This window comes from Lampris incognitus, chromosome 15 (assembly GCF_029633865.1).
Source record: "Lampris incognitus isolate fLamInc1 chromosome 15, fLamInc1.hap2, whole genome shotgun sequence".
NCBI lineage: Eukaryota > Metazoa > Chordata > Actinopteri > Lampriformes > Lampridae > Lampris > Lampris incognitus.
In genome coordinates, this window is record NC_079225.1 from 23,403,488 (window position 1) to 23,475,576 (window position 72,089).

The 72,089-nt window shown below is 44.2% G+C and overlaps 2 protein-coding genes across 2 annotated transcripts; one reads left to right on the forward strand and one right to left on the reverse strand.

The window, feature by feature from the left end:
* The first annotated feature begins 15,190 nt into the window (after positions 1–15,190).
* On the forward strand, positions 15,191–47,205 carry ptk2bb (protein tyrosine kinase 2 beta, b). Its single transcript, XM_056294936.1, has 31 exons — positions 15,191–15,265; positions 21,847–22,088; positions 22,379–22,557; positions 22,807–22,894; positions 23,051–23,130; positions 23,510–23,572; positions 23,686–23,740; positions 25,691–25,831; positions 26,059–26,133; positions 26,545–26,646; positions 26,772–26,889; positions 27,787–27,826; positions 28,082–28,113; positions 28,729–28,773; positions 28,894–28,991; positions 29,129–29,210; positions 29,523–29,623; positions 29,963–30,078; positions 34,872–34,972; positions 36,251–36,340; positions 40,076–40,280; positions 41,149–41,257; positions 41,389–41,448; positions 42,439–42,561; positions 42,780–42,932; positions 43,167–43,202; positions 44,423–44,447; positions 44,562–44,596; positions 44,894–45,028; positions 45,279–45,359; positions 46,188–47,205. The coding sequence occupies exons 2-31, from the start codon at positions 21,885–21,887 to the stop codon at positions 46,407–46,409; spliced, it is 2,994 nt and encodes a 997-aa protein (XP_056150911.1). The 5' UTR covers positions 15,191–15,265; positions 21,847–21,884; the 3' UTR covers positions 46,410–47,205.
* A 1,763-nt stretch (positions 47,206–48,968) lies between these two features.
* On the reverse strand, positions 48,969–57,571 carry chrna2b (cholinergic receptor, nicotinic, alpha 2b (neuronal)). The gene is made up of 6 exons (XM_056294085.1): positions 57,532–57,571; positions 53,865–54,025; positions 52,364–52,408; positions 52,019–52,128; positions 49,801–50,971; positions 48,969–49,094 (listed from the first exon to the last, which is right to left on the reverse strand). The coding sequence occupies exons 3-6, from the start codon at positions 52,391–52,393 to the stop codon at positions 48,969–48,971; spliced, it is 1,437 nt and encodes a 478-aa protein (XP_056150060.1). The 5' UTR covers positions 52,394–52,408; positions 53,865–54,025; positions 57,532–57,571.
* Between the last annotated feature and the right edge of the window lie 14,518 nt (positions 57,572–72,089).

Genomic DNA, 72,089 nt, shown 5'->3' on the forward strand with positions numbered 1-72,089 from the left:
CTCTCCAGGCTCTCCTCAACCTGCAACCTACTCTCGCTACAGATTAAAATGTTATCCGCAAACATAGTTCACGGAGACTCCTGCCTGATCTCGTCCGTCAACCTGTCCATCACCATTGCAAACAAGAAAGGGCTCAGAGCCGATCCTTGATGTAATCCCACCTCCACATTGAACCCAATCTGTCATTCCAACTGCACACCTCACCATTGTCACACTTCCCTCATACATATCCTGCACCACTCCTACATACTTCTCTGCAACTCCCGACTTCCTCATACAATACCACATCTCCTCTCTCAGCAGCCTGTCATATGCTTTCTCTAAATCCACAAAGACACAATGTAACTCATTTTCACCTTCTCTATACTTCTCAATCAACAATGATTTCAATGATCTCAATCAATTAAGTGACTAATCACAAATAGCCTTAATCATGTGATGGAAGCTGTATTTGTTCACAGCTGTTCATTGATGGGTGCTAAGAATGATGGAAAGCAAAGTTATTTAGTGTCACAGTATCACTTCCTGCACCACTCCTACATACTTCTCTGCAACTCCCGACTTCCTCATACAATACCACACCTCCTCTCTCGGCACCCTGTCATATGCTTTCTCTAAATCTACAAAGACAATGTAATTCCTGGCCTTCTCTATACTTCTCCATCAACATTCTCAAAGCAAACATTGCATCTGTAGTGCTCTTTCTTGGCATGAAACCATACTGCTACTCGATGATCACCTCTCCTCTTAAACTAGCTTCTATTACTCTTTCCCATATCTTCATGCTATGGTTGATCAACTTTATACCTCTGTAGTTGTTACAGTTCTGCACATCACCCTTGTTCTTGAAAATCGGTACCAGAATGCTTCTTCTCCACTCCTCAGGCATCCTCTCACTTTCCAGGATTGTGTTAAACAATCTAGTTAAAAACCCCACTGCCATCTCTCCTAAACATCTCCATGCCTCCACAGGTATGTCATCAGGACCAACTGCCTTTTCACTCTTCATCCTCTTCATAGCTGCCCTCACTTCTTCCTTGCTAATCCACTGCACTTCCTGATTCACTATCCCTACATCATCCAACCTTCTCTCTCTCCCATTTTCTTCATTCATCAGCCCCTCAAAGTACTCCTTCCACCTTCTCAGCACACTCTCCTCGCTTGTCAGCACATTTCCATCTCTATCCTTGATCACCCTAACTTGCTGCACATCCTTCCCAGCTCGGTCCCTCTGTTTAGCCAATCGGTACAAGTCCTTTTCTCCTTCCTTAGTGTCTAACCTCTCACACAACTCACCATACGCCTTTTCCTTTGCCACTGCTCTCTTTGCTTTACGCTGCATCTCCCTGTAGTCCTGTCTACTTTCTTCATCTCTCTGACTATCCCACTTCTTCTTTGCCAACCTCTTCCTCTGTATACTTTGCTGTACTTCCTCATTCCACCACCAAGTCTACTTGTCTTCCTTCCTTTGTCCTGATGACACACCAAGTACCTTCCTAGCGGTCTCCTTCACTATTTCTGCAGTGGTTGCCCAGCCAACTCTTCCCTACCACCCAGTGCCTGTCTTAACTCCTGCCTGAACTCCACACAACAGTCTTCCTTCTTCAACTTCCACCATTTGATCTTCGGCTGTGCCTTCACTCGCTTCCTCTTGGTCTCCAAAGTCATCCTACAGACCACCATCCAATGCTGCCTAGCTACTTTCTCCCCTGTCACCACCTTGCAGTCTCCAATCCCTTTCAGACCACACCTTCTACATAAGATATAGTCCACCCGTGTGCACTTTCCTCCACTCTTGTAGGTCACCCTGTGTTCCTCCCTCTTCTTGAAATATGTATTCACCACAGCCATGTCCATCCTTTTTGCAAAATCTACCACCATCTGTCCTTCCACATTTCTCTCCTTGACACCATACCTACCCATCACCTCCTCATCACCTCTGTTCCCTTCACCAACATGCCCATTGAAGTCCGCTCCAATCACCACTCTCCTCCTTGGGTACACTCTCCACCACTTCATTCAACTCACTCCAGAATTCTTCTTTCTCTTCTAACTCACACCCAACTTGCGGGCAGAGGTGTAAAAACCAGGTCCAGAAAGTAAAAGTCCAAACCATGTATTTGCTCCACTCGTGCACTACACCAGCAGATTCTAGTCAACACCACTCCTTAATTAGGTAGGGACAACTAGCTAATGAAATCAGCTGGTTTAGTAACATGGTTGGAGCAAATACACGGTTTGGACATTTACTTTCTGGACCTGGTTTTTACAACTCTGCTTGCGGGGCATATCCGCTGATAACATTAATCAATACACCTTCGATTTCCAGGTCCATACTCATCACACTGTCTGACACTCTTCACCTCCACCTCCCATTCGCACCATGGCAGAAGAGTTTGAACCCACCCCCGATACTCCTGGCCTTACTCCCCTTCCACCTGGTCTCTTGCACATACAGTATGCCTTTCTTTCTTTCTTCTTTACCAGTCATGGTGCCAACGTTCAAAGTTCCGACTCTCCCCTCCACACTCCTACTCTTCCTTCTCTCTCGCTGCCTCTGGACATGCCTCCCCCATCTCCGTTTCCTTCTCCTTTGCCCAACAGTAGCATAGATTCCACTGGCACCCTGCTGGTTAACAGTACCGGTGGCGGTCGTTGGTAACCCGGGCCTCGACCGATCCGGTATGGAAATCTTGTTTATGATCCGCATATTTGATTTGGCGAAGATTTTACACCGGATCCCCTTCCTGACACAACCCTCCCCATTTATCCGGGCTTGGGACCGGTACTAAGAATGCACTGGCTTGTGCATCCTCAGTGGCGGGGTTAGCGCCTAAACGCTTAACCCGATCGTTTCTCTCTGGTTGGAATGACTATAGTACAGCGACCCCGTACTGTTGGGAGTGCTGATTAGCGGGGTCAGTCTGTCAACCCCCCGCTCTCTGCCAATCACGGGAATGCATGTTATGTCGGTCAGTGTGCGTGCCTGTGGTTGGTGGAGCAGGGGGGGGATGGGGGGGGAATGTTACTTATTGTTTTTTGTTTTTTTTTACGTGAGTGGAGAGATGACCAGTGGGTTGTTGGGTTAATGACGGTCTGTAACGGGGCTGTGGCCGACAACAGTCTAGAACAAAGACGTCGTTCGGTTATAAGTTCTGTAAGTGTGATCTTTATAGCGGTGAACGCTGTTTGCCACACTTAGTGGTGGTGGTGGTGGGGGGGAGGCATTGGGTGACGTGACGAGTTTGTTCCTGTCCTGTAAAACTGACCGACCACGCCGTGCTTCAGTCGTCCTTACTGAATATTCCCCCTTATTCTTTTTAAATACACACCTGTGTTCAAATGACTGTGGAGCGATATGTGTAATAAGCCTTGTTCTACTTTATTTATGACCTGTCATTGTGTAACGCCCTGTGTGAAACTTGTGTAACATTATTCAGCCGACCTTTTACCCCGTTTGCCGCTCACGATTGATGCTTAATTAGAAAGAACAGCAGAAACGCAAATATTGTTCCCAGCACGAGATGTGAGTCGGAACCGCTTCTTCTTCTTCGTCTGTTCTATTTCCGGCAGATTAGATGCTCCACAGTGGGCGGAACCACCTTGCGCATGTAAAAAAAAAAAGTTATATTCTGATTAAATGCGATTTTGAGTATTAGAAAAGCGCTATATAAGTTTAATTTATTATTATTATTATTATTATTATTATTATTATTAAATGCTTTGGGGCATGTAAATACACATCTTATCGGATCACTTATGTAGCGCCCATGTAAACGGTTAAGTTGGAGTCTAATCAGAATGATTTCAATTGGGTTGAAGAAATATTGTCCATGTAACCGCAGAAAGGTCAAAGTCTCCTAAAACTTGTTTAGTATTTAAACATCTGAGCGAGTTTGCTTTTTTAATTGTAGTCTAGTGTTGCGGTTGTGAGCCAGAAAATGTCCTTGTAACCCCATAGAATTACACTCGGTAATACGTCACATCTCAGTTTTCCACTTACTAACAATGGAGACTCACCTCTCTCTCTCTCCCTGTCTCTCTCTCTCCCTCTGTCTATCTATCTATCTATCTATCTATCTATCTATCTATCTATCTATCTATCTATCTATCTATCTATCTATCTATCTATCTATCTATCTATCTATCTATCTATCTATCTATATAATGTGTCATGATACCTGGTTGAGTTATTCCAACGTTTTCACGTGATCTAAACCCATATTTATAATGAAAGATGTAAAAAAAAATATCAGGAGAAATGTGAGAAATATTAACTCCCTTTTTTTCCCGGTTTGTCCTTTCCTTACATTTTGGGAGACGTCCCGGGTAATTTCCCAGGCAGGTGGGTGTGGAGGCTAACCTCATTTGTCCGGACAAGACTTCAGTGGGGATGTCAAACAAACCGAAGTATTTCCTGAAAAGCTGTGCAGGTTGTCAAACCGGCAACCTTTTTTTTTTTTTTGGGAGCAGTGTTTTTGAAGTCCCTGCCCAGAATTAGAAAAAAAGAAGAGGCTGTTTTTTCCAGTGAGGAGTCAGAGGAGAGGCATGCGGTCATCCAGAAATAGCAGCAAAAACTTTCTCCTTCTCTTTCAGGTGGGCGGAAAGGACTGAGGCAAACAATGACATCAGGATCTACTCCCACACAAAGACACACACACGCACACACACGCACGCACACACACACACACACACGCACACACACACACACACACGCAACATGTCACCCTATACTGGTAGAGACCCCTCATTGACCACATTCATTCCCTAGCCCTTAACCCTAACCTTAACCAAAGCCATCATAACTACATGCTTAACCTTAACCTAATCCTAATTCTAACCTTACCCCTAAACCCAAATCCTAACCATAATATAGACCCTTTTCCTAACGGGCACCCTTAAAATGTCCCCATAAAGTAGGCTGGTTTCAGATTTTTTTTTTTGGTCTCCATTGGGATAGAAAAACAAGGGCATACACACACACACACACACACACATTTCAGCACATTTCCCCCAGTGATTTAAGGGCTGCCACGTCAGGATTAGTGATGTCATCCCCTGAGTGGCCCCTCTATTGCCTCCCTAAAGGACCCCTCGGGAGCCACCTGCAGTTCATAAACATCACCCCTTTGGGAATGTCCCAATGGGAGGAGGAGTTACAGGAAAGACTGCAGCCCAGATGACCAACACTGAACCAGAGATCTAGAGATACTAAGTGTGCATGCCAGTGTGTCTCAGCATTCCCGTCTTCGTGTTTCCGGGCGGGATAGGGGAATCCAGAGGAAAAGGAGATCAATGCTGCTTGGTGGGGAAAACCGGTGGGGTCACCGAGTGCGTGGCCTCTTAAAAGCAATTACAGCATGATAATGAGGCGCCTGTTTAAACCCATATGTTTTCCCACTTTATCCTCTTGATACACTATACTAATAAGACTTTAGGCTCATCGTCGTTCCTCTAAAAAAAATCCCCCAAAATCAGAATATTCGGCCAATGTTGTTTCAAAGCAGGCATTCGCATTATTGCCGCTTTCTCGACTCAAGTTCAGATTTATTCCATCGAAGTTTAGAAAACATCCCCGTGCCATTGAGCGAGGGACTCGTGTGCGGTATTTAAGGCATCTCAGCTCCGTCTCAAGTCGCCAGAGAACACTTTTACATCTTAATCAGTGTTTTTCCCCACCCGACCAAACGACCAACCTGAGGGGGAAAACAGCCAAGGGCTGACACTGAGAGAGCAGGACCCATATCTCTGCAGACGTTGATGCGTGTCTAATGAGTCCATCAGCCTGACAGCAGAGAGTCCTGGGGGAGCCCTCCTATGTGATTACCAGTGTATCACAAATGAATGCTTCTGGATTGAGAATGCCATCTGTCATCGCATCCGAGCGTATGTGTACCGAATGTTGATACAAGGTTCAATCCATGTGCAAACGCACCTGCCTGTTGTCGTGGAAAAATTAAAAACAACCTCCCGTCATGTGTCGGATGTGCTCCAATTTCCTCCCCGTTTCCCCTGCTTACATAAACATGTGTTTTCGTCTCCTAAGCAAGGTCCAAGGTCCGTAAGAAACCCGGGGCCTGCGTTGTACGTCTCACAAAGCCACCGAGATATGAATAATTTACTGTCTGCTATACCTCAAGAGCACACATACGTCGCAGTACCACGGGCTTCAATAATTGATGCTGTCTCCCGTTAGTCACCGAAGTTGTGTTTCCCCACCATGACAAGTGAGGCAGTCCAACGGAAACGCCGCCTGTCAATCTCTCCTTGCGTTTCAGGGTCAAGTCAAAGGGTCACGAGAGTTAAGTGCAAAACACTGTTAGGTGCAGTGGGGTTGAAGTTTCTTTCTTTTTTGGACCCCCCCTTTTTCCTTCCCAATTGGATCCGGCCAATTACCCCACTCTTCCGCGCCGTCCCGAGCTCTGCTCCACCCCCTCTGCCGACCCAGGGAGGGCTGCAGACTACCACATGACTCCTCCCATACATGTGGAGTCGCCAGCCGCTTCTCTTCCCCTGACAGTGAGGAGTTTCGCCAGGGGGACGTAGCACGTGGGAGGATCACGCTAGTTCCCCCTCCCCCCACGAACAGGCGCCCCAACCGACCAGAGGAGGCGCTAGTGCAGCGACCAGGACGCATGCCCACATCCGGCTTCCCTGCCCACCCGCAGACACGGCCAACTGTGTCTGTAGGGACGTCCGACCAAGGTAACACGGGGATTCGAACCTGTGTTGGTAGGAAACGGAATAGAACGCCACGCCACCCGGACGCCCTGGGGTTGAAGGTTCTTGTCAATGAAATACTCTTGAATTTATTGAACGCCTCATACTATTGTAGCGAATTCGGGAGGCAGTCTGGGAGACCGTCGCCACAGCCGGGACGCGAACCCGCATCTCCCACACCGCAAGCGACAACGTTAACCAGTCGACTAAGGGTCCGACCCGCTAATCAAGGACCAGCGTGTCTACTTATCCATGCACGTTACACTATAATAGGATAGGTGTGCTGCATGCAGGCAATATCTTCAACACGTTGAGCGTGTCAAGATTAATTATATCATCAGCGGTTTTGCAGCGCATCCGCTCAACGTTTAGCGTCAGACGCTCTTCTACTCGAGGAATTGCAGTTAATCTGCTAAATTACGAAACGTCCACCTAACGCAGCTTGAAGCAGCACTTGTTTTTTTTCCATAATCGTCTCCACCGAAAGCGAGTAAGCGTTCCACAAACAGGTCTTACCACCGGATCACCTTCATCCCACTCGATTTACTACCGCAAACACGGCAATGTGCGGAAACGGAGAAATCAAATGCATGTTTGAGGAAGAGTCGTGCCGTTTGATTACCCGACCTGTTTGGCCGTGTTTGGAACAGGAGCTCTGAAGCTCCTCGACACCTCCCGTCATCTCCCGTGAGGATTCTCCAGCGTGTATCCGGCCGGAGCTCTTTGTTCTAGCGCCGAGCTCGGTGCAGACCTAAAACCGCAGCTTTGTTATTTAAAACGCGTACCGCCACCGGCTAAAAACCCCACTCTCACCACCTCACCGTCACACATGACACAGCCTCTCAGCGTGCACGGTCGCCATGTAATATTAATCCTAAAGTGGCCTTGGATTGCTCATCTGAATGCCAAACATCACAGTTCGAAACAAAAGTGGGGTTTTTTCAGTGACGGTGTCCCAGTCAAACAGTCCTGACTGATCAACACAAAGGGAGTTTTGAGATGCATGCTCATGCCTCAAAGAGACAAAGAAGATAAAGACGATAGATGTGGAAGAGGGAGGAGCGTTCATTATAGATTTTGAATTCAGAGTTTCGGATTTACGGACGGGAAATTGTGGCCGGTATTGCACGTTTGTTATGGTTTCACCGGGGGGGGGTGCGGGGCGGGGGGTGCAGTAAACGTTGCTCTTCTGTTACCGCTTAACGTTGGGCATTTCTGCACACCACATGCAGACACGGTTGCAAATCGCCACGTGTTCTCTGGTTCCTTGCTTGACTTGCGCGAGGGGTGACGGGAGGAAGCTGCCCGTGCCTCATGACTCCAAGTGTGCAGTATACATAATGCAACCATTTGATAAGCAGACGCCTATGGCTTCAGAATGCTCTTTTTTGCCCAGATACAGCTCGAGTGTGTGTGCGTGCGTGCGCGCGTGCGCGTGCGAAGCGGTGTGGGTGGGGGGTGGGAACTTGTTTACAGCGCAACACGCTGCTTTGAGTCCTCTCAACGGGGGGAGGAAGACGGAAGAGCTTGGCAGAGTGAGCGCGGAGCCAGCTCGCCGCGAGTTCTCAGCGATAAAAATACCTCCGGTGAGAAGCCTCGAGCTCAGCGGTGCAACCAGGGGGGTACAATGGCCCGAAAGCATCTGCAAGCGCCGCTATCTGTGGCGATCAGCCCAGCGTTGCCCCAAAGTAGGTTAAGATCAATCTCCATCAAATGCAAACGCTTGGCAGGTCCGTGCACTGAACTTTCAAGAGTGCAGCGATTCTTCTTTGTGGTTTTACATCACCAGCGCACCAATCCAGTGTCCTTAACAAGGACATCGTATTCTGTGGGACGGCTCACCATGTTCCTAATAGTAGTGCTGCCTGGCGTTGACCAAAACTATACAAGAGGCTTCGCAGTTCTCACTGGCGTGGTGAAAATATAACAGTCACATGAAAGCGCTCGGACGAGACAGAAACACAACAGATATGCAGAAAAACACTGGATATCTTTTGTAATGCAATTATTATTATTATTATTAAAGAAATACCGGGGCAGGGTTTTCTGAAGTCTGGATAACTTTAAATGAGCAGATCCTGAGGGTGGAGAGCTTAGTGCGGGACTCGGTGCCAACTGGCCCTGCAGCCTCGGCAGCTCTCTGCTTGATTGGTCTCGGTGGGCAATGGGGACGGTGGGCAAAAAATGCCATCAACATACAAATGCATACACATGCAAGGCACACGATACCACACAAACACGGTGGCACACTTAACTGCACACATGCACAAACGATCGGGGGGTTATCGGCACACACACACACACACACACACACACACACACACACACACACACACACACACACACACACACACACACACACACACACACAAATAATCCTGACAGAGCTGAGCTGGAATCGAACGTGTACGATTTGACACTTTATAACACTGGACAAACTGGAATCATGTATGCTCATTGTCAGACACGCACGCACACACACACTCTCGAGTACAGCACACCCACATAACACCCACCCACATTAAGAGCCTCACACATCCCAGCTAGCGGCGCAGCGGGGAGGCTGGGCTCGCATTGCCTGCGTGCTCTCTGCCTATTCAAAAGCTAATTTTCCTGCGCTAGGATTCAAAGAGCCTGGCCAGCCACCTGCACCAGCGATTGGGGGGGTGGGGAGGCACCGCAGTGTGGAGGGAGGGAGAGCCAGGAGATGAGAGAAGAGAGGGGGAGGGAAGTTGCAGTGGAAGAATGACATCACCTTCCCTGAAATGTCACCATTATCTCAAGCCCGGCTTAGCTGTCTGGGGCTACGAGGGTGACATCATCCACCGTTGTTTTTGCTCCTCCCCCCACTGTTCTCCTCATGTTTGTTTGGTAGCGTGCGCGTGGTGTGCGTGCGCGTGCGCACGCGCTCACACGCGCCATTGTTGTGTGTCGACGAGGAACGTTTTTCTCGAGAGGAACAACCACGTGTGTGCGCGTGTTTATGTCCGTCCTTCGTGCGTATCCCAGTGGTGCTGCTGGCAGCCCAGAGACTACTGAGCCTCATGCCTTTGTTGCCGTCTCACACACACTAAGGGGGGAAACGAGTCCCTTCCATGAAATGTCGACAGTTATTTTGCATTTGTTTTGGATGCCATTTGAAGTGCGGAGCATGAGTTTGTGTTTTGTTTTTAAGATTGACTTCAAAAGTTCACTGCCGCGTTGCTTTGCATGCTGCTTTACCTACAACCCACTCGGAATCGCTGATATGTAATTAAACAAAGAACGAATCATTGTTAAATGACGTCCCCGACACACATTTCGCACAGCTCCAAAACAGCATTTGGTGATGGTTTAGGATACAACACACAACACAATCATACATATGTACTCTCCTTCTTTAAATGTGTCCTAAAATCCCTGTTACTCTTGTTGGCAAAGGAGATGCACAATATTTGAGCATCATTGTGATGTGGGACCGTCATGATACCGTGGATGCCTTCAAGTAACGGCGTGCGCGTGCACACACACACACACACACACAAGCTATGCGACTCTGGTCCAAGGCTTCTTTATGCCTCTCAGTAGTCCACTGTCAGGACTGACCTATGTCATGTTATCTCACCAGCCCTTAGCAGCTGGTGGCCCAAAAATCCACACCAGCATGCCATCCATGCCATCGCTGCCCTTTGTACGTGTCCCAACGCTCCAGGAATACTAACTCCAGATTGCTATCCCATGAATTTAGGTTGTGTCTGGTAAGCATCTCATCTCATCTCATTGCAACTCATCTCATCTAATCGCATCTCATCTCATTTCATATCTCATCTCATCTCATCTCGTTTCATATCTCATCTCATTTCATATCTAATCTCATCTCATTTCATTTCATATTTCATCTCATCTCATCTCATTGCAACTCATCTCATCTAATCGCATCTCATCTCATCTTATTTCATATCTAATCGCATCTCATCTCATCTCATCGCATCTCATCTCATCCTAATCTCAATCTCATCTCAACCCAATCTCAATCTCATGGATGAGTTTAAATGCTATCTGAGTTTGATGAGAGAGGTTATATATCAACACAGATACAGAAAAAAAGTTTTATTACATTGCAGTACAGGCCTGTTTCGTGCGTTGCGCACTCATCAGCTGCTAATGTGGTTCAACAAAGAAACATACAGTTTACGTTGTAAACATACAGTTTTTGTGTATATATATTTAATATTGAGTGAAATGCCATCGGTAAATGATTTAACCATGAAATGATGAACTATTGACCCCGGTTATTTTACCAATGGGACAATGCAACAACCTATCCTGGACCCATTGTTGATAAGTTCCCCTCCTAACAAACTTCCATTCATTCATTCATTATCCAAACCGCTTATCCTTATTCAGGGCTGCGTGGATGCTGGAGCCTATCCCAGCAGTCACTGGGTGGCAGGCAGGGAGACACACTGGACAGGCTGCCAGGCCATCGCAGCCCCAGCCCCCCCCCACACCCTCACACCTCACACCTCACACCTCACACCTCACACACACATACACACACACCTAGGAACAATTTAGTATGGCCGATTCACCTGACCTATGGGAGGATCTGTGGGAGGAAACCGGAACACCCGGAGGAAACCCACGCAGACACGGGGAGAACATGCAAACTCCACACAGAGGACGACCCGGGACGACCCCCAAGGTTGGACTATTCCGGGGCTCAAACCCAGGACCTTCTGGCTGTGAGGCGACCGCACTAACCACTGTGCCACCGTGCTGCCAAACTTTTGTATATTATTAGCAAAGTCATTAAACTCTCGGCAATTAAGGCAGGAGTTTGGTCAAATTAACAGACCACGTCTAAAAGAGGTACCGCCTGGGTAAAGAATGATTGGCCAGTTGGCTTGTAATGTATTTTCTCTTTCAAGCCTCAAACAACCTCCAGATATGTAAAATGGCAGACTTTGAAGAACGGCATATTCTTGTTGACTGCTTTGCATAACATTCCTCAAATAACTGTTATGCATTTTGTTAAGTTTTAATTCACTCTGCGAATGTTAAATTTAAAGGGCTTCACTGGCACATTTTGAGCAAGGGAACATTTCTTGCTGGGGTTTCGGTATATGTTGCAGTAAAAGGAAAGCAGCCATATAAATGGCACCATTTACAAATCATTTGAGTATCAATGTGAAAATGCAAATAGCCTTTTGTCTTGTTATCTACTCTGTCTAACCACTCATGTGCTAGTCTAACCTGTCTTTAATGACCTGCTGTTTTTACTGAGGGACCCATTTAAGCACCATTTTGACCTTTACAGTTTCTCTGTGGGACCTAATAGCATATCATTCCACACAATAGGCTCCTATTCCAAATGCTTCTTCAAGGATGTGTGTGGAATATTCTGGTGCATTTTGTTTTGTTTGCTAAAGGCAATAATGTGGGGCCCTGCTGTTTCTCGCCTCTGTTGTAATGCAGGCCCAGGTCTATAATCCCCCTCCCTGCCCTGGCCACTTCACACCTTGGTGAAGATCACTGGCACCCACTGTGTTTTTGGATGATTAAATGACCACCTTCCACATGCTTGCATGCATGCACACTCACACTCACACACACACACACACACACACACACACACAAACACACACACACACACACACACACACACACACGCTTGTGTGTATACACATTTGCATGCACACACACACGCACTTGCAAACACTTGCAAGCACACATACTTGCATGTACACGCACACTTGCACGCACACACACACACATTTGCAAACACTTGTGAGCACACATACTTGCACGCACATGCACACTTGCATGTGCACACACACACACACACACACACACACACACACACACACACACACACACACTTATACTTGCTTGCTCAGTGGATCACCCCCCCCTTACTCCCATAAAGCTACCCACCTACCCCCACACACAGCTGCTGACCACAAAGAACAAATACCCCGGTTGTGCTCCATTGCTCCAGGCTCCTCTGTCTTTGTCTTGCAGGTGTCCATTCCACAAGTCAAAGGTGAACAAACACAAAAAGATGGACTAGGCACAGCCAACCATTACACAGGAGAGTGATGTCATAACGGTCAACAGTGACTCAACCCAGAAAAAAAAGAAAAGAGAGAAGAGGTCATCGGTGCAAGAATGCGGTCTTAATGGCCATCGAGGGAAAGATAAATATTTTAGACATTATTAAAGAGAGAGCAGACTGGCCGAAGGGGTCCATAATGACTTAGGAGCCGGGTGTTAGGTCAGTGTGCAACATCAAAGCATTCCAGGTCAACCGTTTGCATCGGCGGCTCTCGGTGGGACACCGAGGGTGGGGACTTTGACCATTAGGGTTGGTTTGTTTGAATGGGAGTGGGAGTCATCCAAAGTGCTCTAATAACACTTGTAAAAGAGCTGCTACTAAAAATAGTGACAAGTCCAAATCATTCTACCCATGATGCCCTTGGCAAGTTTGGCTGCATATTTGTGCTACACCACATTAAAGGCAAGGGAAAGAAAGGGAAAAGAAATCCATGAATCCAAAGTTTTTGGATAAAAAAAAAAACAAACCCCATCACATCAACTTTAAAATGGTGTTTTGCATTATATAAAAAGCAGCCTGGAGTGGGCCAGCTGCGGCCAAGTGTCACCTCACAAAACTGGTGTTATAGGCCCTCTAGTGGTCAGAATTAAAACTGCACTCAAAGAAAATGTAAAAACATCCAAACGCCTCGCCGTTGAGCTCTCTCTCTCTCTCTCTCTCTCTCTCTCTCTCTCTCTCTCTCTCTCTCTCTCTCTCTCTCTCTCTCTCTCTCTCTCTCTCTCTCTCTCTCTCTCTCTCTCTCTCTCTCTCTCTCTCTCTCTCTCGCTAGCTCGCTCGCTCGCCCCCCCCCCACTCTCGCTCTGTCTCTCGTACACCTGCATACTCATACACAAGGGAATATATATATATATTTAAATATATATTTCCATTGTTTTTCCGTCGCTATAATCAGCAACCATGACAGCATTATGTAAATATTAACAGCGTATCAGATTATTAGCCCCTTTACACAGACACTGGCAGAATGCGTCTGATCCTCTTCCATCAACAGCTCACACAGCTCATAGAAAAGTCCCTGGAGAGAGGCTCAACAGATATGCAACATGGGAATGCCAGAAGGCCAGCTCAGCTCATTGTCAACTATTTCCTGTGGGTTTGTCAGAGGCTCACCGAGGAACGTTTCATCCTCATCTTCCAGGAAAACCCAAATGGGGTGCATGGGGGAGGGGGGGTTTGTTTGAGCTATTTCAGGGGTCCCTAGCACCCCACAAAAACAAAAAGTAGTCATAGATGCTCTGTTATAGTAGCACATGTACGGTTCTTACACCCAAGCGACAAAGTCCAGAATTATAATTTTGACCTAAAAATGTGATTATAACCTTGACTTTAACGTTACTAGAGTGACTTTTATACCTGATGTCAATGTAGAATGTATACCGCTCCTACTTAGTAATTACTACTATGAGTGCCACTACTACCGTTAGTAAAACTACTATCACAACTTCAAAATAATGGGGGGGGGGGGGAAACAGTCATGAATTAAACAATAATAATAATGACAGTAACTGTTAAACTCAATCATCCTTGTTTTCCCCCATCTCAGTACAGACATGTCTGCGGGCCGTGGGCACCTGTTGTGGATTCTTGCCCTTGAAGGTGGTGGGTGGGTGGGTGTGACTTGGTCTTGCCCGTTCCTGCCCCAGACTTGAACTCGTTCACAGCTGTCACTGTCTACAAAGCCATTCAAAAGCCCCTGGCACGGGCAAATAACACTGCCTACTGGATGCCACCGTGATGAAAAGGGACAACTGGACAGAATATGTCTCACTGATCACTGGGCAATGGCGTTTCAGCACAATTCATTTTCATGGATTACTGCTAAAATACCTCGTATTCATGATTGAAAGGTCTCTGAATTCCTGTTTTCTGTTGGGGTTTTTTTTCTTCCTTTTTCCTTTTTTTTTTGTGGCTTGGATACTAACAAACTAAACACGCATGCCTGGCCTGGCCTGATAGTTGAAAGCTTATGGTGCCCTCTGCTGTTCTATTTGTGTAATTGCATCCCTATAATAGCCACCAGCGATTTATAACAGAACTAAAATTGAACTAAATGTATCCTGGATAAATATCACGAATGAAAGAGAAACTCACATTGGATTCATCAACCCCGACAAATTAGTGTGTAACAACCCCACAATAATGCAACACCAGTATGGATTACATCCCTACACGCACATTTCAAAATCACATTAAAACATGTCCTATCAACAAGGTTGAAGTACAAACGAGCATATCCGCCATATTTATCCTATCAGGCCCATAACACGAGGAAGTGAGGCACACCTCTCTACAGTCTGCAGAGGTGAGGGAGTGGCTTTGTAAATACCTGCCAGCTTCTCTTCGACTTGACTAACAGACTGAAGCAGCTGTCAGGCCTCAACACCCTGCGAAAAGGACTAATACTTCATCTCACACTGGTATTCTGTGGAGAAAATACAACCAAACCAGGTAGGAGACTGATAGGTGTCGTATCTGTTCATGCCAGCCCAGCTCGAGGTTTTCCCAACTCTGGTTTCTGTGTATGTGTGTGTGTGTGTGTGTGTGTGTGTGTGTGTGTGTGTGTGTGTGTGTGTGTGTGTGTGTGTGTGCGTGTGTGTGTGTGTGCGCGTGCGTGTATGTGCCTATCTGGGCTTATAGTGTAGGTGACTGCTAGGCCTACATTACACAGGATACTTGATATGCTCAATGTAAACACAGCTGGACTTTATTTGTACCTGACAACTGAGCTGTACCTTGTTGTCACTGAGTCTGTTTGAGTGAAATGCTCCCCCCCCCATTATAAAAATGCTTTGCTTTGGTTTGCCAGTTGTAAACTACGAAGTTGGATTGCAAACCAGTGCAAAAAAAAACCAAAAAAAAAACTTTGTTACTGTAGTTTTAGGGGAAAACATTTCAGAGCAACATCACAATGTGAAGCGGCCTGTGACTGCCATCTCCCACCGCTGTGGAAGGTTGTCTGTGTTATCAAAGCAAGTCTGTGCAGGCGGTGAAATAGTTGGCGCACATTCCTGAGCCCGGGGCCATGACGGTGCACGGCACAGTCCCTTTGTGAATCATTTCATTTCCTCCATAGTAGAGATGAGGAGACGAGACATGTTTGGCAGCTCGGCTGTGACAAACATTGGGAACAGTCACTGAAACTTTATTCAAACGGCACATTGCATTTAAACAAACATTTTATTCGACTAAACATTTTGCACGTTACAATGCAATGCAGTGGGGGTTACACACGGAGTGAAAGTGCACAGATAAGAAGAGGACAAATAATGAGAAAGTACAACAGAAGATATTGCAAGAGATTACAAGCTATGACAGAATAAGATGCAACAGTGTGATAAAACGGCACGACGTGGATCACAATAAAGTTGATTAAACGAGGACGTAAAATTACATTGGTGAATAACTCTGATGTTCTAATTACAAAATAACACAGGATAACATGGAGCGTAAGGGAAACCAGTTTCATCCTACAAATAGTGATACGTAACAAGTGACGAACAAAGGTTCTTTCTTTTTTTTAGAAATGTAATCCAATTTCCAACAGATTGTTTTTGTTGGCCTGCCAGGAGATTCATATAGTGTCATGCAATCTGGGATGGGATGGCTCATTATACTAATATGACTGCATGCCATGACAGGTTCTGGCATATATCCTGTGTCTCATGGTGTCCAAGAGAGAGCGAGAGAGAGAGAGAGAGAGAGAGAGAGAGAGAGAGAGAGAGAGGGAGGGAGTGAGTGAGAGAGAATGGAAATACATTTATCTCAACATACATTTGATATATACATTTTATCCGATGAAGGAAGGGTTCGGTGGATGAAACAGACTGGAACAGAACAAACACTATTGACTACACTGTCCAGAGAGAGAGACGAGGAGTTCACAGAGGAGAGACTAAACATGTCAACAGTCCAGTTTACTGATTCTTCATCAAACGGTCAACACATTGTATGGTGGCAATAGATCACACACACACACACACACACACACACAACAGAACTTGATATGGTGTTCAATGCTGTGCATACCTCATCTGTCATTATGTGCACCCCAGATATGCACCACGTGACAACCACTTGCTGCCTTTCCCGTTTCTCCTCAGAAGTCACTCCAGGATAGATATCATTTAGCATAATCAGCTAAACGAATCTGGTTTTAGGATGGGACTCTGGCGAGCTTAAGGTGCCATTGACCTATTTAACATGTAATGGACTGAACAGTGAGTATGCCTGATGACCGTGCAACGTGCACTTGTACCACTTTTGCTGTTGGTGTGTTGAAATCGTTGCTTTGCCTCATACTAGGCTTCAGAGTGTAATTAAATCACCGCCAGGAGCAGTTGCTACTATCACAACACAAGTACTAGCATGTGTGTGTGTGTGTGTGTGTGTGTGTGTGTGTGTGTGTGTGTGTGTGTGTGTGTGTGTGTAAGAGAAAAGCGTTTGTGTCAGCATCAGACGTCAAGATCAGACCTAAGAAGCGTAGCTTTTTTCACAGATTGCTTGGCTTCCGATGAAAAACCCAGATAAAAGATTTCTTTGAGAAGCTGATTTGAGGGAACAGAAGCTTGTGGCTCTCTGTTGAAGTTGCATCAGTTTTTTGGAGATGCTGTACTCTGAGTGGACAAACTTAACGTCTGGCTTGACAAGTCTTGGTGCGAACAGAGTCGTTGTTGAATAAATGTTTCTGCAAAATTACCAGCAACGCTTCACGGCATGCATTTTGGGTTCGTTTATTTATTATAGTAGAAAATAAATTTTGGTTCAATTGTGCAACCGATGAAAATAACTGAACATCTGAAACACAACCTCGGCGGCACAAACCCCTCTCAAAGAGTCCAGAATCATCTTCCAGGTGAGCTTCCCATGTTTTTGTGGCCTACACCGGTCCATCTCTATCTATGCCTCATTGTTCTGAGCTTTAACAGAGATCAAGTCTCACATACTTGTTATCTGAACTGGGCCGGAGGTCACAGAGACGTTGCTCATGCCGAGGTGAAGACGGCGAACGTGCCTCCGAGGCTCCTTGCAAGCAGTAAAATTCATGCGACTTGTTTACTCAGCATCTTTGTGCACAATAACATGTAGAGAGGCCAGTTTCTACCAATTGACCTTTCGCAAAGTACCGCCCCAGAACGGTGCTTGTCCAATCCTACCTTAGCAACGGCCTGTTAAGTTTCAAACACCCAACAAAATGCTGAAACGGTGTGCCTATGGGATCTGCAAATCGGATACTAGGTATCTGAAAAGTTTGGAGGGGGTGTAATTTTCTTTCCCTTCCCGAAACCCAGAACGCAAGAAGCACAATGTCGGCAATAGATTTGGCAGTATAGCAGACCCCATGGCCAGCTTAATCCATCCAGAATCAACACGAATACCTGTCTGCTCCAAGCTAAGCTTGCTACTAGCTATTATTGATAGCTAATACAGCTAACATATTATTACTGTTACTTTTACCCACACAATGCGCTGATTTCTTCCTTCATGTTTTGGTGTTTTCCAGCTACTTCCTGGATAGTTCTGAAATGCTTAACTGGCATAGCAACAGTAACTAAGGGGGGGGCGGGACTTTGCGAAATGTCAATTGTGCTGATGTTGCATTGTGTTTCAAACAGGTCACCATCCATAATACCCTCATCCCCAACATTTTTAATTACGTTTATCATTATGTTAAGTTATTATCATTATTGGTTTCTTGGCAATAGTGAGATTTTTGCGCACAAGCAGTGATCTACGTATATTATACTGCGAAAAGAAGCCGTTTCTGCATATTTCACCGGTTTCACTCAGGCGTTATGTTGGCTTTCACGTGGTCAGAGACTAAACATGTCTCTTATAAGCTGAACATAGGTTATGGGTAGTTTTAGTATTGCCCTTTAACTTAACACTTTTCCCTCTTAAGCTGCCCCATCTCCAACCAAACCCACCCCATCATGTCTCCCAGCGCATCGGGGTGGTGGTGCAAGGTGCAAGGCCGGCCATCCTGCAGACACATCCCTCCCTCCCTCCCTCCCTCCCTCCCTCTCTCTCTCTCTCTCTCCTCTCTCTCTCTCTCTCTCTCTCTCTCTCTCTCTCTCTCTCTCTCTCTCTCTCTCTCTCTCTTTCTCTCGCTCTCTCTCTCTCTCTGTGTCTGTTGCAATACCCCCCCACACACACATACACACACATAGGGCCCTGTTGAGAAATTCATGGCCTCAGGCTAACAAAACAGTACCCTCTCCAGCCACAGTGTAAGCCCTAGAGAGGAACCAACACAGCTCAGTTCTCCAACACAGCAGACAGACCGACAGCTTGGAGATTCATTTGTGAGGACACAACATGTTATGACAACCCAATGAGACATTTCTAGAGGACAAGCACTGCAAGGTGGGTTACCGGCAGATGTTTGCTTTCTGCATCTCGGATAAGGGTGGCGAGAGAGGGGCCTTTTTAAGAATTTAGTTGTTGCTTGTTGAGTGAACATACTCTGTTTTTTGATTGGCAGGGCAGGGTATCAACACTGTAAACGCGTGAGGACATGGGAGTCAGACCGACGCTTTCCGTGATACATTATGCTATCCACTTGCTTCATGTCAGTGCAAATTCTGATGCATTTTATTTTAATGTTACCATATTTGATAAATCAGTAGGTTGTGTGGCCTTTTGGTGTCGGAGCTGCTGAAATGCTATCTGGTTGAAGTGCATGTCATTGCTGGAGTCCTTGCAGGTGTGCAGCTGTCTACTATGTGTTTTATGATTTTCCACAAGAGCTATTGTGTTTGTTGAAGCCTTTGCAGTTATTATCTAATCTCCCATCTTATCAGCTTATTCCTAACGAGCTGTTATCTGTTAAAACGGCCAGAACAAACACAGGCCCTGACTCGGTCCATGCACCACGGCCTGGGTATGGGTTCGGCCTTAGAAACACCGCATCTGAATGAATGAACGAACAAAGGCTACATGGCAGCCCGGGGCAAAGAAAACACCGTCCTTTGCCACCGTTCGGTTTCCACTCTGATGGCGTGGAGCGTTTCTGCTTCGTTTTCCCCAAAATTCTCTCTGGCCATTAGCTCAGGTAGTCTGCTCGACGCAATCGCCGCGCTCGACATTTTGTTCAGGACAGCTGGGAAACGAACACCGCATCTGTATTTCCGTCCCGGAGAAGAAAAAAATGATAAAATAAAAGGATGAAAAGAGAAGTGAAGAGCAAGCAAACTCTTTCTGTCGTCGATACGGGTGGGGGAGCGTTATAGACAAGTCTCTATGCCGGGAGCGTTTTCCGGTGTGAAGCACACAGTTCTTCACTGGGGTCCATAAGTGGGAAGGTGTGTTGTCTGCACACCTCCCAGCTGAAGGATGTGAGTCACGGAGGGTCACGCAGTCGATGTGAAGCGGCGTGAGCAGCTCAACTCCCAAATGAGTTACTGTGCCCCTTCCACCCGGCTCTGCGTATTAATCAATTTATATTCATCATGTTAAAATTATTAAAATTAAAATTGTATTATATTATTGAAATTAAAATGATATTATTCATCACTGAATGAAATGAAATAAAAACAAAAATAAGAAAAAAAAACACACCTTTATATTTTCATATTTGTCATATTTGCATAAGGTCACATATGAGGGAAGTAGTATGCTCGTTGGTCTGGTCCTTGACCTATGACCCTACTGGCTTGATTTGTTGTCATTACATCAAGATAAGCATGTAATGTAGTGAACAAGTTAGACGGCTCTTGGCGCTAATATGTTTCAGTGAGAGCAAGCAACTATCAGACTGCACTGTGAACAGAGAAAAACAGATGTAAGAAAATGGCCTCATGGTGCTGCTTCTCCAAGGCCTCCTCCAGCTCCACCAACTGAAGAGGGAGTAAATGCGCTCAGCACCTCCACCTCTGAAGAGCAAGAGCCGCCTTCTATGAGTGGGTATAACCTCATTACTGTTTCACATTTGATCCTAGGTCGCTTTTGCATATCCAGGGGTCAACCCCCCCTTTTTTCTCCTCAATTGTACTTGGCCAATTACCCCACTCTTCCGAGCCATGCCAGTCGTTGCACCACCCCCTCTGCCAATCCAGGGAGGGCTGCAGACTACCACATGCCTCCTCCAATACATGTGGAGTCACCTTCTTTTCACCTGACAGTGAGGAGTTTCACCAGGGGGACGTAGTGCATGGGAGGATCATGCTATTCCCTCCCAGTTCCCCCTCCCCCCCGAACAGGCACCCCGACCAACCAGAGGAGGTGCTAATGCAGCGACCACGACACATACCCACATCTGGCGTCCCACCCGCAGACACGGCCAATTGTGTCTGTAGGGACGCCCAACCAAGCCAAAGATAACACGGGGATTCAAACTGGCGATCCCCGTGTTGGTAGGCAACACAATAGACTGCTACGTTACCCGGATGCCCCATCCAGGGGTCAATTTGAGAGTTCTTACAGCAAGTTGATAAATTAAAGAACCCCCACCCCAGCGTAAAACTGCCACCCCACCATCGCCTTTCTGTCCCCCCCCCCCGGGTTAATGTCACAATGGGATCTATCATCATCGAGAAATGTTGGTACATATAAAGAAGTCAATCATCGATATTTACACTCTACCCACGTTTATCTTACAATATAAACGAAGGGAGTCCAGCCCCCCCCGCCACCCTGCTGACCCTGCTGACTACCATCAGGCTGGTTGTCCCCCATCCACAAAAATCAACCACTGGTAATGATCCCAACAGTTAGCAGATCTTATGTAATTCAAAATAAAATACAAGAGGTTTAAAAAGTTAATGTGCTCAAAGCACAATCAATCACCAGCATCTCTGGCTTGGCAGAAATCCTTTAGGTTGACTGAGGTCAACCCCTCCACTTGATGTCATTGTTCAATGTGAACTTTCCACGTCCCGACAGATTTCATGGTTGAACAGTAACAAGGTTCACTGAGGAACACAGGGAGGGTCAAATCGCAAGTAGGTCAAACAACACAGGGACTTTTGCCCTCCAATTAAAATAACATTCTTACTCCGATTGATTGATTGATCTGTTTTGCCTTATTGAAGCATGATGCGGGAATGATGCTGTCGGACCTACCTTGAGAATGTACGAGGTGATGTCGGGTGACACCAGCACCCTGTCCTGGAAGGTGCCCAGTCCCAGCCTCAGCGGCCCAGAGACCAGCCCCAAAGTGGACTTCACCGGGGATGGAGGACCAGTTAAGATCCTCAAAGTTTGCTTCTCTACAAGCAACAACCTGAGCAAAAACTTCAAGCTAGTCAAATGTGACGGTTCCTGGCAGATCAGGGTAAGCACAGCATGGAAATGTTAGGTGGTTTCTTTCATGCTTTTGTTTTGGGGGGGGGGGTTATCAAAGTGATTGGTCTTTGCTGGGATGTTGATCTTAGTTAATTCTGGCTAACACAAGGAAAACTCTGCTTTCAGAAATGTTTAAAATATTACTCAATACCTCCTCCTCCAGGTCTCCTGGAATGTACATGTCAGCCTTCATACACAAAGTAAATACCATGTAACAACTGCTAAAAATTCATGTGCAAACATTTGAATCAGACTCTGTTTTCATTCCATCTCCGTCAGGCAATCATCCAGTCAATCCTGGTTAGTGGTCGACTAGGACCAAACATCCAACACAAGAATTGCTATGGCCTCCTATTGAAGCACCTGAAGTCGGAGGAGCTCCACTGGCTCCATCCTGATCTGACCGTGGAGGAGGTGGAGCAGCGTTATGAGAGCCACCATGTGGAGGCTGAATGGAGGTCAAAGACAAATTCCTCAATCAACATTTGCATGAATATACCGTCTGTGACTGTTTTGTTTGCGTGCACTTGTGTGTTTGTTTGTGTGCATATCTTTTGCCTGTATATAGTATCCCTAGTTTGTGCCTGTCTGGGATTTGAACGCTGTGCAATCTTCAGTGGGAGCTGCTTGTTTGAATGCTGAGATATTTAGGAGTGACAGCTGAGTTTTTTTTTAATGCTGTTTTTTGTTTTCCCTCTTGACCACAGGTATGACCTGCGCATCAGATACGTCCCTGTCAATTTCTTGGACAAATTCTCAGAGGACAGAACCACGCTGCTGTATTTTTACCAACAGGTAGCAAGCTATAAAATATCAGGTCACGCTTTGGTTTGAGTGTGGACATGTTTCTCTTTCTCGTTTTCCAACTTGAAATCGATCCATTAATGTAAGCGTAGCGTTGCGAAACATTTGCAGTACGCCTGTACAGCCTCTGCTCTTCCCGTCGGATAGGTGCGTAGTGATTACATGCAGTACCATGCCAGTAAGGTCAGTGATGGGATGGCTCTGCAGCTGGGCTGTCTGGAGATCAGGTGAGTCCGTCGCATTCCTCTCTGCATTCTCTCCCCTCGACGCTTTATTGTGTCAACACCAAAAACTTGATTTGATCCGAGTCCGGCGATAAAGGCGGTCGCCCTTTATATTGAACCGGCTGCAGGCCTGTCGCTTGTGCAATGCTGATCTTCTTCAGCCAAACTAAGCACACGTGACATTTGTATTACATCAGAACTCCGTGTAAATAACACATGCTAAGGTTGGATGGCGAACTACTATCTAGACGAATAACGGTGGGAATATTACAGTATATCAGGGTGGTGATGTTATTGCTGGCGTCGTTTGGGAGGTACAATAGCTAACGGTCATATTTCATCAGTTCCACACAGTTCTTCCCTTTGTCTGCTCTCCTTACAGGCGGTTCTACAAAGACATGAATGCAAAAGGTTTAGAGAAAAAGTCAAACTTTGAGCTGCTAGAGTAAGTGTGTTTATACATTTTGATTATTTTCCCACAAAATGCCATTATAAAGGTTGTCCTCTTCTGATGTCTGATTCTGACGTTTTTGCCAATATGTCGTTCCACACGCAAAGGAAGGAAGTGGGCCTGGATCTCTTCTTTCCCCAGGAGCTGATTGACAGCATGAAGGTATGATTTATTCGTCGAAGCAGTTTATCATGACTGTAGTCAAAGCAAAGAGACGCCAGTATTTTTAAATAATTACCACTGTCGTCATTCACTTGTGAGCATTGAGTAAAGGTGCTATATACGGGATTTGAAACATTAATATAGCAGCCAACAACTATTTGCTATGTAGCGACAGTAGCGTAATGGTGTCACGCTCCCCGTGTGTTCTCTCGTCTCTGATTTGGAAGGCGGTCTGGCAGCGCATGCGTGCTAGTGCATGTGCGGTAGCTAGCGTTAGCAGGATAGCTAGCAAGCTAATAATTACGTTACATGGATTTAGGTCATTCGGCAGATTGAGGAAAAGCTCCTACCAAGCTGAATACGTTACTAATGTTAATAAAATAATTATATACTGTAGAAATCAATATTCCAACCGAACAAAAATAATAGCTAAGAACGCGAAGGAACGGGGGAGGTTTGTTTTGGTTTGGTCTGATGCTGGTCGTGAATGTCATATATATAGCACCTTTCAAATAGACCAAAACAGATTTTCCCCACAGACAAGTCGCAATAGCTTTCAAAGATGTACTATAATGACATTTTTATACAGTTGTTAATGATCAAATAATACAAAACAAGTCAAAAAAATGTGAAAATAATAAATGATAAGGGTGCGTGATATATCGGTGGGTTTCACCAATAATTGCTTTAAAACTTGTTATCAGTATCGGGACACTGATAAGTTGATGTATTAATTATGTGCCATCAGTGTTGATGAGAGACAGGTCACACTACAGCCTACAAAGAAATGTCAGCCCTTTAGATATTTATATAAAACATGTTTTCACTTGAGGCAACAGAGTGATAGTATTTTACAAGGACGCTTTCAAGGATCAACATGTACAGCAAATGCAAGAGCAAAAATGTTTGAACATGTTATGCCAAAATAAATGTTACATATCTTCTCCATTTAAGTTGAAGTAATTTGTGCTCATCTCCTTCAATGAATGCGTATGCTTGGAAACAATGTAGTGTTTAGTAATGTAGTGTTTAGTAATAAATCAGGGCAGGTAATAATAAAGCAGTGTGTTTTATATGCCTGCATCTGCACCGAGCATAGTCCTGGGTAAGACACTAAGCTGCAACCGCAGGCTGTAGAGGGGTAGCGCCTTACCTCAGCAAGGGCCCTTTGGCTAAGGACAACATCCGTACTGATAGATCTGGTCCTCCTGCATGCCTGTATGGTACTCCTCATGGTGCCCAGTCCAGCCAACACATTGGGATGGGAGAAGGGAACTCTTGATTTCAAATCCACCTGCTGCCTTGTGGGTTGATGCCTCTTTAGGCAAAGGCTAGGAGAAGAAAATACTCTGACAACAAAACCACCTGCTGCCTTGTAGGTTGATGCCTCTTTAGACAAAGGCAAGGAGAAGGTAACTCTGAATTCAAATCCCCGGGCACAGTCTACCCAGCTGTCATCACCCGGAAAGGGTAAACCATGGCGGCTCTGCTCAGTCAACTCAGCAGTGGTTCCGGCAACCGGCAGCTCTGTTAGTCAACTCGGCAGCAGTTCTGGCAAAAAGCAACAGGATTCTTCTGTGGCCGTCTCAGCTATGCTGTGCCACCGAACAACAGAAAATCTTGCCAAGGGACACTATAGACCACCAAATAGTGTCATCAACTAGGGTGCAGCCCCACATTTGTGTATGGCGATAGTGAATCATAGTACTGTCTTTGTACTAACTTGTGTTTTACTCATTTTGGGTGAAGGCGTGTGTGTGCACCGAGCATCACATTTACAGTATAATAACAGGTATTAACTCCACTGGTGGAAACTAAGACACATGGTGGAATTGCAGTGGTGAAAAGAAAAATATCAGTGTCGGCCGAAATCGGTCATCAGATGTCAGCAAAATGTTCAACATTGTGCATTCTTATCGAATAGCATTTCATGTTGCTGTTGTGTTTCAGCCGAAACAGTTGCGGAAGTCGATTCAGCAAATGTTTCAACAGTACGCCACCCTCAAGGGGGAGGAGTGTATGGTGAAGTTTTTTGAGACCCTCCGAGAATTCATCAACTATGATGAGGAGGTCTACCCCTGTGAACTAGTGGTGAGTGCTGAAAACCACACACAGCCTGCCACAAACCCCCAGTGTTGAGTCCTCTGGTATGCTTCCAGTAATCACACAAGAACTAAGTAAAGGAAATGATGAAAAAATAAATAAATGTAGACACTTTTTGGGTTGATTGTCATTAATGTAGATTTTGGAGGACAGATACATTTCACATTCAATAGTTGTTAATATTCTTCCATCACACCACTGTGATACTTCAACAGCAAGGTTGGAGTCTGTCAGTGGAGCTGGTGGTTGGTGCCAGGGGCATTCGCCAACGCACACAGAAGGATTCAGCGGTGAGCACGCTGGATATCTTAGATTTTAAACAGAGTATTATTGTAGCAATTTGTACATTTTTCTGGCAGAACAAGTGACAGGTGAACTTATTCAACTTATCTATTCTCAATTGGTATCAGAACATAAGCCACAAGTAATGTTTATTCTCTATGGGAAGGACTTTCATAGCCAAATGCATCACAACACAGTAAGATATAATACAAATACTACACTCCATGGACAGATGAGTATAACACGGAGACATATTTTGAAAAGAATCTGGATCACAGTATTGTGCTGGCTGCAGCCGTCAGAGGATGTTTCATCATTAAACAATATGCAGCATGGAGGCTCTTATTATTGCTAATAAAACTTCTGTGCTGTTAACGCTCCTCATTTTTACATTTCCTCTCTTATCCCCCCACCCCCAGCCCGTGTTTCTTGCCGACTTCAAACAGATCAAGAGCATAAAATGCACGTCTCAGAGCAACGGCAAAGCTCTTATAAACTTGGACATAGAAGGAGCGAGACAAGTAAGTGTCCTGGCACCCCTGCTGCACAGCTGTTTACCCAGAATCAAAATGGCCTGAACGAGCGAGATCATGTATCGTCTCACAAATCACAAATCAATAGATAGTTATGTTATTCTCTCTGACAGCCCTTGTCCGTCAATGCAGCCACATTTGCCATGGCAGAGAATATGGTAGACCTTATGGACGGCTACTGCCGCTTGCAGAATGACACAGATGAGTCATTTATCTCCCGTCCAACTAAAGGTGTGTTGTGTGACGCCACAAGGAAGCCCTTTTTAGATATCGCTTAACAAGGCATATCATATAAAGGGTTTATGAGTGGTTACTAATTACTTTATGAAAGGTGGATAACTCATTCAGTAATGTGTTATAAATCAGTAATGATATGCTATACCATACTAACAGAAAGACTTTTTAAGTTGCAAGGTCGGGAGCCCACATTTTGTCGATGCAAGATTCTCCATAGACATTCTCTCAGAAACCACATGACTGGTGAGACCCTCCAAGTCACATGGCTAGCAGGGTACAAACACGACTTGAAAATGTTGAACAGTGCGTACACAAAAAGTCGATTTCACGCAGTACTCAGCAACTACGTACTTAATTATCCTTTTATTTATACAGGTGAATCCCATGGACATTTATAATTTCCTTTAAAGAGAGACCTGTCCTCATGCATACAGTGGTTAAGTTCAGGGCTAAGGCTAGGAAGTGGCTAGTGATGCTGACATACAAGGTTTTGGCTGTCTTCATCTAGTCACATGATTTGCGAGAGAATGTCTGTGGAAGACTTTACCCTCTTTATTTTTCTGTACATTAGAAAAATACACAAGTATATAAACACATTTACATGTTTCAATAATACAATAAGCCACACAAGTCCAATCGATTAATGTTAATCCTGGAAAATAAATAAGTAAAAAAAAAAGTCTATGGAGACTCTCCCCATGTGGGCACCAACCTGGCAACCCATAAGCCATGCATTATTACATGTTATTACCAATTTATAACACATTAATAGACGAACTCTTATTGTACAGCGCGGCCATTTTATAATCTAATTTCAATTTTGTAGCCAAACTTGAACAGTCACTGTATAATTTTCTTCTCAACATGTTGTGTTGTTGTTCCAACTCTAAGGTGCCACTTTACGAAGCTCCCTACCTGAGATCCCAACAGGGTGAGTGGGTGCTGGATGTTGTGTTAAGTTTTATAACCGCTGTCTGCTTTCAGTTATGGCATTGCTGTAGGAATCCAGGCCGTGCTTGCTGACTTTAGTCGTAATGTGAAGTGAAATGAAAAGTTGGACTGAGAGGAAGATTTATTGATGAGAGAGGCTGTTTTACTGTGCTATGCTGTCAGTGCTCTGAAAAGCCGTAACTACAAGATTTATAACCCATCCTCTCTCCCATATTCTGTCTTCTCTCTGGTGCAGAATGGAGACAGGCTCCTTCAGATACAGCATGGGTGAGTTTATTTGTTTGTTTGGTTTCCTTTAACTTCCCTTTGATAAAACGTGAACTCCCTTTTCAATTCGGACACCCAGACTTCACTGTCGTTATCGCACAGAAATGATGTGAAGGCATGCGTAGCAGTCTCTTCCATTGTCTACCAACATGGGCATCATTGGTTCGAATCCCTGTTACCTCTGGTTTGGTCGGGTGTCCCTACAGACACAATTGGCCGCGTCTGTGGGTGGAAAGCTGGATGTGGGTATGTGTCCTGGTCACTACACTAGCTCCTCCTCTGGTTGGTCGAGGCACCTGTTCAGGGGGTAGGGGGAACTGGGGGGAATAGCGTGATCCTTCCACGCACTAACATGTCCCCCTGGTGAAACTTCTCACTGTCAGGTGAAAGAAGTGGCTGGCGACTCCACATGTATCGGAGGAGGCATGTGCTAGTCTGCAGCCCTCCCTGGATCGGCAGAGGGGGCAGAACAGCGACCAAGACAGCTCGGGAAGAGTGGGGTAGTTGACTGGATACAATTGGGGGGAAAAAGAAATGATGTGAAAAACATGTCATTCTGAACAACTAAGGTGTTTCATGTTTCAATGCTTTTTTTTTTTCTTTTCTTTCCTTCAGGCTCAGATATTTATTGTGAGATATCGGACGAAAGGCCAAAATCGGGTATGTGGAGAGTCAATCCTTGTTCTTTTGAAAATTGAAAATGCAAAACAAAAAGTAATGGTTTCTCAAGAAATACTGAGAAATTAACCTTTGTTTATCACCCTTCTTTCCACATATTAGTGGTGAAGTATGGGCTCGACCGAAATGACATTGCCCTCGGCCGAATTCTTGGCGAGGGGTTCTTCGGAGAGGTCTACGACGGAGTCTACAAACAACCGGTGGGTACGTCTCCATCAACTGCATGATGGAGTTGTGCGTTCGGCGCCTGTGTCTCCATGCTTGTTCAAAGTATAATAAGAACCGCTCTGTAATTCACAACAAGGTAGTGACTGTTGTTTATGTGATCATGGAGCAGAACGGAGACAGGACCAAAGTGGCTGTGAAAACCTGCAAAGACTGTTCACCCGATGTCATGGAGAAGTTCATGAGTGAAGCAAGTATGTGGAATATATATGCAAGACATTGGTACATGATGATACTACTACTACTGCTACTACTACTACTACTACTACTCCTACTACTACTACAACCACCACCACTACTAGTACTACTCCTACGACCACTACTACTGCTACACTACCATTACTACTACTACTACTACTACTTCCACTACCACTACTGCTACTACTACTACTACTACCATTACTGCTACCACTACTATCAACTTACTACTTCAAGTAATAATGAAAATGTTAATGATAATGATGGCGATAATAACAGTGAGAATTACTTTATTGTGTAATTGCCAGTGATTATGAAGAACCTGGACCATCCACACATTGTCAAACTGATTGGAATCATAGAGGAGGACCCGGTGTGGATTGTCATGGAGCTCTATCAATACGGAGAGGTTGGTAGTGATAATGTATTGCTGTTGTTATTTTTTTTTTGTTTTTAATCGTTTAATTTGCAAGCAAAAAGAGCAGAGGCAAGACAAATAAAAAGCTTGAAAAGGGTATTATCCTCTCAGCCTAAATTTTGCACAAGTCTGACAACCCCCCCCGAAAACAACATGAGGCAGTTACTGTAGTTAGGCTTGACTGCAAGGCAAAAGTCAAAACCAAGGGATGAATGTAGCTGAAGCCCTTCGACATAGCCACAGTTCTTCTCCGGTTTGAGTAAGAGCCCATAAGAGCAAGCTAAAGTTTCTACATCAAACTCTCAAATTCAAGTCTTGTTATTCTTGCAGCTTGGGAACTACCTGACAGAGAACCAACATAAGCTGACCAACACAATCCTAGTCCTGTTCAGTATGCAGATCTGCAAAGCTCTGGTCTTCCTGGAGGGGGTCAACATGGTGCACAGGTGAAAAACCATTTTCCTTTGGCAGAGCTGGGATTGGGGTTACTATCAAGCCTTCCATTTTATGATGTATCCATGATACACTGCAAAAATTACAATATAACATCAACAAAAATCTCTTCTGTATGAGACACTCCGTCTACTTTGGCTCGACCAAGGCTGTCACCAGCCAAGAAGATAAATAAGCAAAGCATCAGCAGACTGAAGACAGTTTCCTGTTGAATCTCGACGCCCATATGTCAAATCTGTGAGGGTATTTTCCTCCATAATGCCATTCTGCAAACTAAGGCGTGTGTATAGAACACTCTTTTTTCAAAGATGGTTGTTTTCATAATCTGCTTGCTATTACAGGGAATGATAACTGATTATGGAAAAAAAACAACAACATGCTTATCGGTTGAAAAAAATGTTGGATAACCAACACCCCAAGGCCCTCATCGACAAACCTTTCTCTCAACCTGGCCAGAAAATGCAGAATTATGAGGGGCATCCAGGTAGAGTAGTGGTCTGTTCCGTTGCCTACCAACATGGGGATCGGTGGTTCAAATCCCCGTGTTACCTTCGGTTTGGTCGGGCATCCCTACAGACACAATTGGCCGTGTCTGTGGGTGGGAAGCCGGATGTGGGTATGTGTCCTGGTCGCTGCACTAGTGCCTCCTCTGGTCAGCCGGGGTGCCTGTTCAGGGAGGGAGGGGGAACTGGGGGGAATAGCGTGATCCTCCCATGCGCTACGTCCCCCTGGCAAAACTCCTCACTGTCAGGTGAAAAGAAGTGGCTGGCGACTCCATATGTATCGGAGGAGATGTGGTAGTCTGCAGCTCTCCCCAGATTGGTGGGGGTGGGAAGCAGAGATCGGGATGACTTGGAAGAGTGGGGTAAACGGTCAAAGTAAATTGGGGAGAAAAAAGGAGGGGGAATCTCCCCCCCAAAAAATGCAGAATTATGTTGTAAAAATTATAAAAAAGGGTCTTTCAGAAACTCTTTCAGCTGCTATGATTTACTTTATAGTGATAACTCAGAGAGGGAAATAGGACATGTAATAGAATATACCATAATACTGTACCATAACCCATCCCTTCATGTCAAGGGCGATCCATTAAGGTTTAAACCTGTACCAGATGTTTTATACAAAGAAATACTTTTTTTTTAAATTTATTTCTGATTTTTCCCTTTTTTCTCCCAATTTAGTGGCCAATCGATCCCTATTTTAATTCATACACCCACCCTCGTACTGCATGCGTTCGCCAACTGCATCTCTCTGGCTGGCAGTCTCTTAGGGGACGCTTCGCCACTTTCGTGACAAGGCGAATCCAGGCCGAACCACTGCTTTTTCCGACACACACAGAGACGCCGCCCAACTCTGCCCTCCTCCCGAAGACAGCGTTGCCAATTATTGCTGCTCCGTTGAGTCCGGCCATAGTCAGATCTGACGAGACCGGGACGCGAACCCCGGTCCCCAGTGGGCAACTGCATCGACACAAAGCCGATGCTTAGACCGCTACACCACCGCGGACTATTACAAAGAAATACTTTTTATGATGCTCATGTTCAGTGTTCAAAGTTCAGTGTTTCAGTGTCTCCAGGGCCATACATTTGCAGAGAGGTCCCAAGAGGATGAAAGCAATGAAGCAACCATTCATTGATTCAATCTGCTGTGAAGAGAAAACAAAGCTCATGATTGAAAAGAGAGGAGCTGGTGCATAAAAGTAAAATATTCACGATGTTTGTGTATAAAGCTCCTCTCCATCATGTCCTCCAGCTTGATGCTCTTCCTTCTGAAAGAGCTTCTTAGTCTCTTCCAAACCGACAGATTGGTCTTCTCCACCAACCGCCTCACACATTTGTCATGTTTTCTTGAGTGGGTTTTCAGAGGGGTGTCTCGTATAGTCTGAAGTGCTCGGCAGTCTGTTTCTGCCCCCCACCAAGCGACTCCTCAGATGATCCCTTCATGCTGCCAGTAAAAAGCAAATGGCCAGGATCTGTCTGTTTCCCTGGACCAGTCCTGCTCTTGCTTTCCTCTATAAGAACCATTGCTTGTCTCAGTCGCTCATAGAGCCTCATGCTATTTTGTGTTGTGGTGGCTGTGGTACAGAGTCCACAACTGACTGTGAGAGAGAGTCTTCTTTACTTTTGACCGCCAGGTCCTCAAATAAAAGTCTTGTTTGCTGTCATGCACGTAAACCTCATCAGGCAATTTTGTGTTGATCCCTTGCATGGCTTATGAATCTCAGCATAAGTGAATGCATCAAGGAGAATCTTTTTTTTTTTTTTTAAACCTGTGCTGTCGACAGGCTTGGCATACAACACAGGGAACTTGCTAATGTGTCCTAGACAGAGTTAATCTGTAAGTGGAGTTAAGGTTATCCACCTGCAAAATCAATGTTTATTAATAATGAAGAACCACTTACAATAACGCCGTCCTTTAGATGATCTGTGGGATGATAAGAGCACAGGGTTTTTGTTATACATTTATAGCCCCATGGTCCCCGTCTTCAGCATGTTTGACCAGCTAAACAACTAGTCAGCATAATTTCTCCGAGGGGGGGACAATCACCACAAGTGAAACGAGACTCAGATGGAAACAGACACTGACACGTGTTCAGCAAAACATAATTAAATCAAGCTTATTGATATCAGTTTAGTATCACAGTTATAGTGCTAAAGGAGAAAACAGGAAAAAAAAGGAAAAATGGGGGAGAGAGGACTAAGAAGAAGGGCGTAATCCAGAGAGTGTTCCAAGGAGTGTGTGAGGCAGATGCTAGCAGTGTGTATGTGTATTTGAAGTGTCCACCTGTGAGTGCACAGGATTAGTCCCCATAAATTCTGGTGTCTGAGATCTGTGACTTATCGTAGTGCCTCCAGGCAGCAGACAGGCTCTGCAGACACCCACAGACCCCCAAAGTCATGCAGACACTCCATGACAAAGACAACAGCCAGAGCCTAAAACACCGCAACCGCAGAACCAACAGGGGGCCAGGAGCCCGCAGAGCAACAGCCCTACACACCCCCGAGGATCACAAACCAGTAACCAAAGGCACAAGCTGGGCCCACACCCCTGAGACACACCCCCACAGCCACAGGTGCAGGCAGCAGGTACACCCACAGGCATGGGACCTGAGCCGCAGATGGCAAACATAGACTGCCGGCCTGGAGACTGGCCCCACGACTGATGCACTGCCAGTCCCACCCAGTGGAAAGACGGGAGGATGCCCATGCATCAAGGAGCTCTATAGTTAAAAGCTTTACACAGAAACCTCAGTTTGGTCATTCAAATGTTTAGAGAAGCAATACTGTACGATGTGTTAATTGACATTTTTTCCATGTTTCCAAACTGTAGGTGCAGGTTTACAGATAAATTAAAAACTGACACCATATCAGCTTCCACTTTTTTTATTTGGCTAAAAAATCTGAAGGAATTGCACAAAATTTCAGCCATTGAGGCAAAAACACAAAGCATCCTGATATGTATAATACCAAGCAATAGTAAAAGCTTTAGACATCATGTTTACTTACACTACCGTTCAAAAGTTTGGGATCACCCAAACAATTTTGTGTTTTCCATGAAAAGTCACACTTATTCACCACCATATGTTGTGAAATGAATAGAAAATAGAGTCAAGAAATTGACAAGGTTAGAAATAATGATTTGTATTTGAAATAAGATTTTTTTTACATCAAACTTTGCTTTCGTCAAAGAATCCTCCATTTGCAGCAATTACAGCATTGCAGACCTTTGGCATTCTAGCTGTTAATTTGTTGAGGTAATCTGGAGAAATTGCACCCCACGCTTCCAGAAGCAGCTCCCACAAGTTGGATTGGTTGGATGGGCACTTCTTTGAGCAGATTGAGTTTCTGGAGCATCACATTTGTGGGGTCAATTAAACGCTCAAAATGGCCAGAAAAAGAGAACTTTCATCTGAAACTCGACAGTCTATTCTTGTTCTTAGAAATGAAGGCTATTCCATGCGAGAAATTGCTAAGAAATTGAAGATTTCCTACACCGGTGTGTACTACTCCCTTCAGAGGACAGCACAAACAGGCTCTAACCAGAGTAGAAAAAGAAGTGGGAGGCCGCGTTGCACAACTGAGCAAGAAGATAAGTACATTAGAGTCTCTAGTTTGAGAAACAGACGCCTCACAGGTCCCCAACTGGCATCTTCATTAAATAGTACCTGTTAGAGCCTGTTTGTGCTGTCCTCTGAAGGGAGTAGTACACACCGGTGTAGGAAATCTTCAATTTCTTAGCAATTTCTCGCATGGAATAGCCTTCATTTCTAAGAACAAGAATAGACTGTCGAGTTTCAGATGAAAGTTCTCTTTTTCTGGCCATTTTGAGCGTTTAATTGACCCCACAAATGTGATGCTCCAGAAACTCAATCTGCTCAAAGAAGTGCCCATCCAACCAATCCAACTTGTGGGAGCTGCTTCTGGAAGCGTGGGGTGCAATTTCTCCAGATTACCTCAACAAATTAACAGCTAGAATGCCAAAGGTCTGCAATGCTGTAATTGCTGCAAATGGAGGATTCTTTGACGAAAGCAAAGTTTGATGTAAAAAAAATCTTATTTCAAATACAAATCATTATTTCTAACCTTGTCAATGTCTTGACTCTATTTTCTATTCATTTCACAACATATGGTGGTGAATAAGTGTGACTTTTCATGGAAAACACAAAATTGTTTGGGTGATCCCAAACTTTTGAACGGTAGTGTATAAAGGGTACTTTTTATAAAGGGAAGAAAATCAGACTTTTCTCTCAAGCCTCATTTTCCATTGCTGTCCTATTCTCGCCTGACAGAGACATCGCGGTGCGGAACGTGCTTGTTGCCAGTCCAGACTGGGTGAAGCTGGGTGACTTTGGTCTCTCTAGATACATAGAGGATGAAGAATACTACAAAGGTACTGTCATGACGGAGTAGTATTACTGCTCTTTGCTCTGGCTTTGACCCTCATCCGTTTTGCACTTCTTACTCTCGTCTGTGCGTTTGCATTGCTGGTTGGAAGACTGCAAGTTGAATCTTTTAGTTATGAAACAATGCAAAATATGGATCACTTTATGAAATGTATCCCCCATCATAACCACATCGCATGGTAGATTCTCAAACCTGTGTTAAAAGAAATGCTGTCAAGAGAACATTTGCACACTGCATCAGTATGGTGGCATGGTGGCCCAGTGGTTAGCGTTGTCACCTCACAGCAAGAAGGTCCTGGGTTTGAACCCCGGGATTGTCCAACCTTGGGGGTCATCCCAGGTCGTCCTCTGTGTGGCGTTTGCATGTTCTCCCCGTGTCTGTGGTGGGGTTTCTCCAGGTGCTCCGGTTTCCCCCACCATCAAAAAGACATGCATGTTAGGGTTAATACTCCTGTCTGTGCCCCTGAACGAGGCATGGCAAGAAGAACTGGAGTTGTTCCCCGGGTGCTGCATGGCGGCTGCCCACTGCTCCTAGCTACACAGCTAGGATGGGTTAAATGCAGAGAAAGAATTTCCCCACGGGGATTAATAAAGTAGACGGCACAGTGGTGCAGGTGTTAGCGCGGCTGCCTCACAGTAAGAAGCTCCTGGGTTCGAGCCCACCAAGGTAGTCCAACCTTGGTGGGTCATCCCGGGTTGTCCTCTATGTGGACTTTGCATGTTTTCCCCGTGTCTGCGTGGGTTTCCTCCGGGGGCTCCGGTTTCCTCCCACAGTCCAGAGACATGTAAGTCAGGTGAATTGGCCGTACTAAATTGTCCCTAGGTATGAATGGGTGTGTGTGTGTCGGTCCTGTGATGGCCTGGCAGCCTGTCCAGGGTGTCTTCCCGCCTGCTGCTCAATGACTGCTGGAATAAGCTCCAGCGTCCCCGCAACCCTGGGAGCAGGATAAGCGGTTCAGATAATGGATGGATTAATAAAGTAGTAAAAAAATTGTTTGTTTTTTTAAGCTCTTGACCCAAGTAGTCAATTAAGAGAATTGTGTCTTGTAGGTATGTGCAATACACACAGTATGAAATGCACCTTGTTTTTTAATTTAAAATACACATAGTGAACAGGACAATGTAACATTAGTTTATGTGGAACTGATAGAAAGTTTGCAGTTCAAATATGATTATATGCCAGTCTCCATTGAAAATTCTGCTTAGGTTCAAGTTAGGAAAGCTGATGATTTTTGAGTGAAATTTGTTTTGCATCCTCCCCTCAGCATCTGTAACACGACTGCCAATCAAATGGATGGCTCCTGAATCCATCAACTTCAGGCGTTTCACCTCCGCTAGCGATGTCTGGATGTTTGGTGAGTTTCTGATTCATCAACCTATTGTGGGACCAGACACATTAATGAGGGTGGTGCTAAAAGGGGGGGGGTCTCAGATCTATTAGTGAGGGGTATTAAAGTTTATTTCTATAGATATCCTGCATTGCTTGTTTGGTGAAGGCAGTTGTTTTATCATACAATTAAGTATTTATATGGATAAACAATGTTTGGAGCATTTTGATAGTGGCAGGACAAGGGCGACTTTTCAACACCGTCATTACACACACCTTGTAGATATGGGAAGTAAAATAACCGAAGAAATAACATAGAATGATCTTTTTGAAATGATCTTTAGACAAAATGTATTGTCGCTGGATAATAAAGTGTGTCTAAATATAATGAAGATAAATCTACAACTACTACTACTTTCAGCTGCTCCCATTAGGGGTCACCACAGCGGATCATCTGTTTCCATATCATTAAGATAAATAAAGATGCCAAAAAAGGGGTTCATTAATATATTTGGTATTTATAATATATTATAAATATAATATATGTCCTATATGGGGACTCTATAGTTCTGCTGGGGGACTTCAATGCTCACGTGTGTAACGATGGAGAAACCTGGAGGGGCGTGATTGGGAGGAATGGCCTCCCCGCTCAGAACCCGAGCGGTGCCTTCTTATTGGACTTCTGTGCGAGTCATGGATTGGCCATAACAAACACCATGTTCGAACATAAGTGTACTTGGTACCAGAACACCTTAGGCTGAAGACTGATGATAGACTTTGTGGTCGTATCATCAGATCTGCGGCCGTATGTTTTGGACACTCGGGTGAAGAGAGGAGCAGACCTGTCAACTGATCACTACCTGGTGGTGAGTTGGATCAGATGGCGGGGAAGGCTGCCGGACAGACCTGGCAAACCCAAACGTGTAGTGAGGGTGAACTGGGAATGTCTGGCGGAGGCCCCTGCCCGTGAGGTCTTCAACTCCCACCTCCGGAAGAAGTTCTCGTGTATCGCGAGGGAGGCTGGGGACATGGAGGTCTGAGTGGGCCATGTTCAAAGCCTCTATTGCAGTTGCAGCAGGTAGGCGCTGTAGTCATAAGGTCATCGGTGTCGCAACCTAAGAACCTGCCGGTGGACACTGGTGGTGAGAGACGCTGTCAGGCTGAAGAAGGAGGCCTTTCAGGCTTGGTTGGCCCAGGGGTCTCCTGAAGCAGCAGACAGGTACTGGGAGGCCAGAAGGGCAAAGCTATAAATTTACCAGTCAATCTTCATTCCAACCCTCACCTATGGTCATGAGCTTTGGATAGTGACCAAAAGGGTGAGCGGCTGAAATGAATTTCCTCTGTAGGGTGTCTGGGCTCAGCCTTAGAGATAGGGTGAGGAGCTCGGACATCCGGAGGGAGCTCGGAGTAGAGGTGCTGCTCCTGTGTGTCGAAAGGAGCCAGTTGAGGTGGTTCAGGCATCTGATTAGGATGCCTCCAGGGCACCTTCCTTTGGAGGTTTTCCGGGCACGTCCAACTGGGAGGAGACCCCGGGGTAGACCCAGAATTTGCTGGAGGGACTACATGTCCAATCTGGCCTGGGAACGCCTTGGGATTCCCCAGGATTAGCTGGAGGGTGTTGCTGGGGAGAGGGACATCTGGAGTGCCCTACTTAGCTTGCTGTCACCGTGACCCAAACCTGGAGAAGCGGCTAATGATGAGAATATATTATAATGTATTTATTAATGTATTTTAGCCATTTCGCTGGATTATTCTTAGCTAATGATAAGCATGCTGCATACCTTTGTTTCAACAGGTGCCTTGCAAATTAAGTCATCATTATCATCATCTTTGTTATCACAGTTATTATTATTCGGAAAAAAACATGAGGGTATCAATACTAACTGGTTGAAGTTCAGTGTCTTTAAGTTAGTCCTCATCATTCAGTTTACTTCATGTGTACTTATATTTCTCCTTCTCCCCTGTGTCTTTTCAGTTTTTCCCTCTTTCTGGTTCTCCTTTATGTGCAGTTTATTCAGAAACTTAACCACTTTCTACACTCTTCTCCACTCAGCTTGCTGTATCTGTTATTTTCCTTTCTGCTGAATGGTCAGGGTTACCAATGACGGGCCTCTCGTCACCTTCTTTTGGCCCCCATCTGAGTGCAGCAATAGATGAACAGCCCATATGGTGGTACTGAACATGAAGAGGGCAGAAACACAGCGTTGAACTGTTTTGTTTTGTTTTTTTACCTCAAGTTATTTCTCACTCTTGTGTTGTGTGGTATTCTTCTTGCTGTATTAGTTCAGTCTTGGCTTCATTTGCTACATGGGCACAGTGACTCTCTTGTGATGTGTCTAGTCACTCCCAAAGGCCAAGCCTTCATTGCCCTTTCTGACATAATGCCACTGAGATACTTAATGTCATGCTGGTAGCAGTATGTATACACTCACCAGCCACTTTATTAGGCACACCTGTCCAACTGCTTGTTAACGCAAATTTCTAATCAGCCAATCACATGGCAGCAACTCAATGCATTTAGGCATGTAGACATGGTCAAGACGATCTGCTGCAGTTCAAACCGAGCATAAGAATGGGGAAGAAAGATGATTTAAGTGACTTTGAACGTGGCATGGTTGTTGGTGCCAGACGGGCTGGTCTGAGTATTTCAGAAACTGCTGATCTACTGGGATTTTCACGCACAACCATCTCTAGGGTTTACAGAGAATGGCCGAAAAAGAGAAAATATCCAGTGAGCGGCAGTTCTGTGGGCGAAATGCCTTGTTGATGCCAGAGGTCAGAGGAGAATGGCCAGACTGGTTCGAGCTGATAGAAAGGCAACAGTAACTCAAATAACCACTCATTACAACCGAGGTATGCAGAAGAGCATCTCTGAACGCACAACACGTCGAACCTTGAGGCAGATGGGCTACAGCAGCAGAAGACCACACCGGGTGCCACTCCTGTCAGCTAAGAACAGGTAACTGAGGCTACAAGGCTCACCAAAATTGGACAATAGAAGATTGGAAAAACTTTGCCTGGTCTGATGAGTCTCGATTTCTGCTGCGACATTCGGATGGTAGGGTCAGAATTTGGCGTCAACAACATGAAAGCATGGATCCATCCTGCCTTGTATCAACGGTTCAGGCTGCTGGTGGTGGTGTAATGGTGTGGGGGATATTTTCTTGGCACACTTTGGGCCCCTTAGTACCAATTGAGCATCGTGTCAACGCCACAGCCTACCTGAGTATTGTTGCTGACCATGTCCATCCCTTTATGACCACAGTGTTCCCATCTTCTGATGGCTACTTCCAGCAGGATAACGCGCCATGTCATAAAGCTCGAATCATCTCAGACTGGTTTCTTGAACATGACAATGAGTTCACTGTACTCAAATGGCCTCCACAGTCACCAGATCTCAATCCAATAGAGCACCTTTGGGATGTGGTGGACCGGGAGATTCGCATCGTGGATGTGCAGCCGACAAATCTGCAGCAACTGCGTGACGCTATCATGTCAATATGGACCAAACTCTCTGAGGAATGTTTCCAGTACCTTGTTGAATCTATGCCACGAAGGATTAAGGCAGTTCTGAAGGCAAAAGGGGGTCCAACCCGGTACTAGCAAGGTGCACCTAATAAAGTGGCCAGTGAGTGTATATTTTGAGGTTTTTTTTGCACATCTGCATCCACACTCACAACAATTATCGCTTGATAATTTATTTTAAGGTGTACCTTTTGTTTTTTTTCTTTTTCCTTTGTGTGTGTCTGTGTGTTTCTCTTAGCTGTGTGTGTGTGGGAGATCATGAGCCGTGGGCAGCAGCCCTTCTTCTGGCTGGAGAACAGGGACGTGATAAACCAACTGGAGCAGGGCATCAGGCTGCCTAAGCCGGAGAACTGCCCCCCAACCATCTACTCTCTCATGACCCGCTGCTGGTCCTACGACCCCCGGGAGAGACCCAACTTCACCGAGCTCGTGGTCAAGATCAGGTACCTCACTTTTAATGACTGAACACAGTCATCAACAGGCATGATGGAATGCCAAGAAAGAATATGCAGGTTTTCTTCCCAACTGATCACCGCACTGGGGGATTTTACTGTTTAGTGTGCTGATAACCAAAGCAGGACAGACTAAGGTGTGAACTCACCTGGTGTTGGGACTGGTTGGATGGAAAACATGGATGGCACATAGAGAGTCTGCTCTGCGATATAGAGATGAAGTTTTTCATGAGATATCACTGATTTGGATAAGTGGCTCTGTTCCTACAAAGTGATCGATAGCACAGTGTTAGAATTACTATCATGCCCCTAACAACTAAAATACCATTATTATCGGTGTCTACTCTACTACTTGTACTGTACTACTTCTTTTTTGCACTGATACTATATAATTTTGCAAAGATCCATTTACTCTAGCACTTTGAGTGGTCAGTAGACTAGAAAATGCAGTCCATTTACCATTTTACCATTTACTGAGCCCTTTTGTACTTAAACCCGCCATTTTTGTGCTCTCGTGACAAAATTTACCTGATTTATTGTTTTGTAGCAATTTTAATCTGTTTTGTACTTTGATTTTTGCATTCTCTGCCTGTGTATTCACCTACACAAAACGTGCTTGACATAACACATACTTTTGTATATGATATGATTACCATGTAGTTGTCTATGATGACTCTCTTGTAAGTCACTTTGGATAAAAGTGTGCCAAATGAGTAAATATACAATATTTTATTGTACTTTCAGGAAATCATACAGCTGTAACATACTGGATCTGATAGAATGTTGTCATTTTACACCAGAAATGATAATATTATGATGAATGTCAATGATATATGAACTTTTGCCTGATCCCTCCCAGTGATGTCCACAAGATGGAGAAAGAGCAGGAGGTGGAGAGACAGCGGGACAGAATGCGCTCCACCAAGTGCTTTGAGCCAAAGTTCAACTTCAACGAACCTCCTCCTAAGGTTTGACATCCTATCTAATACATTCAACTACAGTAGGTCACAAAATATTTTTATGGTGATCAAACACTCTATTCATGTGTTGTTATGCATTTTTAATTTGCCGAACGCTGTCCGGCCCCTCTCTACTTCAGCCGTCCAGAATGAAACCAGGACGCTTTGGGAACACACTCAGTATTGGACTGCACATTCAGGTATGATAACATGTCCATGATGTCTATTATATTTATATTGTTATCCTGTATTCATATTCCTAGATGACCCCCACCCACCCCTCTACACACACACACACACACACACACACACACACACACACACACACACACACACACACACACACAAATTAATTTCACTGTGAGAATACAGTGTGCATAGTCACACTTCACTGTGAGAACATGGTCCATGACTTAGCAGGAATGTCTGGGAATGAGTTTAAACTTCTAACTGTCGGTCATGAAAAAAAAAAAAATTGTACCCATTCAGCTTTCAGAAGTCAGGTATTTTTTTGGGGGGGGTGGGGGGGTAGAGGTTCCCCGGGGGGAAGGGGTTCCCCTTTTTCCTCCCAAATTGTACTTGGCCAATAACCCCACCCTTCCAAGCTGTCCCGGTCACTGCTCCACCCTCTCTGCCGATCCGGGGAGGGCTGAAGACTACCACATGCCTCCAAAGATACATGTGGAGTCGCCAGCCACTTCTTTTCACTTGACAGTGAGGAGTTTCACCAGGAGGACGTAGCACATGGGAGGATCACGCTATACCCCCCAGTTCCCCCTCCCCCCTGAACAGGCACCCCGACCAACCAGAGGAGGTGCTATTGCAGTGACCAGCACACATACCCACACCCGGCTTCCCACCCGCAGACAGGGCTAATTGTGTCTATAGGGATGCCTGACCAAGCTGGAGGTAGCACGGAGATTCAAACTGGCGATCCCCATGTTAGTAGGCAACAAAATAGAACGCCATGCCACTCGGATGCCTCAGAAATCAGTTTGTCTTGAAATCACTTAAACATGAACTGCTTTCCTAAACTGAAAGCAGTTTATGTTTCCAGCCCAGTAACAGTAAAGGAATATGAGGAACATGAGTAAGGACAGACATCTAGCACACAGTCCGACAGCATTTCAAAGATAGCAAGCTTTTCTTTAGCCTTTAAATTGTGTGTGTGTGTGTGCACATCTCTGCAGCTGAATGAGGCTTTGTGTGCTAGCTCACCTGACCTGGCCAGCCCATGTGAATATCAGTCCCCTGTTGACTCAACCAACAACCTGATGGTGCCAAGGATGTCACCTCGACGTCGCAGCATGGGGGTAAAAAAAACATCGCTACCTTGTATTTAGTATCCAACGCTTCTTCTGTGACTGTTTTTGTAATGGTGTTATTGGTGTGGCTATGATATTTTGCATGATATCTATGTGACAGAGACTGATATTTTTCAAAACTGTGTACATATGCACGTTTATCGATATGTGCCAGCATGCACGAATCATCAACCTATCATTTGCCTGTTTCCTTGCTACCCTGCCAGGAGAGCGAGTTCCCCCGACTGGAGCCAAACAGCAAAGAAGATGCCCGGCTCTTGTGGCAGATGGATAAACTAAACATACAGGACACGCTCCGCCGACAGAAACAGCAGATGAAGGAGGACGAAAAGTGGCTGGAGAAGGAAGAGAGACTCCTGGTGGGAAACAGAACATCTTTTGCATTTGTCAACCCGCTCTCTCTGTCTCTGTGCCCTTCTACTTTTGAATCCAATGTGCCTTCGGCAGCCACATGGAGAAGGGCATCGTTAAACCGTGTGGGCCCTCATCCTCCCCGGCCCGCTAGTCTTGTGTTGATAGTGCCCCCGGTAGCACTTCCAAAGCAAGGGTCTACGTCCATACACTATAAATTGAACCTCCCTGTTCTTTTGCAGGATCCCATGGGACGGGATGACCCCACCAGCCCAGTGGTAAGTTTCTGCTCCACTCATTCTGTCCTGTTTGGGGTTGGTGTCTGAGGGGATAATTTAACCTAATCTTTGTCCTGGTACCTCTGTCAAATGGTTTTTAAATTCTGGATAGCCAGGGTGTGAACTTAGGAGAGCTCACTTTTCACATTGGCGGGGTGCTTCTGAAAGGACTTACAATGAGACATTGGTAATAATCTGTTATGCAAGCATATGTAAATAGCCCATAAAACAGATACATGCACATGGTCAGTTTGCTATTACATCACCACGTTTGGATGGGGACAGTAGGAATAGCACAGTTGGATCCTCAGTGAATGAGTGATGATGCACCCCCATTAAACTCACATGTATTTATTTCAAGGATGCATGTGCAATGTAATTTATTCCTATAGAAATCACACGTCCGGGTGGCATGGCGGTCTATTCCATTGCCTACCAACACGGGGATTGCCGGTTCGAATCCCCATGTTACCGCCGGCTTGGTCGGCGTCCCTACAGACACAATTGGCCATGTCTGTGGGTGGGAAGCCAGATGTGGGTCTGTGTCCTGGTCGCTGCACTAGCGTCTCCTCTGGTCGGTTGGGGCACCTGTTTGGGGGGAGGGGTAACTGGGAGTAATAGCGTGATCCTTCAACACGCTACGTCCCCCTGGCGAAACTCCTCTCACTGTCAGGTGAAAAGAAGCGGCTGGCGACTCCACATGTATCAGAGGAGGCACGTGGTAGTCTGCAGCCCTCCCCGGATTGGCAGAGGGGATGGAGCAGCGACAGGGACAGCTTGGATGAGTGGGGTAATTGGCTGGATAGAATTTGGGAGGAAAGGGGCGGGGGAAATCCTCTAGAATAACAGTGTAAAAGTAAAACAAGTTAGAAGTGCACTTAACAAAATGGTTTTGCCACAATTTTACTAACTAATACTTTATAGAGACCCTCCAAAATTTCCCAAATCATGTTTTCAGGGGGGCTCCTGTCTTTCCACAAGGAGCAAAGCTCCCTGTGACTCCCCCATAGTTTGCAACCTGTATTTAGATAAAGGAAAACTTTTTTCACCATCTGGACAGTTATTGATATTTTACCGCACATGACTGTGTTGACTATTGTTTGATGACCAACTATAGTCTGCATGGGAAATCACATACTATCACACTGGCAATACAGGCAGTGTGGTTTTAGTAGTGTTTATTCTTTATGATATTAATAATTGTTTTCCCTTTTTTTCAGGTTCCCGAACCTGAGAACGAACATGGTAAGTGATGTAAGGAAATCATATGATGTAAAAAACATCAGCCAGTTATTCTGAATACCTCACTATCATGTCTCTCTGTGTCGATCTCATATTTTCCACCTTCTGGCACTGAAGTACCACCAGAGAAGCCCCCACGTCTCACCGCACAGGTAATTGTGCAACATTTTTTTTTTGCAGATTGTAATATATCTTTGACCTCACTGGAGATAAGGTCCTTTTCATCTAGTTGTCAGAATAATACAATTTAGATCGGACTCAGAATCATCCCGATAAGAATAAACGGACCTTTTATTTTGAGCGGCCATTGACATCACTGGCCCATTTCCATTGTCCAGCAGTGCGTTGTGCAGAATAATTAAGTCGACGCTGTCACTATTATCAGTGACTATTATGCTTTACTATCACTTTTAACACATTTGAATGAACGTCCATTTCTTCTTTCTCAGCCTGCCCCGACGGCTGAGCTTGACCGCTCCGATGACAAAGTTTACCATTCTGTCATGAACCTGGTCAAAGTAGTCGTCCAACTCAAAAATGACATCATCACAATGAAGCCTGAGGAGTACATCTCTCTTGTCAAGGTACAGTAGGGAAAATGAAAACTGACGGAAAGAAAAAAAAAGTATATCACAAAACGATTACTAAATTGTAAAAGGCAAGCTGTCATGATATTATTTTCTAACTAACATTGTGAAAATTCACTAATACTGTGGCTTGCTGTGTAGTAAACTGTTGCGCACACTACTTCCTAAAGTGGCGCTGATAGCGATAGCATCCATCCAGGCATTATGTACTATAAAGACAATGACTTCTCCCTTCTGTTGGTCACAGTCTGTTGGACTGGCTTTACGAGATCTGATTCACAACGTGGATGACATTCTGCCCACCTTACACGAGTCTGTCAGGACGGAGGTAAGATACGATTCCTGCACCTTTTTTTCCTTTATGGGTTACTTATCTTCCTCTTTCCTTTTATTAATTTTTTTTGCCTCTTTAGCAGGTTTTTCTATTAGGTTTTTTTTTTTTAACAAGACAGGTATCGAGGGAGGGGTGGATCGTTATTCATGTTTCCTTTCCTCTGAGACTGAGGGTGCACATAAGTTATATAGCTTGCCTATCAGATCCACGTTTCTGCAGAGCCAATAAGCCGGCAGACTTCATTTAGCATCATTTATCATTATAGCTGACTTCAGTATTTTTTACATATATGACACATTGTGAGACAGCACGGTGGCACAGTGGTTAACGCAGTCGCCTCACAGCAGGAGGGTCCTGGGTTCGAGCCCCGGGGTAGTCCAATCTTGGAAGTCGTCCCGGGTCATCCTCTATGTAGAGTTTGCATGTTCTCCCTGTGTCTGTGTGGGTTTCCTCCCACAGTCCAAAGACATGTAGGTCAGGTGAATCGGTCATACTAAATTGCCCCTAGGTGTGAATGTGTGTGGGCCCTGTGATGGACTAGCAGTCTGTCCAGGGTGTCTCCCCACCTGCTGCTCAGTGACTGCTGGGATAGGCTCCAGCATCCCCATGACCATGAGCATGATAAGCGGTTTGAATAATGGATGGATGGATGGACGTGTTGTGAGCTCATGCAGTGAAAACAATTATTTTACACAATAGTAGAGCTCAGTGTCCTTACTGTAAGGCTTGTTGGATTTTGTCTTTAAAACTTCCTAATAGTCTAATTCTGGTACAGAAATAAAATGAAAATTGAGTCCGATTGTTATTTTTCCATTGGCTCAGATTGAGGGCACCCAGAAGCTGCTGAACAACGACATGGCCGAGTTGATAAATAAGATGCGTCTTGCCCAGCAGAATGCAATTACCTCTTTGAAGGAAGAGTGTAAGAAACAGATGCTGGCCGCGGCACACACGCTGGCCATGGACGGGAAGAACATGTTGGACGCTGTGGACCAAGCCAGAGTCAGAGCCAACTTGGCCAAGCCAAAACCACCGGACCCATAGGGGGGCTGCAAACTCTCATGAGCTCAATTTACACTGCCAGCCGGAATTAATTTTTTTTTTCCAAATTTGGGATAAAAACACAGTTTTACAGTCAAACATCAGTGTAAAAAAACTCAGCCTCAAAACTCAGTTGAAAATATTCAGATGGGTAAAAACCTTCAACTGAGCTTGGCACTCTGAACTCACTAGAGTTATCCTGTATAAGGAAGTCAAAGGTTTGGTGAGAACATATTAAATATGATGCCACTATTGAATGGACATGACTTAACTTCAAAAGAAGTCACTTGCATGTCCATGATTTTACCAAAGTATGGCAAAAACAAAATCAGACCGATGTGGATAAGCTAGGTAGACACGTAGCACCATATTCAAAATGCTGTCTCTGTCGTAAGTCACCATCTGACAACTTCCAGTTAATGCAAAATCTTCCCTTTTGTGGTAGAATTGTTTTCAGGTCAGTGTCTGATGACTGCTCATTCAGCAAATGTGTCTGTATTGTAAATATGAGTTCTATCACAACAGGTTGTACTTGCACCACATTAACAGCCAAATAGTTTCTATTTTTGAAAAAAGGAAGAGTACTGCAAACCAAAGGCAGCAAATGGTTTTATCATTTAACCGTGTTGCCAGCCTTAGTAAAATGTAAAGACATTAGACACAGAGAAAGCAATATATCAAGTAGCTCTAAGAGAAAAATAACTGCCAGTGTTTCCCCTGAAAGTACTGTCAATAGGATTAATGTTTGCTCTTTGGTATTCTTGGTCCGTGTCATTATTACACTTAATAAAATGTTACAGGAAACACTTATGTTGTGATGACTTCATTATGTTTTCATCTAACACTGATAGTTCTAGTAAGCTTTTCAGGTTTGTGCTATACTTTGGTGCACATCCATTCAGGGGACATTACTTGACTTCCGTGACTGAAAATGCAAAGCAAGAGATTTTGTTTTTTTTTATATCACAATGATGATCATATTTGTGATGGCACACAGAGATGGCTGCAGAAATTTCGATGCCGAACATTATGTTAAATGATCTGCTCACCACATATGATCATAACAAATACTCTGGGAGGATAGCAAGTTGTACACTTCAAACAAAGCTGGCAGGGAAAATTATGGATAATGCAGATCATAGGGGCGACGGAAAAAAATACATGTAATTGCAATTAACTTGCTAATATCATCTGCGAAAATCCCATGGCTACAGGATGCCTTGATTATGCAAGGGAGCTGAATTGTCTGTACATGCTGAAAGAAATCTCCCCAGGAAAAAGTTTAGTACAATGTCACCTAACTACCATCATCATCAGCGGTCACTCGGGGTCAAGTATGAGAGGGAGGACGCCTGCGTGTGACAGCTTTTTACGTGGAGTGGCTGATGCACCTGCAGCCACCACACAGTCCTTGGCAGGGGGTGGCTAGAGTCCAATGGCATGAAGAACCAAGACGATTGGGGACCACCCTCTGTTACAGCCTTCATCCACCTTCACTGCCATTGTGACCTGGAGACATCTTCCACCAGTTCTGTTGTTGAGGTCTTTGTTGTATCGCGCTTCGTCTGGAACCTCCCCGTTGACCTATCTGCCATGGGTGACCCTACCAGGAGCCAAGCTCCAGACAGCATAGCTCTTGGGATCATTAGTACATGCAAGCTTCTCCACCACGGCAAGGTGGCGATCCAGGAGAACCTAACTACCATGCATACAGTCACGCGTTGAATAAGACTTTCATTATTGTTTAATATTAATTGTAAAAAAAAAAATTTCAAACGTGTACATGATGAAAATGTAGTCTATTCTGCCAGTGCACCATGCCGGAAAGATCAGCTCATCTCCAAAGACCTAGCCCCTCTCTACTCGGTTATTCTTTGCCACTCATCAAAAGGACACTTTTGCATATCAAGATGGCATTAATTGCTGGCATCAAGACAAGCAGGTAAGCATAGGAAGTCGGAACAAGAACAAAGCCCTTTCTTTTCTACCTTGCGACAGAAAACTTGAAGGGTATTTAGGGCGAGACCATAATCTGAGCGTTCCCTGGAGAATGAGAACAAAATGGCACTTTAACACCACACAACCTACATCTTGTGAGCGAGCTTTCAGTGTTTCTCTTCATGGTATTTATTACATCGAGTATGGTCATTCAAAAATACACCTAATCACAGCAGCATGGCCAGGGAAAGAGACTTATCAAAAATGCAAACGCTTCATAGTTCTGCCCCAACACAAGTAACCCCAGCTAGTGTCTATTCCAGCAGAACACGTCAGTTTGTCCAAGTCCAGTACCGCTGGAGGAATCACTTTGAGGAAAGGCATCACATTTGAGGTGAACAACACTTCTCTCATCACAGTTGGTCCAATTTAAAGCCAAACTGTCAGCTTCTCATTGTGCCCATGTTTTCCAGTTATCTGCTATATTTGTATTGAGTCTTACGCAGGCTGTAGTCCCAATCCCAGTCTCGCAGAGAAGTTCAAGTATATTTTGAAGTCGCTTGGTGGTAGTTCAATTACCATGTTTTTTTTTTTCTTTCTTCTTCTCCTCAACACTTGAAAGTTTTAAATCATGCCAGCAAGCCAAGGTGGTAGGAAGAGTCCTATGGTGCCAAGCAGGCACACAATAATGAACATCCACAGGAAGATGCGGTCAATCACCATGGCAACATATTTCCAGTCCTCTTTTACCTATGTGGAGCGAGAGAGAGAGAGAAAGCAGGAGATAAATAACTAAAAATGGGCAACCAACCAGTTTGCATGATTCAAGAGGTACGGAGCTCAGGAGGCATTTGTTTTCCAGGGGAAAGTACCTCACTGCAGAGAGGTAAATATGGTCATATATTTAGTATTTAGAAATAACTCAGCCCTTCCCCATGTCTAATCCCCCCCTACTCTGGCTAATATGTGTAAATGAAAGACAAGAACAGGGCTATGTCAGCCAGGCGTAGAACAGTTTTACCAATAACAGATAACACCATTTGAAGGCAAGTTAGAATCTGAATCACCAAAATCAACAAATAAGTCTACATGAGTTTGTCTTGGTGGCAGTGCTGCACGTTTATGAACAACTTACAGAATGTGACAATCCATACTGCCAATAATGCATAACAAACTTAGGAGACCAGCTTATACCCATCAATATCCAGACATGGTCTTTATAAACCTGTCTTATGAAATGCACTGAGGCAGTGTAGCAAACACTATGGTTGTACACGTATGGGAAAGGTGTATTGAGCAATACTTATTTTGGCCAGTATGTGAACTTATGCTTAATAAAAAATTTAAATGAAATAGTTCATACACACTGGTAGGTCAGCAGTAACGTGTGTGAAGTGTCTTTTGCTACAAGCATCTCTCTGCCATTAGCAGAATAAGCATTTCAGAAAACACTCACGCTAAAATCTGCGTCCTCTGCTCTCAGGTGGTCCGCAATATAGTGCACCCCTTCAAGAGCACGTATAACACTTGCTGAGAGAAGAAACGATGACTCTGAAGACATATTGTCCACTTTATTCGGCTGTTGGGTAAGATTCGATCTTCCTCCTGTCGACACTCTGTTCTTCCCTCCACTGACCCCCTCCTGGCGACTCTGGGGGTTGTGCGAGTTCTTCTGTTGCCCTGGAGGAGTCGAGCCAGGGGGTCTGGGTGAAGGTGGGCGGAAGGAGAAATATGATGCCAGCGTTCCCAGCTCCAAGTCCTCGTAGCAGCGTCTCTCGGTGTCCTCCATTGCAGTCTCGTCTCTTAGCCAGTTGGCAGACGTACTGAGGCAGTTGCCCGGTTGCTTCCCAGCTGCCTGGCCTTGCCGCCTTTCTGCCGCCGCCTCCTGCTGGAGAAACAGCAGCCTGCGGCGCCGTCCATCTGGCGCGGGTCGCCGCATCAACAGCCAGCGCGGGATCAGGTCCAGGAACACTGTGTGCACCCAACGGGGCATCTTGTGAGTGCCGGGGGATCGGTGGTGCACGTTGAGCACAAAAACCGTGATGACTATGGAGAGGGTGACAAAAATCATAGTGAAGAGGAGGTACTCGCCGATGAGCGGGATGACGAGTGACGTGGATGGTATGATCTCGGTGATGAGGAGGAGGAACACGGTGAGGGACAGCAGCACCGAGATGCACAGGGTGATCTTCTCGCCACAATCTGAGGGCAGGTAAAAGACCAGGACGGTCAGGCAGGAGATCAGGAGGCAGGGGATGATGAGGTTGATGGTGTAGAAAAGTGGGAGCCTCCGGATGATGAAGAAGTAGGTGATGTCCGGGTAGATCTCATGGCAGCAGTCGTATTTCTTGGTGTTGTATGTGCCCACGGCATTGATAATGGCCCACTCACCACTCTCCCAGTAGTTGTTGAGGTCCACAGTGTTCTCAATTCGCTCCAGGTCAATCTTGGCCTTGTCATAGGTCCAGGAACCAAACTTCATCTTGCAGTTCTGCTGATCGAAGGGGAAGAAAGTGACGTCAATGCTGCAGGAGCTCTTGTAGATCGCTGGGGGGACCCAGCGAATTTTGCCGGTGTAGAATAGGTGAGCTTTGGTCATGTGTGTAACAGCGAATTCACCATCAGCACTGGAAGAGGGAAGAGGAAAGAGGTGTTGTGAATTCTGGTGTCAAATTTAGATGTCTATATTCAACCCCAAAGATAGTAGCGATGACAAAATTAGAGCTTTTAACTGATCATCAATGTCAAAAATCAGATGCTGCTGCCATGTGAATCCTCAGCTACAAGTCATGGTTTTCTTTGGTCTATTTTCTCAACATCATGCTTCTGGGCTGAGCAAAAACCTCCCAGATCATGTCATTTTATAAATCATGACGTCAAGAAGAGTTAGAATATCCTTTACAGCTGACTTTAATTTGTCTCTAAAAATTGAAGGAGAACAAATCCCAGTTCACCTATTTGAGGTGATAATAGCTGCTGTTGAAGACATAATGATGTCTTCTTATCATTATATCTGTTCAACACCTTTTTAATTTCACTAGCAAATTCTAATTACACAGACTTGACAGAGTGGAAAATACCATCAAACTTTGCATGTTCAATCGCTGGGAAATTAATTTATGAGAAGGAAGAGGTTTATTGGAAGCTGTGTGCATCGAGCAATAACCTGAAGATGTTTTATTTTGTACACTGCAGTAGCTAGTACACAATGACAAAAGCATTTCCTTTTTAAAAGGTGCTATACAAATGACTACAAATAAAATTCAACATAGTTCACAAGGAACAGCAGTTGTAAACATAATAGCAGAATTTTCTATTTTAATGTCACAATGTCATAGTTTTGCTGCAGTGATTTAAAAAAAATCCACTGGATGGCGCCATCCTCACACTAGAACATGATGGCCTTCATCAATCGCTTTCCAGATTTGAACTTGCATCTGAAATTGCCATTGTACATAATTTGTCACTATTCTTCACTATAAACCCTTCACTGCATGTTGTGAATACAGTATGGGTGTTTGTTTCCCTGACCTTTATACTCAGTTTCAATAACAGTGCTATGACCGCTGACCTCAACACAAAACTCTTTGAGACAAGCACAAAGGATTTCCTCCATACATGCCAATGTTCATAAAACAATAAGAAAAAAGGAAATTAATTTTATTGTCACTAACTTGTTGTAGAGGACAATATCCGGTACCCATATGAGATCGGAGGGCACTCTGATGGATGTCACGTTATCATAGTCGGATGGTCTCCAGCGAAGCTTATAGTCGTTCCACTCCTGAGGAGGTAAAAACAACATGATTGTCTTTATGGTACAACTCCTCATTTTATTATGTCACAGGAGTCATTATAGTCTCATTACTACTGAATTTGCATGTATTGTGTTTATCCATACACTCGCCTGAGAAACCCCATTTTTCCTTTTAAAATTCTAACAAATTGAACTGAGGATGGATATTGTCTGCACTTGTAACCCGATTAGCGATTTCACAATTACATTAATTTCTGCTCACCTGTTTAAGCCATACATTGGTTGTCATCATTTGGTTCTTCTCATCCTAAATGAGAGAGACAGACAGATGTGTGGGTGGGAGTGGAGGGCGGGAGGTAAAACAGCGTGAACTCTGGGACTGGTCCAAATGAATATGCAGTAGGTTCTTGGAGGTTTGTCAAGACGGATCCAAAACATAGCCAGCAGCAAATCCACTTCAATATCTTGATGGATATGAAGCATTGAGTAACAGGTGGTCTTCCACAGGGTAGTTGGAACATAATCTAATTTTAAGAGGGTTTTCTTTGCCGCTGTACGCAAAAATATCAAAATATATCTTGTTGCAGCCCTTACAGGGTCAAAACCTCACCAAGTAAGGAGAACAAGTATCTCTTGAGCAGTGGAGGAAAAACAACACCTTAAGTTCTGCAGTTTGAATGTGGAAGGCAGGGTATCAGCCCTTGGATTGTTATACTTTACAGAAGCTCTAGGTCCAGTAATTTTACCTTCACAACAAAGCAATGCATACTACTTGCCCATATCGACTGTTTTTTTTCTTTCAGTAAATCAAGAATGTAACCTTGAAAATTGCATTACTATTACTGAATTGCCAGATCCAAAGTATATAAAAAGTGTGTGCACCGCGAAGTTCCTCAGAGGGGATTCGTTAACTGAAACAGACACAAATTGCTTACCTTGGCAAGAAAAATAAGATAGAGATTGATGGTAATATTTTATAACCTAAGGCCCTTTTGTTCTTCGATCCATCCATTTGGCTGGACCGGTCATCAGTCCAAAATGAGGAAATACGAAGACACAACTCCCACCTCATGTCAAAACGGGAAGTTTAGAGTCTTAAAGTTCACCTGAGCTGAATGCTACTGGAGTGTGGGAGCAAAGTGTTTCGTTATGGAAACTGTTCAGGGCTTATGAATGCTACCTGTAAACCCCCAGTCTAGATCTTTTCTTTTTTTTTTTGGATTTTTCTTCCCAGTTGTGTCCGGCCAACTACCCCACTCTTCTGAGCCGTCCCAGTCGCTGCTCCACCCCCTCTGCCAATCTGAGGAGGGCTGCAGACTACCACATGCTTCTTCCGATACAGGTGGCATCGCCAGCCGCTTCTTTTCACCTGACAGTGAGGAGTTTTGTCAGGGGGACGTAGCACATGGGAGGATCACGCTATTCCCCCCAGTTCCCCCTACCCCTGAACAGCTGCCCCGACCGACCAGAGGAGGCACTAGTGCAGCAACCAGGACACATACCCATATCCGGCTTCCCACCCGCAGACACGGCCAATTGTGTCAGTAGGTACGCCCGACCAAGCCGGAGGTAACACGGGGATCCCTGTGTTGGTAGGCAATGGAATAGACCGCCATGCCACCCGGGCTGTGTGTCTTGATGGATATTTAACAGAAAGGGTTGTGGCATGCAGTCCATTATGTGTTCTACATCTCGGGTGTGGATAACCACTTGTTGTCCACATAAACATACATATAATCAGTCATAACGATGGGAGTACTCACCACATCGATGAGCTGTGCTATGGAGAGGCCAAACTTGACAATGACCACGTCCGAGATGTTCGGCACAGGTCTGGACCACTTGTTGTAACCAACAAACAGTTTTTTGAAGAGCTCGTCCTCGGCATGAGAGTGGGTCCTTTCATGACAAACAACTGTTGGGGCCCAGGAACACCGATGTAAGCTTGTTTTCTCATACTTTTCTGTGTTAAACATTTATAGAATGGATTAACAAAAAAATAAATAAAAATAATGGTGGCACGGTTGTGGAGAAATGTTTCATGCTTCTAAGGTTCTGCACAAATTTTGAAATTTTCTAATCCCTTAGACAAAATTATAGTTTGCCATCTACGAAACGTTTTTTGGAGGCACATTTGCAATGAACACATCCACAAACCATATTCCTCCACTTGACAGGAAAAAGGAACCTGTTCTCTCAAAATCTAAACCAGTCACAACACAGTTACGAAAAAAAAAACGAATTAATGTTGAATCAAATGTCCTCTGGTATTTGGGCATTGAGTTCATCTGAGCTATATTTTAATCATTGTGCCTTTCTTTCATGGGCCATCAGCAATTAGCAGCAGGAAGATGGGTGACGGAAAATGAGGAAAGTCTGGAAGAGGGTGGCAAATGGGTTACCAGAAAATTCAGTAAAGACAGTGAACTGTGGAGAAGGACGGGAAAGAAATAGGTAATTTTGTAAAACGTAGCTCCGGATCATATCTGTGGTCTTTCATCCCTGTCTAAGATTCACTTCATTTAACCCACAACAGCAAACCAGGTTGGCCTAATGCTGAAAGGGTAACAAGGCTGATAGAGATTGTTCAGTACATCCCGTGTGGGTGCAGTTTCCTCCTACACCGCTTCGACCTCTCTAAGAAAAATCTCAGTCGACTTTTTAGCATCTTAAGCAAATCCTGTGATCTTTCGATCTTACCTCCCTTTTGCAAATATTAAAACTTCACAAGGGGAGACTGTGAAAGGATCTTTTAGCCCATGTCAACCTCTTTTGCCCAGTTATCTCTTTATCTCAGATGAGTTATTAGCATATATTCACAGTGTTTGAACACTTCCTAATTTCAGGGGATGGCTCACAACAAAGATTTCGATCTAAAAAAGGACACAGAGTTTGAAGTCTACAGTACAGCGGGGACAAGCTGACTGACTGCTCGCATTGTTGTTGCATGAAATGAATTAAATGGAAGAAGAAAGAAATCCCCCTCCCTCGGGGAAGACCGTTCAGTCTAATCAGATTCAATTATACACATCATTAGTTGGCGGCGCTAAGTGGAGGTGAGCTAACCCCTCCATGCGTAAGGATGATTGTTGTGGAGCTGCCACGACTGTGTCACTCTGAGTACCACTGATGCCAAAAAACAAACGAAATCCTCCACCTGGAACAGATGCAGATTAATAGTGACATCAGAGGTGTGTGTGTGTGTGTGTGTGTGTGGTGCATCGGGGAGTTTGATAGTCAAACTCAAACTTTAATTCTTTAACACCATCAGTCTTTCATTATTCTATCATGATGCTGAGTGGTTGCATCAATTCAAGTATGGTAACGTTATGAATTTTTATGCCGTTTCCAATATCCAGGCTTATATTCAATGAATAGCAATGCTGGACAACATGCTATCCCTATTTTACATGAAACAAGGATAACATCTTGCACTTTTCTCTCTTTAAAGAGAGGAAGGTAGATACATCTAAAGCATTGTACCAAAGCCAAAATTGTCAGGGTATCAAGGATTTGTAGCTTTAACAAACCCACATCTCTGCGTGGTGTAAAGCTAAAGTGACATCTAATTGACAGTACCATAGGGCTGGGTAATAACTTCATATTATCATTTATCATCTTTCATTGGTATATCAGGATGAAATTCGGATATTCATATCAGTAATACTGTGATGCACTATTCAGCTGTCCAAGTTAATAATAATGATAACCTAGTACCTACAATTTCTCATAAAAAGAAGATTGAAATATCTGAGAGTATCATCTGAAAATACTACTAATACCAAACTGTACAATGGGATGAATTTCAGTTAGATTCTGAAATATGATATTTTTATGTATATAAAATTCCCTATGATTGCTGTGATAATAATATCTTCCATACCACCTAGCCACTATGGTACAATTATCTTGAAACCACGCCTGTATCTAGTGCCAGATGTGCAAACTACCATAACCTGACTTAGGGTAAGTCAGTTCTGAAGATAAATTTGACATGTCATTATAACCAATCAATGTCAAAACAAAGCTATCAGAAGACAGCGGGATTCATACAAAACTGTTAAACTGATTTATTGTGCACATGAATTCTATTACCAAGGGGCATTTTCAGGGTTACAATTTATCTTTTGGTGATATGCTCCAATTTGACTGAAAACGACACTACTGTTCTAAAACCTTACAAATCAATATCTGTATGAGGTAATTTATAGGGCAGACGAAATAATTCAGTGGTAGTTGGCTGCTGGGAATCATATACATTTCATAGGGTTTGCACTTCATTTGTCGACTGTAAATTGGCATGTCTTCTGCGGACATGCACACGTGTTATGCTGGCATTATAACATGCACCAGATACTTCTAATATACTATGTACTCTCCACAGTCAGAAGGCTGTGTGTTCATCTGGGCAGATGTGCAGCTTTGACAACAAGGTCTCAAGTGTTGCAGATCAAAGCTTCCTTGCCTTCAGGCTTGAAATTAGATGACACCTCCGACATCAGGCTCCCAGTCTTGAATCTTGGATCTGAACCAAACGGATTGGCTAGATACACCCAAACACCATCCAGTTTTTGGACAATGACGGAGTCAACTTCTCAAGCCAGAACTGCTCTTGTTAAAATTGGCCTGTCCAATACTTAAAAAATTGCAACATGCAACAATTTGCCATGACTTGCCTCTTTGCATGTTTGACGCAAGTGGGATGGTGTGAATGAAATCTATTTGCACCCTTATGCCGTGTGAAGCCGGTGGGGAGCTGGGCAGCTGGCTGGTGTTCTGATAATTTGTCCTCTGGAAATGTCCTACAGTACCTCAAAATTCACAGCAACTCTAATAACCTTAACCCGCGCATGCGCAGCAACACCTGGTAGAACCGCTAGATAGGGACTTGTCAAAAAGGTAACCTTAGATTTGTGACACTCCCGCGGGATTTTTAACCTAACCTTAAACTAACATTTACATTGCGCATGTGCGAGAGATTCGAAAATCCGCTGTTAACGATATAGACACGAGCGCTTGATAGGTGGTGCCATGAAATCTTAACACACCGGAAATTGAGGAAAGGGCGGAATATTTGCGTTACCTGTGTGTGTGTGTGTGTGTGTGTGTGTGTGTGTGTGTGTGTGTGTGTGTGTGTATGTGTGTGTGTGTGTGTGTGTGTGTGTCACTAGAAGACACGGCATCTATAAATCGAGACACAAACACGTTCGAAAAGAAAAAGTTGCTTGGAGTCAATATTGCTCAGATTTGGTTGATTTTTAGGACATATCCAGTCGTGCTAAAACCTTCAGTTTTACAGGACGAGTATTGTTCCACGGTTTACGGCAACATACGGCCTTGCCTAGATGTCGCTAAAATCTCTGAGTGATGAACGATAACGGGTTGACATAAAACATAGAAATACACTTAAAAAAAACTTAATCGACTCACATAAGAAAAGCCAGAGAAGAGTCGTCCTCACAGATGACAGGTGGTTGGATGCGTCCTCCATGGTTGTCCTCCCCGGGCGCAAGGAGCCTCGCCGGCGAACACGGAGGTCCTTTTAAGCGCTCTCAAAACTTCATGTTGAAGCCCCGTCGTGACGGGGACCTCTGTCATCTTCGCAGCTGGCAGGCATATGAAGACAACTCAGCCAGTAAGCCACTGTTCAGACGGCTCTTGGAGTTACTGTGGGCGGGCGGAGTATGACGTTGAAGCTGGGAAACTTTGCAGCCTGTTCAGTTGAGCATCCTTAGAAGGCTCAATCAACGCTCAACCGGTGTAATTGTCTTTTTTTAACAACCTTTCGGAAACCTGCACCGCACGTCGAATAACGGCGCTGTCTGTTTTCAGCTAACGAATCGGCCGGAGCTGAAAAGCGCAGCACTTTCTTTTATTTCATCTTATTTATGTTTTTTCCACTTGCATTCGTGAACTTGAACGGAGGTTGACAGAGTTGTCGGTATCTCTGAGGTGATTTCACTCGCGGGAAGTCGTCCGTCGTGCCGGCGGTGTCACCCGGAAAACTGCGTCTCTCTGCGTGTCGCCCGTGGAACTTTACGCATTCTTGACGACTTGTGAAAATACGTGTTAGATGTCCGTCGGCACGACGAAATTAATTTGTTGAATATGACTGCAACTATTTATTTATTTAGTCATTTATTTATTGTCACTCGGGTCGTTTAATCGCACAAATCTCCATCCGGTCCCCCCTGAGAGGACGGAGGACGTGTGAGCAGAGCATCCGCAGCCGCGTGCGCCGCGTGACGTGCACGCGGATTTAGAAATGAATATTTGTTATTTCTATGACACACAGCTAGAGGGCAGACTGGGTGAATGGATAGTAGAAGATCCGAGAAAATAAGATTTGACAATAATAATAATAAAAAAAAAACCTTGGAAGCAAAGACAAGACAATATATAAAACATATTCCAGCCTTGAAACAAATAAATAGAACACCCCAATTTTCTGTATGCTGATACAATTCACTGAATTGCACCTAAAAATTGAGGTCATACATTGCAGATGCATATTTATTTTCTAAATTCAAATATAAAAGCAATGTTAAGAAAATAGCACAGTCGAATTGGACATATTACGGTTGAATTCGCTCTCAGTTGTAGCATGTTAATCCAGGTGACACTGTGTTTTATCCATCCCGTAAGAAGTGAAAAGAAACAGGGCCCTTTATACAGAATGTTATTAAATCAAGAGAGAAAACCGGTTACTTAGATTTTCCATACCTCTAACAAGGAAAAAAAACATTTAGGGTTTAATTTTCAATGACCCAAAAAAAAAATCATCAGGCTGTATCATGTTTTGCTTTTACCATGATTTGTAAAGCTTCTGCCGTCCAAACAGTTAAAAAAAGAACACACTCTTTTGAATGAAGTGTTTCCTGTGAGCATTTCTGAGAACAGTATGTGAACATCATATGCTTCCTCTTTACTCTTGGGATTTTCCATAGAGTGCTGTCTGTGTATACAATATGTTCAACCTCCATGGTCTTTCTCAAACGTCAACATTATTTTACGCTAGATATCTCCAACCTAACAGCATTTGGTGTATTAGTGCCTGCAGTGGTATTCACATGGAAGATCTCCCCCCTAAGTTTTCTTTTCACAGGAAGAAAAGAAACTCTCTTTTCAAACTCATGGGCGACCCTCTGCTTGTCCTGGCCTCCATCCTTACCCTGGAACCCAGATATTCAAACAATTGCTGACGGTGGAGAAAGCTAACAGTCTGTCTGTTTGTTCCCTCATGACCAATAGCACATAGCACATAAACACTCAGCTTGGCTCAACGCCACATACTGTTGCCATCTGTGACATCACCAAATTCAAGGAATAATGCCATGGATGGAAAATATGTTTAAAGGCACATAATGCAGGGAAATCAAATTGGATGCATGGTATGGAAAAGTATTTGAAGAAAAAAAGAAACCTGCCCGAGTTTGTGCATGACTGTATGACTTTCACTCACGTTTGGGTGGGGTTTTTTTCTCTTTTTTTTTTAACCACTGTATCAGTAATTAAGGAAGTAAAAAAAAATCATTCTCAGCTCCAAACCATTCTCGTATTCTTATGCCAAGTTCTCTCATGGCTCATATAATTCTAAACCATCAAGTTTCCTGTCAAAATTGTTCTTTTTTTTCTTCAGCCCAGTTGGTTTCCAACAAATAAGTGTAATGAGAGTTGATGTAAGTAAGGGCTGAATTCAAGAGTTGTAGCCTTCTCAGTGCTGCTGAGCACATGAGTAGCAAAACCCAATTACAGAGGGATTTGTTATCATTGATTTAGTATTTTGGGCCTCACAGCAGATGTCAAACATCATCAAATACAAGTCAAACTCAATAAGTACGACATATTGGGAGCACCATGTAACAGTTTTCTACATTTCCTCAGCCAAGGATTTTGAGAGTGTCTTTCAGCTGCTTAGCGAACGAAGCATGCAGGGCCTCCGAGGTTCTCTCCAGCCTGTTGGCAATGTCTGCTGCTGCACGATGCATGCCTTCAAAAGCCAGAAACTCTTCTCTGATTCTGCTTGGGGAGACAAATGGTCGGAGTTAGTGGTAAGAGTGAGGAGCACAAGAAAAGAACAGCAGGACAGGAGAAAGGGGGATGAGTGGAGACGGTGTAGCGAGAGAGGAAAAAGTGGAAGAAATGGGGGTAGAACAGAGGTGAAGTAGGTGTAAAAAAATTGTTTGTGATAAGGTCAGGTGTAAGAGCTAGACCAATCTCACATGTTGAATACATTGATCTTTCTTAGGAGATTGAATCTAGCCTCTTGCAAAAATGGCAATTAAAAAAAAGAAAAAAGCTCATACAAAAAGTTGCAAGGCCAGGTAGGTCAACTTGCAAAATCATTTTGGAGATTGACTCAAAGGGGCTACATGGTTGACATGCAAAACAGCAGCATTATAAACAACGAGAGTGGAGAATACCATGTCAACATCCTACACATGCATGTACATTGTGTGCTCTGCCTTTGTCATATGTCACGTGCTGTTCTGTCATAACTCCACCATTTACAATCGCTGCCTTTGTTGTTTGTAATTCTGCTGCATCATGTCTCAGGTAACCATAGGATTAGTCTCCAAAGATGTGATTGGACCATCCACTTCTCTTTGGAGGGGTCCACCTTTTTAATATTGCTCTCAATGACAGGATGGCTAGACATCATCTACCGAGAAAGGTCAGTTTGATCAACTTAAAATATTTGTCTGGCTTGTGAGGCTGCAAAAACACAACATTTGGAAGAATAATAATAAATTAGGAGTGCCACCGCATGGTATCCTGCCAAACCATGGTTCTTTGAAAGAATAATGCCACATTAGCTACGTGATTTTTGTGCATGGCCTTGGAGCTCAGTATGACTAAAAATGACCTTAAGAGGCAATTTGTATCTACAGTAATTTTTGTAATTTAAACCTGTCGTAAACTAGGAAAAGAGCTGTTACAAATGTGGTTTCCAGTTGGAAGGCAATTGTCTTGAATGGGTTTAAAGGGGATTCTTGCTCACTCTGCTGGCATTAGCAACATTGAGGCCATTTTGGGTTACTTTTATTGGAAACCCCAATCCACCTGTGTTATTAAGTGTATATTAATATTTGCACAAGCTTAGTGCAAAATAGATTCTCAGCTTTTGTTAACCTTGTGTCAAAATTATGCATTTACTCACTTCTGAATCCCAGTATGGGCCTCTGAGACATCCCCCTCCAGTTGCTTCTCCAGGTCCTCTACAACTTTCTGCACCACCCCTTGGCAGCTCATGTGGTCCTCCGTGATTCCATTGATGTTCTCTTGGATTACGTCTGTGTAGCTCTTATCTCCTACCTCTGTCCCCACATATTGTACCAAGTTCTCTATAACTGCCTGGTTGCCATGTTGGATGGCCTTCAGGTATGCAATCTCTTCCTTTTGGGCCTTGAGTCTCCGAGCTGAAGCAGTGTTTGTATTGAAGTGGACAGAGCATGCATCTGGCTGAGGCTGAGAGAACAGCATAGGCGAGGGCGATGGAGACGGTAAGATTGACACCGGTGTAACCCAGGCTGGGTTGTTTGTCGCTCTTGCAGGTTCATCACCGATTGCCTGTGAAGTATCATTGGTGTCCAGCACCGTCATGGAAATGTCTAAGCCTGAACCCCATTCACTATCCCCACTCTGGCAGAGTGTTGGGCTTGCCATGGATATCCAGAGCAAGATGCAAAGCATCCAACAATGCCACATGGTAACCTGGAGAGAGGGAGGTAAGAGACCGTAAATGACCTTTATAGACTTGACATCGATAGATTAAAAGGCAATGTTAAATCGGACAATACACAGGCCTTCAGTTGATGTAGAGCAACATAAGAAGGTACTTGCTATATTGTAAATGCTAGCATGTATTTGCATACCCCTGCTAAGAAAAAAAACTTGCAAAAACTATCCCTAAAACTATGGATTTTGATTTATGACCTTTTATCCTTCATCACTCTGAACTCTGCTACACAGTCTTCTCAGTGAAAATTAAAGACAACTTTACGCTAATAAGATGAAAAAAGTAGGAATTTGTGATTCATAGTAAAACATCCATGCTTCATGAAAAAATTATTTGTGGCTCGCTCTATATCAAAACCTGACCGAGAGAAGAATATGCATAGTGGAGCCTCATCTGTCCAGTAGCGTCATATTAAATAATCAGAGCTCTGAGTCTACAAGGACAAACACAGCGCTCACCACATGTGCACTGGTTCGTTCTTAAAACATAACTGTAGTTAATTCCCACAAACATTGTGAACAATTCATATCCCCATATCAACATGGTTTCTCAAGGGGCTTAAGATGTATACCCAAGGTTCAAATCTGTCTCATATTCCCTGTTGCAAGCCAACCTTTTCTCCCCGTCCCTTAGATAACAGTATCATGTCCTTTTTTAGCATACACGTCTTGAAAATTTCTTAATATTCCACACATAGAAGGATCTTTTCCAATATGCACCTTGTTGTAACTGTATCCATATCTGGAACTTCTGTGTTGACCGAAACACATTTCTTTTCCTGTTTCCATTGCACTTTCGAGAACCAGGACTATGAGGGAAAAAATGAAAGGTGACCATTCAAAACTTGTTTGTCATTATTTGCAATGTACCGTGTTGCATGCTATTTAACCTCGGCGGTCAATCTGAGACATTTCTCATGAGTGTTGCGTTCAACCAGTTGGCGATGTTCACCCCTGCTAGCTCCTCCTCGTGCACCCTGTAACTCACATGGTGAATACTTCCTGAGGTTGTACTAAGTGCGGGTTCCTGGAGCTATTTTAGAAACATTCTTATGGCATGGAAATGCTTTCTGGGCCTGGGGTGGCAGTCAAAAAGGGGATAATGAGACAATCTGCATGTCATGTTGCATATTCCACCAATTATTTTATATCAAGTTCTGGGTTGCCCTTTACCATCTCTCGTGCCTGCAAGATGTAGGGTACACCATTTACTAAATTACTTTTATTAGATTAATTAGGTTAATTTTGTCCTGTACTCTATGTCGAAGGAAGGAATAGTTCCTACTTAAATCATCTAGGATGACCATGATTTTGTTCCCCTTTGTCCATTAGTGATTGTCCACCACGAAGGGCAATTAATATGCTTACTCTTAAGAAATCAATGGAGCACTACCAAGTGCCTAATTGTTCCGGGATTTTCTTTTACCAGTACGGGTCACTCAGGTTAGTTATCTGTCCTCTGGGTCCAATCAAATGCAGAATCTATAGCATGTAAAGTCAAGCCAGGTTTATTTGATAGAGCCCTAAATCACAGGCACATGGCTTCACGTTCCCACAGTGAGAAACAGGTAGACCTCGACCTCGATTGCTATGAGGACAAACTCCACTGGGGGAAAATGCATCAAAGCAGAAATCTGACCTGCAATGGAGAAATTACCAAGTGCAAAGAATGCTCATAGGCCTTTAGAGAAATAAAATAGAAAGCTGCACATATTCAGAAAAAAAGTGTCGTTTATTATTGCAAAAAGCGATTATTAGAGTTTTCCTCTGACCAAGCAATGATCTCAGCTGCACTTTGCTGTGTAAAGTATTTCATATTCCTTAGAGGTGGTTGTACCTTCTCATTTTAAGAACATCTTAACATATTCATCTTCTTTCAGCTTGTTCCCTGTTTCTCAGGGGTCACCCAGTGGAGTTTACAGTTTCCATTGGTACCCTGTGAGGGCACAGCACCAATGGTGACGCGGGCCTCAGCCGATCCCGTATGGAGCCTCGACCGATCCGGTATGGTCTTGTCAATCTGCATAACGATTTGGCTAAATTTTATGTCCGGTGCCCTTCCTGATACAACCACTAATCCTATGGATGGGGGCATAGGTAAAGCGCTGGGTGCCATTCCAGCATTCATGGACTTGCACACATGCCTGTCGCCCAAGTACATCTTAACATATGCGGCCTTTTTTTCCTGTAAGGATGGAAATTTTAGATGACCTTGCGGAAACGTTTTACTATTTTTACTCTATCTCCACTGCTGGGATATGATCAGGTATGTGAAACTGTTGCAGAAAGTTATAATACTACGTTATCGTGTAGGCTTATGCACACAGGACAAGGCAGTGTGCGGTTTGCCCCGGGGATCAGCGGATGTATGTTTTGTAGCACACATGCGCTGTAAAGGTTGATGTACTCCAATGTGGCACTGTTTGCCTGTTTGTGTTGTTCTAGGGATTAGAGGCTTATCAAAAGATCTCCAATAACACCCTTTCGCCTCATGTGTCTCGTCAATGCATGGGAGTATATAGCAAAGGGAGAGGCTCGGTTCAAGTTCTGTTTACCCAACATAAAAGTGGTATTTTGTCACACGGGGATTTGGCTTTCTTAATATAAGTGGCTCCGCTTGTGCTTCAACAGGCGTTCAAACAGCAGCTTTTCCCGCTTTTGACGTTGTCACCGCGTGCTCGTCTGACCGCCTGTGCCGGTCAACGCTTTGAAACACGAACCGAGCCTGAGAACGTGAGGACAGAGATGGACTGCGGTGCTTTTTTTTTCTGCACATTTGGTTTCAGTTGTAAGCCGGTTAGTCTACTTGAGCAGAGCCTTAATGCTGCTCTGTTTCTCATTACCGATGAATCAAAAAATCACAAAATTGGCAGACCCAACACCGATTGTGGTACGTCTTTGAAAGAGGCAAACTAAACCGGACAGGCAGTCATAGATGTACCTTTGCAGCTGTCAGCGTAAAAATGTAAAATTTGTTTAAAGATAGGCTGTGGCATGGCCCAGAATCGTAAAACAACCAACGGTTGGCTGCTCTCCCGCGCTCCCCCTTTTCTAATTACTCTAAATGGCAACCTCACATTGTGGAGGCTGGAGACACGGTAGTAAACAGGAAGGTTTAAACCAGCCAAGATGGTAACTAGAAACACACACCATGAGCATGCAGAATGTCAGGCTATTTAATTGCTTTTATTCTTTTTAACTGTGTTTATATATATATATTTACATTTCTATTGTTTTGTTGTGGGGTTTTGTTTTTTGTTTTTTTGCTGCATTTTTCTGTCTTTATCTTTCAACAATCTCCTGTTTTCCCTCTGCTGTGTTTTTGTGTCTTTTGTCTTGTTTTAACTCTATCTTGACTTTAACTTTGTCTTGCTTTTGTTTGGCTTTCTGTTGTTATATTGCTTTCGGACTATTCTGCTTTGGCTTTGTCTGTCAAAGCACTTTGTAAACTCTGTTTTTAAAGGTGCTATATAGATGAAGTTTATTATTATTATTGTTGTTGTTGTTATCATGTTTCTTCATTCCTTCATTTAATGGCATGGATATATTGTGGGAGTTTAGTCAAAATTCAGATTTAATGTGTTCTTACTGAGATGGCACATGACAGGAGGGGCATTGTGCGTTTCCCTGTCTACATGGCTTTATTGGGGTGAGCATCTGATGGGAGTAGAGCTCATTATGGGGACAGTTTAAAACTGCCCCAGGAGTTCTACCCCTGCAGCATGGCATTCAAAACTAGCACGCTACAAAGGACCAGTGTTTTCTAGCAAACGGCGTTCTGCTGAGATATCTGTCATACTGGCTTTACAAACAAAACAAGACTGCTAAGTGTGAATGGAGGAACTGCTCTCATGATGCCAGATTCTTAGAAAAGTCTAAAAATAAGGAAGGTCAGCGTCATTGTTGAATCTTAGAAAACTCAATTTCTTTACACTTAGAAGACGAATAAATTTTAATTTGCATGAAATATACAATTCCTGTCTATGGAAACGTTAATTTTTGATATCCCCCAATGGGGATATCATATGCAAATGCTATCAGTATGCCTTGAAATCGCCCAAAGCGTCCAACCGTTGATTCAATGTGTGAACTGGACTCTAACTGATTTTTATCCGAGGGTTTGATAAGCATCAACACACCTGCTGATAGAGCCACTTTGAAGATAACTTTAGATTCTTATATTTGATTGAAAGTCAATGCTCAAGTATGTTAGAAAAATAGGGTCGGCCAGTGAATGCACAAGTAACCAAACATTTGACTATTTGTTGAAATTTTATTAAGCGAAACAGCATGGCACAGGGTAAACAAATTCGTGCCATGTGACAAGCGCATTTCAAGTGGATTATGTCTCTGCTCATTCACCATCTGAGCAGTAGACGTTTCTAAAAGTCATGCTGACTAGCAGCACACATGTTCTTCTCTGTCTCGCTGACTGACAGGAAGTCGCCTTTGTCTTCAAGACATGTCTGCAGACATTTTCCACACTGTCCGCATACGGCTCACTTGAAATGCTTTGTTACACACTCACGATAGCATGTGGTGATCTCTTTTTTGGATTTGTGGGGAGGGTTTCGGTCATTGTGTAGTGGCTTTTCTTGGCTGACTTCCCCTGCGGGCTTAAAATAGCACAAGCTTGTCTGCAGAAGGAAAGCAGCCCACTGCCACTTGCTCAGTGGTATCATTAGGCGAGGATTGGCATTCTTGTCTAAGGTCGCACACAGTCCCTATAAGGCTCCACGTTTAGCAGTGCTTCTGACAGCAAAGGCTTGATGAAGTCACCACTAATGGAGGGCTTATTTGGTGTTGAAAATGTGTTTTTGTTGTCCTTGAACAGAGCTTATTAGCATGCCCTAAGGGTTTATTGATTGACTGGTGTATTGCTTGATTGACTGACTCATAATTTACCATATTTTGTTCTACCATAGAGGTCAACTTCTAAGAAAAAAACAAAATCCCAATAGCATCTTGCTTGTCTGCAGTGGAGCAATTACATAAGATTATCTTATTCGTAAAAGAGCTCAAGTTAACTTTTTTTGGGGGGCGGATTTTTCCCCAATTGTACTTGGCCAATTACCCCACTATTCCGAGCCGTTCCAGCCACTGCTCTACCCCTTCTGCCGATCCGGGGAGAGCTACAAACTACCACATGCCTCCTCCCATACATGTGGAGTTGCCAGCCGCTTCTTTTCATCTGACAGTGAGGAGTTTCGCCAGGAGGACGTAGCGCGTGGGAGGATCATGCTATTCCCCCCAGTTCCCCCTCCCCCAAACAGCACCTCGACCGACCAGAGGAGGCGCTAGTGCAGCGACCAGGACACATACCCACATCTAGCTTCCCACCCGCAGATATGACCAACTGTGTCTGTAGGGACGCCCGCCCAAGCCAGAGGTAACACGAGGATTCGAACCGGCAAGCCCCGTGTTGGTAGGCCACGGAATAGACCGCTATACTACTCGCATGATCGCAAGCTAACTTTTTTATAAAGAATTTGAAGATCTCTTCTCTAGGGTCACCAGATTTACAAAATCCCTAACCGGGACCATAAAAAGTGTACCACACGTTCGTACACGCGCACACGCACGTGCACGCGCTCACAAGCTTGTCTGTCTCGCCGGACATGATACATTGGAGGATTTTTATCCCCTCCCACCAAAAAAAATACAGGCTAGAGCAGGCACGGCGTTATGGGTGGGCCTGACGGTCCTAGGCCCGCCCACTTTTCACCAGGCCCACCCTACAATTTCCCTACCCAAAAAAAAATATTTTTTACAAATTTTCATTAAGTCATAAATGATTCGAAATCAGCCAATAATCGCATGATTTTGTGCTAAAAATAGTTTTTATAAACATAATTTTATATGTTGATGTTGATGCGTAAGCAAGTTCATGAGACACGTGATGTGTTCGACGCCGGCGGGATAGGCTAGGCTAGGCTAGGCTAGTTCCAACCGCCATACCCTGAAATGCCTTTGCAATGCAGCCGACTTTGTTGCTAGATGGTCTGAGGCTGAGCCATGTAAAAAAGAAAGGCTGATGTTCATTACTACAGGATGCGTAATCTGTGACGACAGTAAATTGTTTAATGCATCTTCTCTATGTGCCTTTATGAAATCGAAAAAAAAAACCCGGTGTTAATGAAATCATCTAGCATAGCCCATTGTCTTGTGATCATAGAGATTTGTAGACTGTGATTGATAGTGATTGATAATGAACTCTAGTAGCATGTCTTTACATGACAGATAACGTTATGAGCGAGTTCTGAATACTGGCTCGCTGCTCTGCTCGCGTTACTTAGGCGTCCCAATTCAATTCATTTAAACCTCCTTCCCAAAGGGGACTTTACATGCCTACGCAACGCTGTAATACCAAACTGCACCACTCTAGGTAGCGCGTAGGGTGGGTATTGCGACAGGGCCTTTGACTGGGCTGTGGTTGCTTGGTCACAGACCTGTTGCGCCCTCTATTGGTCGGTCAGTGATAGAATTATAGTTCAAAATGGTCACTCACTGGCTTTCAACGTTGGCAAGTGATGGTACCGCTGCTGTTCAAGCAATATATATTTTGCACTGAGTAATTTTTAACATTTTGGCTCATTTTGTAAATGTTGCATGAATTATGAGGGGTTTTTTGTGATTACATTTGTTATTCTATCTAGCTCGATTTTGGTCTCAAAATGCACCAAATTGATGCATTTAAATTGTCAATATTGCCCCAGACCCCCCTAGGGAATTCCAGGCCCATCCATAATTGGCCTGGCCCACCCAAAACTGAAATCCTGGAGCTGTGCCTGGGCTAGAGTAGCCGGGACATGGGACACCAAGCTTGAAACCGGGACAATCCTGAACAAACCAGAACAATCCTGGACAAACCAGGATGTCTGGTCACCCCATCTTATCTCAAGTCAGCCGGTATTACTGTTGTGATCCTTAGATGAGTTAATGAATTAATCAAACTTTAAAAAATATATACTTACAGTGTAAACTAAAGTTGATAAATGAGCCAGAGTATTGCAATGCCTTTGTCTAAAAAGATATCATTTTCACACAAGTATAAAACCCAGGTATTATGAAGCAATGTGAGTCTATATGTAAACGGGGTATCAGATAGGCAAATAAGTGAGGAAGTCATTTTTTCCAGATGTCCATTGTTATGACAAATAACAGAGCCACAGCCATAACCATAATATCTCTGCAGATACCATAAAAATCACATCTCTGCAGAAACTAGGCAAACCGCTATGTCCAACAACACACTACAGCCTATCTGCAGAAAATCCACCCAGTCGGACCGTGGAGCTGTACACGTACGGGTTTATATGCTATTGCTATCATCCTCCTATACACTGATGCTTTCTGAGGTGTTGACCCAGGTGACGCTCCGCTGTTAAGAAACAGGAGGCCTGCTGACGGCAACCCCGCTGGCCGCTGCACCGCAACTAAATTGAGTTACATTGACTCATACTGAGTCAAACAGGCGTGTGTTGAGCTTTACCATCTCTGTAGATATGGGTCAGAGATATTCTGATTGTTGTTAGTGGGCTGCAGTTTTCAGACCCCGGTCCTCTGACCCCCCCTTTGTGTCAAAGCTTCAACAGGTGTGTGTCACTGTTGTCACATCACCTCGACCAAGTCAGTGTTGCTGTAACGAAAAGCTCTTCGGCAGCAAAACATTATTATCTCTGTCCATATAGATAAGGCCGAGCAAGGTCAATGAATGACAGCGTCAATAGTTGGACAGAAAAAGAGAAGAATGGAAAAAAAAACTTGTTATTAAGTTCAGACACAGTTTTCTATGACTAAAGTTTTGCATAAAAACAAGTAGCAAGCAAACCTTAACGTGATGATTGTAAATTGCCGCATTGTGGCTGAGCAATAGGATGCTCGCAAACACAATCAGCTTTAGCCACTCATAAGCTGTTGTGTTGAGGCGAAGAGCAAACTGTTCTTGACAAATCGAAAAAGCAGACTTACCTTGCTCCAACAACTTTTCACTTCCACTCTTTTCCCATCAGTTTAAAAAGACCAACAAAAAAAAGTTTTGCAGCCGCAATTCAGAGTAGAGAGAGAGAGAGAGAGAGAGAGAGAGAGAGAGAGAGAGAGAGAGAGAGAGAGAGAGAGAGAGAGAGAGAGAGAGAGAGAGGGCAGATTCTTACTCTGCTCCCTTCTTCATCTCAGAGGGAAAAAAAACAAAAAAACAAAAAAACAACTTCAGACACACATACACACACACACACACACACACGACACAGACACACAATTAGGGTTTGGCTTTAGAGCGTGTGTGCCCCCGTCTGCCGTTGGAAGGGGAGTGTAGGGGAGGGGATGTTTGGAGAAAAGGCTGAGACTCAATGATTTCTTTCTTTGCAGTGGAAAGAGGGGCTGGCTGAAGGAAGGTAAAAAAAGAGAGAAGCCGTAATCTAGTTCACATCTGTGCACTGCGATGGGGGACAGATGAGGTATGAGGGCTCCTCGGCAAGAGGGGGTGTGGGGACCTTTTTATGACCGTGCCGGATATCCCGTTCTTAGTTCTTCTAGAATTGGGCAGGTGAAAATAAAACAGTGAAGTATGCATGTAGGTAACGTGACGTTTTAAAAGCATTGTGAAGCAGTTATCCTTCCCTCCCTTGCCGAAACAAGGCAGTAAAAGATTAATAATGTACAGCAAATAGCATGCTTCGGTGACAAAACTCACCATGAGTCTGTCTTTTTTTTCCGTGGCTACACTTTTTACAGTGTACAGTGCATTTTATATGCATATAAAATGCTCTAAGACAGTGACCCTTAAAATTAAAATGTTTTGACTGAAAAAAAGTTGAAATATTTATGATTTATTTGCGGCCATGCTCATTTAACAATACTGGATGCCACAAGGAGAAGTACAGAGGGAATTCAAGAAAAAGAGGCAATTACTTCTTAATTGGTCACGGCTCGTTAAATTTAACAAATGTATAGATTCTAAATCCTTCTTTTCGCTGACAATCTTCCCGTCACATTTTTCAGCATTTCGTTATATGCATTTTATGTCATGCATATTGATGTAGTTTTCACCTCGAGTTGTTCATGCCTGATTCAGTTTATCCATCATGAATGAACATAAGTGTGAAACTGTAGACAGGATAACCAGCAAGGGGAAAGATTAAGATGTAACAGTCACGTTAGGGGAGAACTGATATGAATAAGGGGCAATCTCGCACAAAAGCCCATGTTTGAAATACCTTCATCATCCACACCTTTAGTGCATTTTACTTGTTACACATGGTTGAAACATCCCCTGCACCGTGTCTTGTTCATAACATTTTCACACGTCAGCCCATTTCTTCCCCATCTCACCAAGGCACGACTGTAAGAAGCAGTGGCTAGTCTTGGAAAATGAATTAAAATGCACCCATTTGATTCAGACGCGTCATCCTCATGTCGTAATGGGCCAGATGGTCATCGTCAAACATGACAGCGCAAAGGGCCGTCAGCCATGTTTGGTCTACATGGATGTCTAACACACGCCCTTGTGGTTCAAAGGGCAGAAACCCTCCATATGGGAGCTGTAGATTTTCAGTTCAATTCAATTCAACTCAATTTATTGTCATTATACTATTTTAGTTTAACAAAAAAGTCTTATTCGCCAGTCTCTCTGGTGCAACATAAGAGCACAGTGCAGACACTAACAATAAAAAAAACACACACACTCTCAGACAGTTTTAGACATAAAAATACAAAATAAATTAATAAAAAACAAGAATATAAAAGAGAAAAAGTACAAGTTACGTATAAAGAGTGCAAGTCTCCATTGGTAGCATAAATTGTGTGTAATATTATTTAGTCGTCATGGAAACTTGCACAGTGCCTTTAAAACTTCCCATTATTGCACAACCTGCGCCCATAGTCAGGCTTAATCAGTGTGTGTGTGTGTGTGTGTGTGTGTGTGTGTGTGTGTGTGTGTGTGTGCGCACATATGCGCGTGCGCATGGGGGGGAGTGGTCACTACCTTTACAGCTCTTGGAACGAAACTGTTCTTTAGTCTGCTGGTCTGTGACTGTATGGTCTGGTATCTGCTCCCAGATGGCAGGGAGTCAAACAGATGGTGGCTTGGGGCTGGGGTGTGATGGTCCCTGGTGATGCAATGGGCTCTCCTCCGACATCTCTTGTCAAAAATGGCCCTGTATGGGTGGTGGTGGTGCAGTCCCAGTAATACGTTGGGCTGTTTTCACTTCCCGCTGGAGAGCCTTGTGGTCAGCCACAGTGGAGCTGCCAGG

Coding starts and splice junctions, on each gene's coding strand:
- ptk2bb (XM_056294936.1), top strand. CDS start 21,885: ATGTACGAGGTGATGTCGGGTGACACCAGCACCCTGTCCTGGAAGGTG. Junction 23,131..23,509: donor CTGGGCTGTCTGGAGATCAG/GTGAGTCCGTCG, acceptor CTCTCCTTACAG/GCGGTTCTACAAAGACATGA. Junction 30,079..34,871: donor GGGGTCAACATGGTGCACAG/GTGAAAAACCAT, acceptor CTCGCCTGACAG/AGACATCGCGGTGCGGAACG.
- chrna2b (XM_056294085.1), bottom strand. CDS start 52,393: ATGATGACAACCAATGTATGGCTTAAACAG. Junction 50,972..52,018: donor GATATTGTCCTCTACAACAA/GTTAGTGACAAT, acceptor TCCCTCTTCCAG/TGCTGATGGTGAATTCGCTG. Junction 49,095..49,800: donor CAGAGGACGCAGATTTTAGC/GTGAGTGTTTTC, acceptor CGCTCCACATAG/GTAAAAGAGGACTGGAAATA.